The 72089-nt window shown below is 38.3% G+C and overlaps 2 protein-coding genes and 1 pseudogene across 3 annotated transcripts; 2 read left to right on the forward strand and 1 right to left on the reverse strand.

The window, feature by feature from the left end:
• Nucleotides 1-30314: 30314 nt before the first annotated feature.
• LOC132040571 (uncharacterized) lies at nt 30315-35143 on the forward strand. Of its 2 annotated transcripts, XM_059431221.1 has the most exons (5): nt 30315-30499; nt 33123-33211; nt 33378-33394; nt 33438-33475; nt 34699-35143. In XM_059431221.1, exons 1-5 carry the CDS (start codon nt 30490-30492, stop codon nt 34809-34811), a joined length of 267 nt encoding a protein of 88 aa, XP_059287204.1. In that variant the 5' UTR covers nt 30315-30489; the 3' UTR covers nt 34812-35143. The 2 variants fall into 2 exon arrangements, with proteins under 2 accessions (XP_059287204.1, XP_059287203.1); XM_059431220.1 differs by having other exon boundaries at nt 30357-30499; nt 33378-33475; nt 34709-35143.
• Nucleotides 35144-35364: 221 nt separating this feature from the next.
• LOC132039446 (tRNase Z TRZ3, mitochondrial-like) lies at nt 35365-37952 on the reverse strand (annotated as a pseudogene).
• A 25642-nt stretch (nt 37953-63594) lies between these two features.
• LOC132039447 (uncharacterized) lies at nt 63595-65412 on the forward strand. The gene has a single exon (XM_059429926.1). It carries the CDS (start codon nt 63595-63597, stop codon nt 65410-65412), a length of 1818 nt encoding a protein of 605 aa, XP_059285909.1.
• The last annotated feature ends 6677 nt before the right edge of the window (nt 65413-72089 follow it).

Genomic DNA, 72089 nt, shown 5'->3' on the forward strand with positions numbered 1-72089 from the left:
GCCTCGAAACGGTCGCGAGACTTCGAACATCACCTGAAAACAACTCTTCACTCCATAAGGAGTGTAGAAAGAGTAGTATGTGCACACCATAAGGCTCGTAGGTATCATAGGCGACAATGGTTAGTTCACGCATATAAACAGGAAGCAACTAACAAGTAATAGCAAATAAGCAATCAAACACAATCACAAATCTAGCAATATAGAAGTCTTGCAGTAACGATAGTCACAAGGATTTCAATATCTCAGGTTATCAACCTAGGTGGAAATCTCTAAACCTCGAGTCCATCAAGCCGCTAAATAAATACCTTACAAAAAATAACTCAATAATTCACCAATCAAGAATCATCAGAGAATGTACCATGCAATGACATGAATAGCAATTCAATGGAGTGCGATGTAATGCAATGTCGTGCTATGCAAATGCTATGCAATGCAGTAGTCACCTCTCACGCTCCACTCTCGTACACACATGCTATGGAAATGCCTCATAGTCATGACCCATGGGGGACCCGCGAAGTTCATGTACCACTCGTGCTCTCCGGCAGAAACCTCAGAGGCTATAAATCACACTCAATCTCCGATAAAGACCTTGGAATCTCTCCGTCACTCTCAATCTCCGGCAAAGACCTCGGAGTCTCTCAATCATTCATCTCACCACCAGGACAACATAAGAGTAATATGGAAGCATGTCATGCATGATATCAGTCTCAACTATATCACTAATATGCAATCAAAGAGTACAAGTCATAGTATGGTCTATGGTTTAATCATCAATATTACCCTTCCCTTTCATGAGATGAGTGAGCTAGTACGTTATAGAGATACAAATAGGTGATAATCACATCAAATAACACATAAATATGGGATACATGCCTCACATGAAATCAACCTCAATAATCACCGCAATGATAGGTTTCACAGATTCATATTCAATATTCAATTTCTCCGTAATAACCGTCCTCTCCCATATGACAAGTGAGAGAACGAGAGAGAGAGAGAGAGAGAGAGAATTATATCAAGTACATGAAATCATAACCATGGTGACAAGCTCACATAACAATATCGCAATAATGGAAGCAAGCTCACATAACAATATCGCAATAATGGCAATAAGCCCAAATAACAGTATCACAACTTCATAGTCTTTGAGGAGAAACTACGAGGTGTAACAGAGAAGGAGCCACAGCTGAAACTGAAATCTGGCAGTACAACTTCATAGTCTTTGAGGAGACGTATGCTTGCATCTTCTCAACTTTGGCTACCCTAAGGAAGATCAGATCTGTGGAACCTGTCCACGAGCCCCTGCCAGTGGGTCCTAATAGAAGCAAGATTTGTTTATTCCATAGTGGAGCTATAGGACATGATATTGAAGAGTGCTATGCCTTCAAGCTCGAGCTCAAGCATATGATCCTAATGGGGGAGATCGTGGTTATCCTCCGGCCACAATGGTGAGAAGGAAGAAAAACGAAGCACGAAAGAGCGAGTTCGTAAGGACAGCGACCTGCCGGACTATATTTTGGGGTAGATGTTAGGTGTCCCCCACTTTTATGCAAAGTTACCCCCTCCCCCATAAATATGTAAAAAATCGCGCCGACCTGACGTCCCTATGGAGGGATACGCGGGAAGCCCTTGTCGGGCTTATCGCGCACGTAGCACATAATACGTGACTTTATGTGCTACGTGCGCCTTTAGATACTAATGTATGATATCTTGCTTTATGTATTTAACATCAGCTAGCTAACTTTGTTTACCTTTTAAGTTATTCTTATCTTATAGAACGAGGTTGATTAGCTTAAGTTCCGCAAGTTGGCATACTTCACAAGGTCGAAAGACGCATTAGCTTCCCTCTCAAACGACAACAAAGGAAAAAATAAAATATCTGGTACACCAAATGATTAAAGGAATGAGCTTGTCCTCCGCGAAGGATATATCCAAGACCCACAAAAGGCAGCGCCTCAGGAGGACTTGATCACAACGTTGCTGACCGCTATCACGTCCTCCAGGGAAGGGTTGCTACGAATGAAGCAACCAATTCTAACAAGGATGCTCCTGCCGCTTCCTCCTTTTCCTTCACTAAGCTCGAACAATGCCCGATCACTTCCCGATCTACCCACCAGGAACCATCCCACATCCATTTAATCAAATTGACCCGCATCAAGCCGATACTTCTTACCGTATTCCACTACCAACAAAAGATATGCCAGTTCTCGAGGACCACTCATTCAGTTCCCTCATACCAAGCTCCCCAGCTGGTGTTCATCAATTCAATAGTTCAGCCACATGTTGTAGCTTTGCCAACTGGGCAAACCTCGTTAGTTCTGCTTAATCACCCTACCCATCAAACATTATCCTTCTACACACCCAACTCTCCAAACGAATCCTCCTCGGAATACAAAGAATTAGATCATTATAAAGAAATGAAGGAGGCTTGGAGGGTCGAGCATGACAAGCGTGAAAAGGATATGGAAATAAAAATGAAAGAATTATTGGCGAGGTCCAACATAACCATAAGAAAGTCCACAGGGTTAAGGTACAATGACCTATGCATACATCCAGACTTGGACTTGCTAGAGGGATTCTAGATCCAAAAATTTGAGATATTCAATGGAACCAAAAATCCCAAAGCGCATCTCCGTTCTTTCTGTGACTAGTTGGTTGGTTTTAAGAATAACGAGACCCTAATTATACGATTGTTCAGTTGAAGTTTGACCGCCGAGGGAGCTAAATAGTTTACGACCTTGGACATGCATCAATGGCTCGCTTGGGAGGATAAGGCAGAAAGCTTCGTGGAAAAGTTTCGATTCAATATCGAAATGAAGCCAGACCTATACTATCTTGAGAAGGTTAGGAAAAAATCGACTGAAAACTACAGAGATGTTTTCTAGCGGGTGGAGGGCCGAAACAGCCCATGTGCAACCACCCATGAGTGATGGGGAACTGGTCTCCGTGTTCATCCGATCGCAGGAACCGGACTTCTATGATAGAATGTTGGCTGAGTATGGTAAACAGGATAGGGAGCGGGTGGAGGTTGGTAATAAGGCTGAGGAACTTGGGCATATTGGCTGTAATATAAAGCCTGTGATGAAGGGTATTAGTAGGTTAAGATCTAGTTTGGTCTACGTTCCTGGATGGTCATGACCGCGGACACTCCGTCCATCTTCTTCTTAGTTTCTTCCCCAATTAAATCTGATTAAATTGCCGTACTTGTTTCTTGCAAGGCTGCCAAATTTGTGATTCTTCCCGTCTTGATACCTTCTTCTATGAAATATCCCAACCTAATAACTTTAGAAAACTTTTGCCCGATGACAGTTATCAACCTTTCATGGTATGTTGCATCTTTTAGAGATTGTACAAAGAGCGTCATCATCTCACTTTCCACCATCGGGGGTTGGACCTTTGCAGCTTCTGCTCTCCACCGCATAGCATACTCTCTGAAAGTTTTGTTGGTTCCTTTCTAACTTCATCAAATAGAATCTGTCTGGGACAGTCTCAGTGTTAAACCTGAACCTATCCATGAATTCTTATGCCATCTCTCCCCAAATATGCTATTTCGGCGGATCTTTGCATGCGTACCAATCAAGTGCTTCTCCCGTTAAACTCCTTATAAACAGCTTCATCCTAATGGCTTGATCTTTTCCTACTCCGACAAGCTTATCACAGTACGATCTCAAATGAGCCTGAGGGTTTCCTTTTCCATAAAAATATCAAATTTTGGCACCTTATATCCAGCAGGAAACTCAATATCGAGATGAATACACAGATCTTCGTATTCAAGTCCTTCACATCCCTTGTGGCTTTGGATGCTTTTAAATGCTTCCTTCAGATTATGAATCTCCTTTGCAACATTCTCATCCGCTTTTGCCCTTGCTTCCCTTTCCATCTCTTCATACGGATCAGCCTTTCCGCTTTTGCCCTTGCTTCCCTTTCCATCTCCTCATACGGATCAGCCTTTCCGCTTTTGACCTTGCTTCCCTTTCCATCTCCTCATACGGATCAGCTTCTGGATGTTGTATGGCTTGCAAATGGGTAGTGAAAGGTTGAGCTTCCGCTACATATACCGTGGCATATATCGCGTGTTATGGTTAGCACAGAGTGTGCCAAGCAGTATGTGTTGGGTTGCTTGGTAGCTTTGGGTAGGAGGGGTGGTCCTGGTTCGAGTGGGATAGTTTGGATAATCGAAGGTCGAGGAATATATGGAGTGGTGAAGGGTAACAGATTGGCTTGTTGAAAGTTAACTTGTTGTGGGTTGGCTTGTTGCGGGATGGCTTGTTGTGGATTAGTTGTTTGTGGGATGGCTTGTTGTGGATTAAATTGTTGTGAGATGATTTGTTGTAGGCTAGTTTGTTATGGGATGGTGGGCGAATTAGTAGCGCTTGGATTGATTGTGTGAAGTGAAGGGTTTGAGGGAAAGGGCTGAGGGGCAGGCGAGTCAACATGCGAAAAGGATGGTGGGATAGCTGCACTTGTTCTCTGTTCATGAGGAGGAGTGTTGAGGGTAATGAACAGGTTGGTGAGGTTTCGAAGTCGCTCAATTTCACTTTACATGTTGGCCATTTGTTGCATCAATTGGGCGATGAGTTCATCAGCATTTCTTCCCTCCGAAGTCTCAGGTTCGTCTCGTACGGTGATAAGTCCCAAGCCGACCGTTCATTTCGTATGCACCTGAATCATTCATATTTTTGGATGCTCGTGCTTTTGATCTTGTGAAGTATGGGTGATCCGTCAGTTCGCGGTCAACACAAATCAACCTTTGGGGAAATAATCAAAATAAAAGAAAACCTTTAAAAATGAAGAAAACTACGTTAGTATAGTGTGAATGATTGCTACTTTAATAAAATAAATATTAACATTTGACAAATAATGTTGAAAGAAACATATATCACATAGCAAACAAATCACTTAGTAAAAGAAAAATCTAGCAATCATAGCGCGACCTATTAGGCATGGGACCTCTTTTGTGCCAGAGGTAGGCCTAACGCCAAATATTCGAGATTATGATAGATTGATCCAAGCCATTAAATTGAGACACTTGAGTTTGGAAATAAAGGGCTAAGTTTCATTGAAATAACAAAAACGAGTACATTGATGAGACAATAAACTTAGATACATCAAAGATGACATAATGTAAAGACAATCCTAAGACTTCGCCTAGATCTTTTGCACTTGATCACGTTGGCGACGGAAATGAAGATGATGCCCTGTCGTTGCTAGGCCCTACTCCCACATTCCCCAAATACTGCATTATATTTGCCATTTGAGCCCATATCTCGGGAGTGACAACCATGGTCCAAATCTTCCCACCATATCCTCAGCTTGCTTGGAACACCACTGACCATTAATCTCGGGGATCTAGGGGACGAAATCCATCCTACAAAAAAGAAAAAATGATTTCCAAACACGGCATGTCATGATTAGGCTTGGATCCTACTATCATTATCACGTTACACATAGTATGCTTGTTGGCCGTTAGGTTATGAAACCCGTCGACAATTTGGTGGGCTTCCTAATTGTGGAGTCGATACCAAGGACAGACCCACCCAAGGTTTATGCATACATGACTTAAATGAAATTGGTGGCATAGCTCTATCCTAAGTTTTCTAAGATTTGGCTTACTAGACACAAGGTTCCCGAGCGGACTACTCGAGTGAGAAGGCTACGCGGTCACACGAAAATTCGGACACCCCGCGCATATGCCAACTCTCCTAAATTTTGGGATTTTGAAAGAAATTTGCGGGTGCGCAAGACAAACCTCGCGTGTACGTGTGATAGTGTGAGTTTCCAGAAGTGGAGTAAATATGAACGGAATGACAGTTAAAGAAAGCGGTAACTCATAATTACAAGAATTCACATAAAGGAAATAGTTAAAGCAATAACCAAAATTTATCACATAAAATAAAATAAAAAATCACATAAGAGAAACAACTAAAGCACATCAACTTAATTAACCTAAGTTTGTTATGGTTAAGAACCTAAATATCCCCAGCAGAGTCGCCAAGCTGTTATACCCCATTTTAATCGAGTCAAAGCGGAGTACAACATATTGGTGATTCCTAATTATTTAACTTAAGGAGTCGCCACCTAATTATGTTATATGGTGACTTAGGACACCTAATTTAACTAAGGTAATGCTAAAGTACACTCTAATTTTAAAGGTCTTACTAACCTAATAAATTCTAGGTAAGGGTTCTAGATATCTTAATGGGAATGTCTTAGGCATCCATTAAAATCCGTTAAATACGGTTACCGACCAAACTTAGGGTTCATTTAAAAGGGCTAAGTGTAAGCGTAAAAAAAAATGTTTAAAGTCCACTTTTTAAGAGGAAACTAGCTAAATTAACTTAGAGAAAGCATTTATGTCAACTTTGTTTAAGAAGATCATCTTTTGAAATCCATTTCCTCATTTGAAACCGATGCTAATGACACCCTTTAATCTTTATTGAAAATACTAATTTTTTGTCATGAATGAGATTTGAAAAATTAAGATGACTCTACTTATATTCAAGAAAGGATTAAATTTATTAGAAAAATGAAGGCTACTTCGTACAATAGATTTATTTAGTGAAAATATTTAAGCAAACTCCAACACCTGAAATAACATTATTAACTAAAGTAAAACCTTGAATGAAACTTGGATTTTAAATTAGACTTCATTCTCAAAAGGCTACTTGAAGTAAAAATTAGGAAAAGGTTAAAAAAACATCATTTGCAGGAAGAAAGATAGACATTGAATATTTTAACCAAAAGATAGATAAGACTTATTTGACAAAATATTTTTTGACTCAAAGTTGGTGAAAAAGAATTATCCCATCTCTAAAATTTATGAACTAGTTTCCAAGTCTTGAAATAACAAAAGGAATTCACGCCTTTGTAAAGCTATTTATATGACTATTTCAACATTGCTAATCAGTGAAAACTCATTACTGGTTTTTATTAAAGCTAAGGTACTAACCAAAATTAATTAAGAGCTAATTAAAACTCTTATTTTCAAGGTCTTCTAGTTAGAACTTGATTAATAAAATAGGCTACTGTTTTGGTCCTAAATAATGAACCGAGTACGGTAAAATCTTAAAACAAATAAGGTAAATAACAATTAAGTGATCATGAAAATAACTAAAGCGGAGCGCCTCATCCGATAGCCAAAATGAAGACTCTTTTATCCCTTTCACTGTTTATATAGTGCAGGAGAAAATATGCAGAGCAGTAAAGGAGTTGTAAACGGAAATATGCGGCGGACTCCATGGATGCCGAGTCTCTTATCGAAACTCAAAGTACTCCACCCGTGTACATGCAATGAAGAGTAAACAGAAACTTGGAATTAGAAAGGATGCTATTCAAAAGAAATACATGAACTCGGATAAGAATCACATGATTAAATATTTAAGAACATTTAGCTGAGTTAAAGCATAGTCATGTTTCTTTTAAGTAATAATAGATCTACACTTCATAGCATAGTACTCAAGTTCAGTTTTTACTTAATGCAAAATTCCCCAAAGTGAAAAGCATAACACATGATTTCTACATTATCAGCATATTTAGTTTATTTCACATATCAAAACTTTTCGGTAAAAATACATCCCACCTTTATACTCTTAGCATCAACTAGAAGAAGATAAAGGCCTAAAATATACTACTACTAGTTTTTTAAGAAATGACACTACGAGCAAATATTCCAATACACCATGAAGGGAACTAAACGGATTCTAAAGATATGGCATTCGAGATTCACGAGCTGAAGCATATTTTACGTAACCAACTGTCGAAGAAAACAAATTATGCATATTGAATCATGATATTTAATTATGGGAACAAAATCCTGAAATCACATCGAGCAAGCAGAACATGAGCAGCGCTTACGAATATTTTTAAAGGATCTTTATTCACATGAGTAATAGCCAAATGATTTCTTACATACTACTTAATATCGTTCCTACTAATAGATTTAGTCTGCTTAAAGCAAAAAGTAAGACATGATTATTTTTTACACATAAAACATACAAATAACTGAAAATAATTGAGTAAGGTCTAGATCTAACCTCTTGTGGGTGCAGTGAACTAGGGCTTTTAGGTCCCGGATCCACACTCAAAACACGATGAACCCGAACCCGCTTAGATTAACCAAAAGTTTCAAACAGAAAGGTGAAATATAGTGGTTTAGAATGATATGTGGCTGGTTTTTGTTGTTTTTTAGAGTGAGACACAATGGTTGTTCAACCATTGTCCAAAATGGTCCCAAAACATTGGTATTTATAGAATAGGATTAGGGTTCTAGGACGTTTTGGGTGGAATTTTAAGCTTCAGTTTTGAATCTTGAGTCAAAATGCCCGTTTGAAGATTTTGGACGAATCTGTGGACCTTCACGTGATTTAATTTACGGATTTCCCCAAATGTCGATATCTTTTCTAGTCATCGAAGATTTTGATACGTCTTGGAGAATGAGATGAGAAAGTCGTCTCTTGGGCAACCAGCACGCCAAAAGGGAGCAGAGAAAAGGACAACCTTTTGCTCAATATGGACAAACCGAATCTGTCCATGGCTAAATCGCAGCTGCCATTAGCACAAAAATGGAATGAGAAAAAAAAGAGGGACAAAGGTGCAGCTGTTTGGAAGAGAAACCAGTCTATGAGGGCTTTAATATGAAGAGTGAATCTGAATCATTAGATGTAATCAAACGGCTAGGATAGATTCTACTTAATATCTTAATGGACTAAATTAAATTTATTGGGCTGGACGAATTTATCAAACGAGCTGGCCTGGTGTACTTCTTTTGGGACAATATTGGTCGAATAAAGGATCATATGATTGGGCTAACATGAAGTCTTCTTGGACTGAAAAATACCTTCTTCTTATATTTCTTTGAGCTTCTGAATTAAGATTAAAGACACTCTTTATTTAATTATAAATTAACGCGTGCTAAAATATTACTTAATATAAAAATATATTTATTAGTACTTAAGTAAAATTACATGATATCGTAATAGTTGTGCGATAATATTTAAAAAGTTTAAAAGTAAGTAAATGCTATCGTTTAATTGTATAAAATAAATGCGATGCGTTTTTGCGCAAGACCATAAATAGAAAAGTTAAAAGTGATCATGACGATTATAATATTAAGTGTTCACAATATAATAATAATAATAATAATGATGATGATGATGATGATGATGATGATGATGATAGGCAGTGACTACAGTTGGATAAGGAAGAACGACGATATTAATAGAAAGCTAATAATTGTAACAAATAACTGTTCTTAAGTTTTCAAAAAATAATAGAAGCGCAAATCAATATTTGGAAGAAAGGCGGGACAAAATCGGGTGTCAACAAGTGCTATAATATAACCAACAACATGATCTGGTACTTGCGTCCTACCAGCAGAACACTCACACCTTGCCAGGGATATGAGATTTAATTAATAATAAGCATATAAGGATCCAAACTGCATAATGAAGGTGTTGCCTCCTTGCTGACAACCCTTATCCTACGATGGCTACATAGTTTCAGGCTTTACTGAGTCTTCTCGGTTAACTAAGCAACTCCCAAAAATATGAACATGATATAGTTGGCTAAGCAGTCCATGATTTTCGTGAAATAACTTGTAATCATGATTTCACGAAGTTAACTTGTAACAGGGTTTCATGAAATGACTTGTAACATGGTGTCATGAAATAACTTGTAAGCATGTTCTGAAGTGATATAACATAAACGCGGTTTCATATCAAATAGCTTGTAAAACATGGGTTTGAACAATATAGTTACATAATATACTTGCATGAAAACGTGTAAATTATGTAGAGTGTTTTCTTAAAAATAACATAATGATTCATAACTCGCATGTAGGAACCCATGGGATGCAAAGTATGGGTTTTCATGGATTTCGGAGGGATTCTCAATAATCATAATGAAATGTCAAGAACTAAATGAAGAATTAATAATAATTCAATACATAATATAATCATGGGACATGGACCTAGGGTTATCATGAACATGATTAAAAATCCTAGTTTTCGTAAAGATTCATACTTTTATGAGAGAAGAGGCATAAGGAAGAACAATGATGTTCCCACACGTAGATAGCAACTCTACATACCTTAATTGCTCAAAAAACTTGATGAAAATTTGAATCTTTGAAGAAAAATTCTAAAATCTTGAATCTTGAACCTTTATATGGGTTTTCTTGAAAACCTTAGCTTAGGAACAATGATTTCCTAATTAGATTTAATGAATACCTGTTAGAATTGACTTGGAATGCTTAGAGTAGGCTTACCTTGATGTCTTGGAAGGATGAGAGAAGAAAACTTCGTTCTAGGGTTTGGAATTGTGAATAATGAAATAAAAGAACTGAAGGCCTGAATTTATACTAAACTGAGTTAGAAAATTATGTGGTCATTTATGCGGTATGTATAAAGTTATGCGGTCCGTGTAATATGGCACTGTTTAATCATGACGCAAAAAAGAATGTCGAGCTGAAATTTCACGAAATATGGCCATTTTATACGGTCTGTATAAAATTATATGGACCGTATAATTCGTCCGTATAATATGACCAGTGAGCGGACTGCTCTGCAACCCTTCAATAAAATGGCCATAACTTTTTGTACAGATGTCTGCTTGACCTCCATAATATACCGTTGGAAATGTATTTCAAAGGGCTACAACTCTCATCCAGGAAGTTTCCCAAATTACCAAATAATTAAGGGCTTATGGTCGCTGGAAGTAAGACCTTCTACAAACTCACTTGAAAACATGTCCCCTAGAGTGGCTTCCAACTTTGTTTTGCCCAAAGACGGTTCTTATGACTTGATTAGTTTTCAAAACACTTCCTATAATCCTCATATTGGTTCCATTATATTATCATCTTACGAGTCAAACCTTAGCCTGAAGCTACAATGTGTTACAGCTATAGACAACAATGGAACCTGTCTAAGAAGAAGACATAAGCTAGACCACAATATGTTATTTCCTTAGAGGCCATCCACAGGTCAGATCATGAAGTTCCTTGTCTTGACTAAGGCGCCCTAGATACATAGGCCCACCATAGCATTCAGAGACCTGTATCGAAGGTTCGGGGATGTCACTGGGTATGCTTCGTATCAAAGACAATTCAAGAGTCGAGAAGGGTGGGAAATCGCCAGACCCCTAGCATTTGCCATCGCTTTATTGGGCACTATGGTGTTCCCCAAGGACGAATCGCTGGCTATAGACACCCGAGTGATCTACTTAGCTCAAGCCATCTTCTACGACATAACCAAAGATCAAGAAACCAGGTATTTTGACCTAGCCCCTATCATCTTGGCGAACATCTTTAGGGATCTAGACAAATGCCGTAACCATTTTTGATACTTCCAAGGGTGTAATATATTGCTGCAATGGTGAATTGCCAAACATCTCAACATGGCCAAAGTGGTCCAAGGTTTGAGTCGACAGAACAAGATACACCGCCTCGTGGATCACTGTCCAAATCTTAGGTTTGTGTCCAAAAATTAGTGGGCTATGTTATTCGCTGATTTGACTGAAGACCGAATCCAATGGATGTTCCCGAAATTCCTATCCGAAACCATAGTAGTATGGGGCAAGAATTGTCCGTTTGTGCCAATATCAGGGGTCAGAGGGATCCGCCCCTACTATCTATCTCGGGTTTTAAGGCAGTTTGGGAGAAGGCAAATAATACTCCAAGTAGGGAACCCCGAACAGTTCATCGTTAAGCACACAGAACAAAAAATCAAGAATGCAGTGATAATACTCAAAGAATAGAATGGTCGTGTGAAAAGAGGAACAGACTCCTTAGCCACAGACAGGTTCGAAGCGGGATGTGATCCGGGTTACCATGACTGGCTACAAAGTCATTTGGCCAGTACACCCGTACCAAGAGTCATACCTCAGCACGAAGTCCAAGAGGAAAATCGCCTGAAAGAGTGCTTGGAAAGTACGGATGAGCGTTTGGCTAAGATTCGGGAAGAGTGGGATTCTGTGATAGTCAGAATGGAGCTGTATCAGACACGTCTTCACATTCAGACGACCCTTTGAAGGGCCAAAAAGGCTAGGACAGGTCAAGGGCCGACATCAGTCGATGGAGGAGAACGCCACTGATTTTACTGTTTTTATTTATTATAGCCTCATCTCAGCTTCATCATCTTTGTAATCCTTTCGGGAAAGATATTATTATTGTTAATATAGATATGATTATTTTTTGGGGCAATGGTTCATTCTTTGTACATGGCACTTACATGTTTCATACGATTAGGACGACCTTGGCTCAAAGCCATAGAAACGCGCATAGTATAATTGCTTACTAATTACGTGACTGTTTGTTACATGCTTACTTGCTATATGTGCTATCGCGTATTAAAGTCAGAATAGGGTCGATCGAAATTTTCTAAATTACATAACAAGAAAAACCAGTTGACCGAAAACTTACCCAAGTTTATCTCCATAAAAGGTTGATTTACAAAATGGCAAACCAAGGAGATCAAAATATGCTCACCCTAGCGGAGACCGCCGAGATGTTGAGGCTCAAGGTTCAACAAACGGAGGAGCAATTGCAAGACATAAGGAAAAAGATCGAAGAGGTTGACAGACTGTTTAACTTGGTTGGTACCCCGTCATAGGGACTCCCCAGTAACAATATTTTGAGAAAAATGTCTCAGAAGAAGTAAGAGCATTGGTAATAAATTATGTACCACTAGAAAGGAGGCTGGAGACGCCTCGAGAAGGAGTCCCCGAAGAGAATGGAAATCAGAGAGTAGAATCTGACCCTTGGATGATGGAGTCAGATTCGCAAGAGGAATCGAAGCCTCAAGAGGAAGCCTCCAAACCATATGAAGTCGAGAAAGAACAACTAGGGGAAGCCGAGCCCCAGGACATAAAGCAAGAAGAATCTGAGTCTGTGGATAAAGAGGATGAGGAAGGCCTGGAACCTTTTGGAATGTTTACTGAGTTCCAGGAAGAAGGGCGCGATGTAGACGATGAGTCTTACTACTAGGTACTCACCGATGAAGGATCAAACTTCTATGCGCTCTCTCCAGAGCTAGTACCAGCTGCATCCACTATGGTCTCGAAAAACTTTGAAAGTATCAAACCTCAGTCGCCGGTATGGTGGGGCATAGCTTTCAAAGCTTGATCTTCTCCTTTTAGGGTGGCTCCTCGGCCCGTCAGTTGTAAGGATATGTTCGAGAGGATACAGGCTATTGGAATATCTTGCACCACCCGAGTCAGACTGCTAACCCCCGAGTTGGTTTATGCTTATAAGAGGTGCCCTTTCCACCGTAATCAAGCGGGCCATAATCTGAATGACTATTTAGAGTTAAGGAGAAGGATCGTCAGCATGATAGACGATAGAATCATTGGGACTCTATAAAGGCCTGATAACCTCCTAGTCCACGATTCCATCGTCCCAAGAGAAGGAGTCACCGCTGAAACTCAAATCTGGCGGTACGACTTCATAGTCTTTAAGGAGACGTACGCTCGCATCTTGTCAACTTTGGCTACCCTAAGGAAGATCAGACCTATAGAACCTATCCACGAGCCCCTGCCAGTGGGTCCTAATAGAAACAAGATTTGTTTATTCCATAGTGGAGCTATAGGACATGATATTGAAGAGTGCTATGCTTTCAAGCTCGAGCGCATCTCCGTTCTTACTATGACTAGTTAGTCGGTGTTAAGAATAACAAGCACCTAATTATACGACTGTTCGGCCGAAGTTTGACTGCCGAGGCCGCTGAATGGTTTGCGACGCAGGACATGCGTCAATGGCTCACCTGGGAGGATATGGCAGAAAGCTTCATGGAAAAGTTTCGATTCAATGTCGAAACGAAGCCAGACCTATACTATCTTGAGAAAGTCAAGCAAAAATCGACCGAAAACTACAGAGAGTTTGCTAGCGGGTGGAGGGTCGAAGCAGCCCGTGTGCAACCACCCATGAGTGATAGGGAACTGGTCTCCGTGTTCATCCGATCGCAGGAACCGGACTTCTATGATAGAATGTTGCCCATGGCCGGGAGGCCGTTTGCTGAATTGGTAAAAATGGGAGAGGCCATAGAAGACGGTCTCAAGTCTGGCAAAATCATTAGCATATTCAACAAGGCATACGGCCAAGCCGCCGTAGGAATCTTCCGCAAAAAAAAAAAAAAAAAAAAAAAAAAAAAAGGAGGACTGGCAAACATATCCCACACCCCAAAGCCAAACCCCAAAAGGCAAGAAGAGTCACAGTCTTCTCATCAAACCCCACCACCTGTCAATTATTCAACTCCTCCCTATAGTCTTGCACCTACATTTTGCGTACAACCAAGTTTCACCACCAATGTACCTGCCTATGTAGCTCCATTAAATGTCCGAGTACCTACTTACCAACCACCACCGCAACAAACCTACCAACCACCCCAACAAAATTATCAAGCAGCGGCCCATGTTTACTGTCCACCGCAGAACAACCCACCACAAAAACATCCACCCCCGAACTACCAAAATCAACCACCACTACCAGCACACAATGCTCTACATCATACTTTCGAAAGAAAGCCAACAAAAGAATTCACAATACTGCTTGAGCTAAGGGATCGACTTTTTAAAAGACTATACGCCGCGGGTATAATCCAAAAAATCCCTCCGAAGGTAGCTCGGCCAGGGTATAGGTTTTTTGTAGCCAATCAGAATTGTGCTTATTACTCAAGGGGCAATGGGCACAGCACTGAGGACTGCATAAACCTCAAGCATAAAATCCAGGACCTGATTGACAAGGGAGAGATACTCTTGGAGACCGCAGTGCCCAATGTAAACACGAACCCGTTGCCTAATCATGGAAACAACGGGGTCCATATGATTGAGAAGAACGAGGACTGGGAAGTTTTTAGGGCATTGGTCCCCAGGACAGTCAAATCCATTGAACAAACTGTGGCTTCCCTCACACTCCAGGAGCATCCTGAGCTTTCAACTCTAACGACAAAAGTTCCTAAAGCAATGTTTAGAACTTTAGTCCCGGCACCAGTGGTAGCTCGGGTGGCACAACAAATAGTGTCCACTCCTAAAGAATCAGTCGTCGTGCAAGCAGTCATCGCCTAAGGCATGAACCACTCAGGAAGATGCTGCACTCTTGAAGAGCTGGCTCAAAACGTCGCAAGAAAGGAAAACACCCAGAAGAGAGCAACACCTGAGGGAGAAGCCAAAGATTTCTGACGGCGTATGCAACCGAATGATTATTCAATTATTGAGCATTTGAAGAAAACACCGGCACAAATATCAGTGCTAGCACTATTGGTCAGTTTACCACCTCACAGGCAAGCTCTCGTGAAAGTGTTGGATGACGCACACGTGCCAGCAACCACGAGCAATGAAGACTTGGTCGGGCTAGTAGCTCATGTCATCGGAGAACACAAAATCTGTTTCTCCAAAGAAGAATTACTGGCAGAGGGAACGACCCATAACAGGGCTCTATATATCACTCTGGAGTGTCGTGACAAAGTAATAGAAAGAGTGCTCGTAGATAATGGAGCGGTGCTCAATGTGTCCTTTAACCACATTAACGCATCTTGGATATAATATTGGCAAAGTCCGCCGAAGCAGGACTGTCAGGGTGTTTGATGGGTCCCAAAGTGATTCTTTGGGGGAGATAGATCTGCACATCCAGATAGGACCTGCCTCATTCACAGCAGAATTCCAAGTCATGCCCATCACTGCCAATTACAATTTGCTTTTGGGAAGGCCATGGATACACTCTGCTAGTGCTGTGCCATCAACATTGCACCAGGCAATGAAGTTTTTTGTGACAAGGCTAAGAGGTTGTGGTTACAGCTGAAAAGGATGGCAGAAGTATCCTTACAACATCATACCGGTGATCGAAAGAAACCCTAACAGATCAGACTTCCACATGGTGATATATGTCGGGGCAACCCATGCTCAAAAGAAAATTGATAAACGGATGCCAGCAGTCTATAAGATGATCGCCTCCACGATCTTTGAGAAATGGTTCTGAAACAGGGAGAGGTCTGGGAAAAGATCTGGAGGGCATAAAAGAACATGTGCCAATACCGAAAGAGAACTATCACTTTGGCATTGGTTATATTCCTAGCGAGGACGAGCTCGCCGTGTTGTAAAAGCCATCGGAGAACTAGAAAATTTGCCGTCGCGCACCACCATAAAGAACCGAGGGAACTAGAAATTTGCCTCGAGACTAAAATTTTTAAAGTAGAGAAACTTTAAACAAATATAATTTTGTCCTCAACGCAATTTCAGGGTTGTACCAATCATTTCCCAGGAGGACGCCGATACAGAGAGATGATGAAGCTGACGAAGGCCTAGAATTGCTATTTCAAGAAAAGAATGTTGCGCAGTCATCGAAGAATGCTAACGATAGTTCCTTGTACATATATAAAAGTTGAGCTACTCGATATTTAGTTTCTATCAAATAAAATTCTAGAGTATTTATAGTGAACGAATTGACAACTCGATCGATCCATTTGATTGAAATTTCTAATTAAGAATCTTTTGGACTCTTTTTCGTTGTAACTATTAAACAACTCTTTTTAATTTTTAAAAATTAATTTTGTACGAGGAGTTTCGCGGATATTTGATATGGATAAAAACTATCACTAGATATCCAATCCCTTCTTGGCTCCTTGGTAGCGAAATGGGCTTTTAAAAAAATCCTTTTGCTAAAAAATGGCGACATCGGTCGATGTGTGGGTGTGGGTGCGGGGCGGGTTTCGTGGGTTTAGAGGCAATGCGGGCGGGGCGGGGCATTGACAACTCCGCACCGAATGATCGCCCTTTTCTAAAAATTACCTCGTGATGTTAAAAATGAGAATGGTCCGATGTTGTGCCGGATCAGAATCGCAGTTTGTAATCAATTATTTTCAAATCAATGAAAAGCCTCGATTCACGCAAAAACATTATATTTTTTTACTACTAATAACAATAAAACCCTGCATAATGCACAATAATAAAACCTAATTTTACTTTGCCTCGCTTTTTCGGTAATAACAATAATAAAACAACTAAAAATATCATGACTTGTCACAAAATGAACAAGGAGGATAATAAATTAGAGTACGAGGAATACGATGAGGAGACGATGATGCCAGAGGGTTTGATAGAAGGGTTGGAAGATTTAGCAGACAAGGAAAAACCAAACATGGACGAAACCGAGGTAATCAACCTCGGTGATAAAGAAAACGTTAAAGAAATGCGAATCAGCCGCATTTGGAAGCATCACGGTAAGAAGAACTTATATCCCTACTAAAGGAATATGTGGACGTCTTCGCCTGGTCATACGCTGACATGCCAAGATTGAGCACGGAAGTAGTTGTCCATATATTGCCTATCAAGGAAGGTTTTACTCCGATCAAGCATAAGACCCGAACATTTAAATCGAACATGAGTATCAGAATCAAGATTGAAGTGGAAAAACAGATTGAATCTCGAATAGTGGAGGTACATCCTACCCCACTTGGTTGGCCAACATAGTGCCAGTACCCAAGAAGGACGGGAAAATCTGAATTTGTGTGGACTACCGGGATCTCAACCGGGCCAATCCAAAAGATAACTTTTCCCTTCCAAATATCCACATTCTCGTTGATAAATTTACAAACACGAGCTGCAGTAGTTTGTGGATTGTTTCGCCAGGTACCATCAGATACTCATGAGCGAAGAAGACGCTGAAAAGACAGCTTTTATCACCCCTTGGGGAGTCTACTATTACAGGGTAATGCCGTTCAGCCACAAAAATACCGGCGCCACGTACATAAGAGCAATGACCACCCTGTTCCATGATATGATACATCGAGATATCGAAGTTTATGTGGACGATGTCATCATAAGTCAAGGGAGAGTTCAGAGCATATCACGCACTTGCGTAAATTCTTTGACAGGCTTTGCAAGTTTAACCTGAAGCTGAATCCAGGAAAGTGCGCATTTAGGGTGCCCGCAGGTAAACTGTTAGGGTTTATAGTCATCCGTAGAGGCATCGAATTAGACCCTACCAAAATCAAGGCGATTCAAGAACTGCCGCCCCCCGAGACCAAGAAAGAAGTCATGAGCTTCCTGGGAAGGTTGAACTACATTCGGCAATTCATAGCCTAATCAACTGTGATTGTGGAATCGATCCACAAATTTCTCAAGAAATACGCTCCCACAAAGTGGAAGGAGGAATGCCGCAGGTGTCAACAAAATCAAGAAATACCTTTCCAATCCTCCCGTCCTGGTACCACCCAGACCAGGAAGTCCGTTGCTACTGTACGTGTCAGTATCGGAGAATGCTTTTGGATGCATGCTCGCCCAACATGACGAGGAAGGCAAAAAGGAACATGCCATCTACTATCTGAGCAAGAAGTTCACATCCTGCGAGTCAAGATACACACTCGTAGAGAAAACATGTTGCGCCCTAACATGGGTCGCCCAAAAGCTAAGGCATTACATGTCAGTGTTTACCATCCACCTCATCTCCAGAATGGACCTGTTACGGTATATCTTTCGGCAGCCGATGCCTGTGGGAAAGTTAGCCAAATGGCAGATGCTACTGAGCGAATTCGACATCGTATGTGTAGCATAAAAAGCAGTAAAGGGACAAGCATTGACCGACCTGTTGGCATAAAGTCCCGTTAATGGTGAGCTTGAACCATTGCGGACTTTCTTCCCAGATGAGGAAGTGATGGCTATGGAAGAAGACAGTCGAGCCATACTCGGGGTGGAGACTATTCTTTGATCGAGCTGTCAATTAGAAAGGTTTCGGCATAGAAGCAGTGTTGATATCAGAACCAGGACAACACTATTCGAAGGCCACAGAACTCAACTTCAGATGTACCAACGACATGGCCAAATATGAAGCATGTATTCTCAGCCTCAGAATGGTACTAGACATGATCATACAAGAGTTTCTAGTAATCGGAGATTCTGACTTGCTCGTAAATCAAGTAAAAGGGAATTGGGCGACCAAGAATGACAAAATACTGCCATGTATGAATCTGGTATCGAGGCTATATGGGAGATTTAAAAGCATCGACTTCAAACAGACCTCGAGGGCTCAGAACGAGTTCGCTGACGCTTTGGCTATAATAGCCTTCATAATTCTGTCACGACCCAACCGATGAGCCGTGACGGGCATCTGACCTCTAGCGACCAAACACCTCTATACTCGTATCTAAAATATACTGAAAATCAAAGGCCCATGAATGGCATAACTAATTTCATAAGAAGGAAACATCAGAACTCTGTACAATCTGCATACATATATACGCAATCATGCGGAAGAACAGTGCAAGGCGGCCCGAGGGGCTACATATACACAAAAGAATAGAGGCCGACAAAGCTACATCGTCGACTAATACATACTGTTGTCTACTGAGACCTCTACTAGAATAAAAGGCGTAGAAAGGACGGGACGGGCCCCCCATCATACCCATATGCATACACGTCTCGAAAGGGCATACCAAAAATGACCGTAGCTCCGGATCGAATGGAGCGTGCGACCACCTTGCTAAATCTAGAGGTCCCTGCGGGCCGGAGCACACGTGCGTCTCCTTATACCCGGGCATGAACGCGGCCCCACAACAACGGGGAGTCGGTACGGATAATATGCGAGCGTGTAAAAAGCATAAAAGCAACATCATATATATATATATATATATACATGGGAATCGTGGATAAGATGCGAACTCATAAGCAATTAATTGACCGACCGTACGTACTTGTACGAACTAGTATACGCATGAATACGTATATCTAACAATACCTCGTGGGCGCATAATATGCATGCTCGTGCCTATCGATGAAGGTCGTACGTACGTATATAGGTGCGTATATAACGCACGATATATGCGCGTATATAACGCTTTGTCACTTTTCTCATATCATATCGGCTTCTCTGCGACCATCATCATGTACATTGCTGCGATACTTGCAGCCTGATTCTCATATCATCATAATAGTGCACCAGCTGATCAGGTGGTAATGCGTATATAACGCATGCTCCTTTCCATACCCATATACATATAATACTTGCGTATATGACGCCTTCTGGTCACGGGTCAACATACATACATATATACATACATACATATTTACATACATACATATATACATACATACATATTTACATACATACATATATATATATATATATATATATATATATATATATATATATATATATATATATATATATATATACATACATGTGTGTGTGTGTGTGTGTGTGTGTGTGTGTGTGTGTGTGTGTGTGTGTGTGTGTGTGTGTATGTGTGTGTATATATATATATATATATATATATATATATATATATATATAAATGAATGTAATGCATGAATAAGCGTATACATAAAGCTGGACCCGTGAACGAAGGAATAATCATAAAGGGGGTACATGAACATCAAATCTTTGGAATACTCCTAATACTTCTAATAGTAGAGTAATATGAAATCTCGCTTGCTCACTTGTTGGATCACATCATAGGATCAAGCCAAAAGAAAGAAAGGATAGCCTTAACCGACGTATATCAAATCGTCCAGCTCCTACTTCTCGACTTGTAAGTCTACAATTAAGACAACATAGACCTTCATTAGAATAGGTACTTCACTTTCTAACCTCCTTTAGATGCATAGAGAGCTTAACGAATCATGAACAACATTTCTCTCATAAGCTTAACAACTCTTCAACTTCTCATTCACTTTAATACCAACCATAACAACAATAACGACACTTTTATATCAAAATATATTCCAATTCATTCCCAATCATCTCTTAAAATAACCCTAAGTTACTATTTTGTCTTTCGTCATTTACCACTTTCACAACTACCCCCTCTTGACTTAAAATCACTAAAACTCTTGATACTCAACTTAAATACAAAGGTAGAAATTATTTACATACCTTGAGGGGTCAAGAATCCCAAGAATCTTTAACTCCCTAAGCTCCACAACTTGAAGAAACCCTAGAAGCAACCTTTCTTCTTCACCATCTTGGGTTCACGGGGTTCGGGTCTTGTCAGATCTTCACTAATGTGATGGAAAATATTGGGAGAGAATGTATTAGGGTTTTTCTGATTTTTGGATGGAAGAAAATATGAAATGAAGTTATGACCCATATATTTATACTTGGCGAATTAACTGCTTCAGTGGTCCGGTTCGACGAGCGGGTCGATGACCCGTCGACGTGTCCACGGTCCATCGACGTGGTCGTCGACCTATTCCTGCAGAATGCAGGGCTGCGAAACTCTGTCGACGCCGCATAACGACGGTCCGTCGATAGGTTCAACGACCCGTCGATAGTGACTGGTGTCTGCAGACTTTTCCAATTCAGTTCAGATCGCGTCGATTCAATTCGTTCAACTTCTAATCCTGTAAATCACCAGGAATACCTGCTGGTACCATTGCACACGGGGTAAGACACTTTCTATCTCCAAAACTCGGGCTCGGGTCTCAATTCCCAAGGCCTACCGATCTAGGAAATCATAAGTTCTACCACTACAAAAATGAGAGGTGTAACAAATTCAGCACCCCAGAGTACCCATATTGATCCGCTAGAAATCACTTTGAAAGAAGAACAGGCTCACTGCGCCCACGTTGAGGCCGAGCCAAATGGCAAGCCATGGTACGCGGGCATCAAAGCGTACCTTGAGAAAGGAGAGTATCCTCCAGAAAGCTCAACAAATCAGAAGAAAACCATCAGGAGATTAGCCAATGGATTCTTCCTAAACAAGGAAATGTTATACAAAAGAACACCCGACCTCAGATTACTCAGATGTGTGGACGCTGAAGAGGCCACAAGACTACTGAAAGAGGTACACGTAGGAACATTTGGACCCCACATGAACAGATTCATCTTGGCCAAGAAGATCTTGAGGACATAATACTCTTTGGATGACCATGGAGCATGATTCCTACAAATTTGTGCAAAAATGCCACCAATGTCAGATACACAGAGACCTGATCATGATTCTTCCAACGGAACTACATGTGATGAGCTCACCTTGGCCATTCGTGACATGGGAGACGGACGTTATCTGGCCCATCGAGCCACCATCGTCTAATAGGTATCGCTTCATCTGGGTCGCCATCGCCCACTTCACCAAATGGGTGGAAGAAACTTCTTACAAGTCAGTAACTTCTCACAAATGTTAATCACTTAATCAGAATTGGTTCTGATTACTCATCTCTTCTCACCAATGCTAAGTCCAGTACTAGAGTAAAGTACTTCAGATTCTTAGACCTATGGAGAGAACAAGATGATTTCCAGGAGGTGGTTAATCAAGCTTGGAACATTAAACTACAGGGATCCCCAATGTGGATATTTCACTTGAAACTGAAGAATACTTGTAAAAAACTTTTTGAATGGTCCAGAAAATCTATTGGCAATATTTTTGACACTATTAAGAGTTAAAAAAAAAAGGATTGTTGAGATTGAAGATAGAATTCTCCAAGACAATTCAGAGACTAACAGATCTGAACTAAACCAGACCAATGCCTTACTTATCAGAGCTTACAAAAAAGAGGAGTCTTTTTGGAAACAAAAGTCTGGTATTCACTGGTTTGTGGAAGGAATTCAAAATTCTTTCACTCCATTGTTAAAGGAAGGAAAAAAAGACTATCCTTAAAGAAGATTAGGATGGAGGATAGAAGATGGATAGATGGAGAAGATGAAATTGCCAATGAAGCAGTATCCTTTTGCCATAGACAGTTTACCAAAGAATAGTCTTTCTATTCTTAAATACATTCCCAAAGTTATTACTGATCATGACAACACTAATCTTTTGGCTAATCCAACTATGGATGAGCTAAAAGAGGTAGAATTCTCCCTGAGTGCGCACAGTGCCCCTGGACCTGATGGGATTTCAGGGAAATTCTACCATAGTTGTTGGAACATTATTAAGAATGATCTTCTTCTAATGGTTTTTTATTTTTTTTTGCAGGAAACCAAGTCCCAAAAGCTCTCACTCACACATGTCTTATTCTGATTCCTAATGTTGACTTTCCACAGGCTTTTACAAATCTAAGACCAATCAGTCTTAGTAACTTTTCTTTGAAAATATTTCAAAGCTGGTTAACCAAAGACTAAGTCAGCTGATGTATAAGATGATCTCTTCTAATAAAACAGATTTTATCAAGGGGAGATCTATTACTGAAGACATTATGCTTACCCATGACATGGTTAATAATATTGCAAAACCATCTTAGTATGGTAATGTAGTATTGAAATTGGATATGGCCAAAGCATATGACAGAGTCTTTTGGGAATTCTTATGTGAAGTTTTGAGGCATTTTGGATTTGATGAATCATGGATTGATAGTCTATAGAGATTGGTTTCAAATATTTGGTATTATGTGAACATCAATGGAGTCAAACATGGGTTCTTCAACTCCAGAAGGGGAATAAAACAGTGAGATCCTTTATCCCCATCTTTATTTGTCATATGAGCAGAAATTTTGTCCAGATTAATAGATTCAGTAAACTAAAATAACTTTATTCCTTACTCTATTGATTTGAATAGTCCTAATATTTTTCATTTGTGCTATGCATATGATAAAATTCTATTCTCATCATGCGATCCTACTTCTCTTCAACTTATGTTGACTGAACTAGAGAGATATGCGAAGGTATCAGGACAACAAGTCAACAAAGCTAAATCTAGATTCTATGTTGCACTAAAGGAGGATGATCCGGAATTGAAGACATTGAAAGGATTACTGGTTATATGGAGATAGCATAAGATAAGAGAGATCAACCTGTACCTCTGAATGCCTCTTAAGGCAGATGTCATGCATGCTTGCCTTTTTAAGAAAAGATATTTTCATACATATATATATAAAATACCGTACCCGACCATATAGGCTCGGTGTTATCATCATCATAACGTACCCGACCTTTTCAGGACTCGGTGTTTAACGTACCCGGCCCTTACGGGACTCGGTGTGAAACATACTCGGCCCTTTCGGGACTCAGTGTGAAACATACCCGGCCCTTTCAGGACTAAGTGTGAAACATACTTGGCCCTTTCGGGACTCGGAGTGAAAACCCAACTGATAAGTGGTTACACAATAGGTACCGTACCCGGTCGACTATAACGCGACTCGGTGTGAGAAAATAGCTACATATATATATATAAGCATGCATGAGAGCCAAAATAAAAGCTATGACTCTATCGGAGTGACGTAAGGTCGGTAAATCTCCGATTGTCATTCTGGAACTATTATCATGGACATATCTCACCTTGAAGGAACAATAATCATAAGATGAGATCAACATTAATAATAAGATCAATAACCATAATATGAGATCAATGACCAATAATCACGAGATAAGGATCAACAATATCATAAGAACATCAAAAACATATGCTTCTAATATTTCTAAGAGAGGAATCATTATGGACATACTTTGTGTAAGCTCGAAGCAATGGAATCATGCCTTAGGAAAGAAAGGGATAGCCTTAATATACCTTGCTGCTTACTTAGCCAGTCAAAGTCTACCTTTCGAGCCTGCAAATCTACATCCAAGATGATTCATACAACAATTAGGCCATAAGAACACTTTCACACTCAAACTGTCACACCCTAACAATGGTAGGGCATGACGGGCACCCGACTCTCATCAGAGTTGAGCGAACCCTAAGACATTCGCTCTATCAAAACCTGTCATTTCAAAAACTTTTTAGAACATAAAACTTTTTCAAATATAAATCATTATCTTTATAACGATTATGAAAACTTTCAATCAAATAAGTACTTTAAACCAATTGAAATCATCTAAAATAAATACTCTTCTACAATCCACAAATGACTCAACTGACATCACTTTGTCGACATCTCAACAAACATACCATAGGACTTTGCTGAAGTCTCTAAGAAGTGGGCGAACATTATGAGTCGGGACGGGCCCCGACATACCCATAATCATACATATCTATACATGACTTAGCACGGACTCTAGAATGGCGGAACTTGCCAATCGGTGACGTCAAGCATCCTAGCTATACACTTAACCCGAACAATGCGGGGGTCACGTACATAAACGCAGCGTCCCCAGGCAAAAGGACGTCAGTGCGAACAATGTATTGAGTATGTAAGGTGGTAACAAATCATAATCATAATTTGACTTAGGAGAGAAGAAATCACAATCTAACTCAATGCCGACCTTATTTGGACGAAACATAAATGTGCACACGAAGTCTCAAACAATCTTTAAGTAAACAATGCAATACAACACACATGCCGCTTCCGACATGTTAATAGAATGGTCCCTTCGGACAGCCGCTTCCGGCTAGTATCACAATAGTCCCTTCGGACTGGCCGTTTCGGCATAATAATGATAGCCCGCCGGGTAGTGTTTCTGACTTAATAATGATAGCCCCTTCGGCCGGCTGCTTGCACTTAATAATGATGGCCCCTTGCGACCGCTTCCGGCTTAATATCACCATCATATCAACACAAACTCAATCCACAAATATCAATTTCAATTCATAGCATAAGTCACTAATCAATTCATCACAATCCAGTTATTAGCCTTAGTCTTTCATAAGAAGTTATCAAATTTGTATCTTACTAGACTTAGGAGGACATACTTCCAGGTTTGAGGGTAAAATTGTTATGAAATTCTTACTACTTATATTTTACTCAATTTCATCTTATTGCCCTACCCAAAGAATAAATGATCATATCAATACAAAGGGATGATGCTATGGAATGTAAACATAAATCATAAATGAAATGAAGTAGTAAAATCTCGCACCCCCTTCGGAATGGTTTTGAAAATCAAACTTTATGTTTCCTTTGGTATAAAACTCATTTCCTCGAAATCATTAGTAAAACCATATACACAACTCAACTTGGCACCTTATGGGTGTTCCTTTCGGAACGGAATAGGAGTATAATATCAATAAGCTATCACAAGGAACATTTAGACCTTATTCGTCTAAGAATGGAATCATATGGAGGACATATAGAACGAATAACAACAAGAATCATGCCAAAGGAAGAAAGGTTTGCCTTACATACCTTTGTCGCTTTCCAGCTAACCACAGTCCATCTTCGGGTCACGCTAATCTATCAACAATATCAATTTACCAACAATCAATCCAATATATATCCTTATAATCAATCCCTTAAACTTATCTATATTTCTAACGGAATTTTGACAGCATTTCCTTTATATTTGGCGGACAGCCCCAAAAATCCAATTCAGCTAAATTAATAACAACAAGAACCATCTCATATAAACCTCTTTAAACTCAAAGCATCAACTCCCAAGGATATACACCAAAACAGCCTGGTATACACTTTGTATACGATATCTTCATACACTTTATTCTCCCAAATTCAAGAATAGCAACTTATCAACAACATCAACAACAATATCAACAATCATTTTATATCAATATCCAACTAATTCTATCCAATTAATCATACCAAAACAACCCCCAAGTTATTTGAGATCCAAAAATGATAACCGAACTTTCAACGTCATTTTCTCTATTCTAACCCGTCAAATCTATCAATGATCATGGTAAGTACATCATTAACATCTTAAACATACCTTATGTGAGCAGCCACCATGAAATCAACATCCCCCAAGTTCAACTTTAAGCTTAAAACGACGGCAACAACTTGTACTACACTTTACTCTTCACGGGCCTCGAAATTCGGGACCTCAAACTTGCTCGATTCTCCACTTCCTCTCTCTATAACTCTCCTCTCTCTCTCTAAAATTTTGTGGACTGATTGATGTGTAAATGAATGAATTTGTATGAATTTAGCCCTTATATATGGGTCTTGGGTCGGTTCCCACCGACCTTGAGTCGGGAGTTAGGCGAGCCAGCTGCTTGACTTACTTTACTTGTCTTAAAATGCTTATAACTTTTTATCCCTATGTAATGTGAAGTCCCACGACCTATGGTTGGATATATAATTCAATTATCTACAATTTTAAATATTTGAAGTTTTCCCAATTTCCAAATAATGATGGGGTTATGGCCTCCCGAAGTCAGATCACCCGAAAACGTAACTTAAAAACATCTTTTTGGAGGGCTTACACTTGGATTTGGCTCAAGGGTCCTTCTTGAGTTGTGTTTAACTTTACATATATTGTCCATATAACTTGTCATATGTCCTTTATAAAAAACCCATCATGTGGGCCCCACCTTAGCTTACGGTTACTAGGGCTATATATCTTTTAATGTATCATTCAATCATCTTTGTCACGAATTCCAAATATCATACTCATGCTATCCTCATGCTAATACAGTAGAATTTCATCCTTTATACTTGCAATATTTTCTCCTCCTTGAGCTCATATTAAGCCGTCTACAGCCTTAGTAACACGAAATTTTCTGGGGTGTAACACAAACTTAGCTAGTTGATAAGTTAACTGAATTCAAACAACATTTCCCCTATATTATCCACTCCAACCAATTCCAAAATAGCTCCCAAACATCAATAACAACATCAACAATAACATAATCAAGCTACTACATGAAAAACATATACAAACCTGTCCAAGACTTTCTTCGAAAATCAGCCCATAAGCCAACAACTTCAACAGATCAAACTACGAAATTTATACTATGTTTTCCTTCACTTTAAACCATTAAAATCCTTCAAAAATAACTCAATATCAAAGTCAAGATGAATAACATACCTTATACTTGAAGAACTTTAGCCACACCAACTTTCTTCAAGACCAAACTCACCACAACATCAAGTAGAAACAAGAACAATCACTTTTCATTAACTAGTTTAGTGTAATCTTGTTGAATTCTTGATCTAAGGGGCTATAAGTGTTTAAGAAATGTTTATGGAGGTTTCTAGAGCTCAAGGGAGTGTAGAATGATGATAAAATGGGGGGAATGGGGGGGGGGGTATTTATACCCCTTGAAAGTTGGTTCCACCGCTTTCCAAATGGGGCTCACAGAGAAGCCATCTGGCAGCCTATCTTGAAACGCCCATAAATTTCTACTTCGATGTTGTATCGACGAACGGTTTGTTGCATTGGAAACTAGACTCAATGACTTTTAGGTTACATAGGTATGCATTTCATAGTTCCTCATATTCTAGGAGATACAACTCCCTCAAGTTGGACCAGAATTTCCTGTCCAAAATTCTGTCAAGTTTTTCCAAAATTTTGACAAACTTAATTTCTTCGATTCGCTTTATCCTGAAACCTTTAGACACTTGCTTAACACTTGTTAAAAGTATTACTTAACCTTATAAGGGTTCCATGACCTCTTCGAGCTTACATTAGTTTACTTACGACGCAAATGACGAGAATTTTTTTGAGGTGTAACAATATCTCCTTCTGGTGGGATGATTGGACCGGTGTTGGTCCTCTAGCTCACTATGTTCAAGGCCAAAGAACCTCTAAAAACACTCTTGTCAAGAGCTTCGTCACCAATGGCCACTGGAACCACCATAAGCTAAGAAGGATTATGCCTCCTAACATCCTCAACATTATTCTGAATATTGATTTTAATAGTGAGAAGATGGATCAGCCAATTTGGACTCCTGATAGCAGTGGAAATTTCAATTGCAAATCTGCCTGGCATATTGTGAGACACAAGAAAGGTAATACCTTGACTGGTAAAAATATCTAGCACAAGATAATTCCTTTCAGAATTTGCTTCTTTATATTTAGGGCTTTGCAAAACAAAGTCCCTACTGATGTTTCTGTTAAAAAATTTGGAGCTATTATACCTTCTATTTGTAACTGTTGTACTAGTAATAACAAGGAGGAAAACACCATTCTTTTGTTTAGTGAAGGTCAGATTGCCAAACAGGTTTGGAATTTTTTCAGTAACTTATGTGGTATTAAACTGTCTAATGGACAGTTAAGACAACATACTATGCAAATATGGATCACTAAAGGACTTAATGATGTCCATAAATGTATCCTTCAATGTTTACCAACTTTTATTGTTTAGGAAATCTGGAAAAATAGATGCAAGGCCAGATTTGAAAACAAGAAAATGTCATCATGGTTCATAATTCGACAAGTAAACAAGTTGATTGCTATGATTATTAATGTCTAATTCCTTGGTGTTCGAATCCCTGCAAATTGGATTGATAAGATCAAATTGGTATAGAACCTGCAACCAGTGACTATTTATAAAGCAGTTCTTTGGCTGAAACCCGAGATGAATTGGTCTAAGCTTAATGTTGATGGTTTTAGCAAAGGTAATCCAAGATCAGTAGGAGAAGGAGGGATTGTTAGAGACCATGAAGGTCATATGGTCCAGCCTTATATAGAATTTTATGGCCAATGCACTAATAACCTTGCAGAAGCTAAAACCTTGATGAGAGGTATTAACATGTGCATTGATCATGGTCTTAATAATGTTGTGGTGGAATCAGATTCCCTTCTTATCATTAATATGTTAAAAGGGAATTTGAAACCACCCTGGCAAATCAACCATGTCATTAAACAAATTTGTAGAGCACAAGAAATACCAATTTCAAGTTTACTCATACTTTCAGAGAGGGAAACTCTATAGCAGATCTACTTGCCAATATTAGAGAAGAAATCAAAACCTCGACTATCTTCAACGAAGCTCTTTCTCTTCCTTCATAAGTTAGAGTTGCACTGAAGTTAGAACATGATGAAATTCCAAACTTCAGGTTCAGACTCAAGAGAAACAAGTTTATATACAATGACTGCTAACTATGCTACTTTTTTGGTTCCTATCTCTCTGTATATAGTAGTCATTTTTACCTGTAGATTGGCTACTCATAATCCTAACCGGTTTAAACAATTTTGTAACAAGGGGGATCTGTCCAACTTGCACTTTGTAACAGAGGCTAAGGTATAGGTCCTCCTCCATGTAATTATTATTTTTTGGTATATACAGGTTGGAGTCGTGCCTAACTCCTCCATCATAAGAATGAAATGTTGAAAAAATAAATAAATTAGATATTGCCTCATCTATGTATTTTCAACGAACTCTAACTATACCAATTAAACTTCTTCCTCTAGGTTCTTTGAATGTAATATATCATTGATAATTATTTGATGGCCAAATATGATTAAATGATCCAAATGGGTAAGTGATAGTAAATTTTATGTTTAGGCTGTTCCTGTACTTCTCCCCCTTTTTTCCCTAGAAATTCATGCTCGGGTCATTTGCACTTATGTCCCTATTTTGTGTTGATCTTTAATTTTTGTTCTTCAAAATCGAACTTATGCCTAAAAGGGCGTAAGTTACGCATCATAACATTTACAAGTTATTCCAGCGCCATTAAAGAACTTATGCCTCGTCTAGACATAAGTTGACAAAATTAAAGACCAGCCCATTTGAAGGACAAAAATTAAAGACCAGTCCATTTGAAGGAAAACCGTACAATCACTTCACAAAAGGGGCCTAATATCTTGTAACCCAAGTCCTTTTGGTCCAGCCCATCTAATTTCTTCCAAGTATTGGGCTTTCCAACTAAAGTCCAGCCCATAATTCTTCTTCGTCCGATCCACTATCAAATTTCCGGCGAGAGCAAAAGAAAGGTTACGACGATCAAAGGTCTCCGAGAATGAGTGCAGGTGAATTTACTCTTCTGTCCTTCTTCTTTACTTTTTATACTCTCAATTTATATACATACATGCATATATGTCACAATAGTACTTGTCCAATATATTAAAAATAGATGTCTACTCTTACATGTCCTGTTTCGAAAATTAAGAGATAATTTACTATTTCATACCTGTTTTACCCTTCTTATTAATTATTGGATTGGAAACGTCAAGAATTTGCTAGTGGCTGTACAATTTTTCAAGTTTGTTTGATTGATCTTAATTACTTAGATGATTTATAATAACTAGGGGTGATATTTAAGGGGTGTGCCTAGTCAAACATGAACAAGTAAAAATGGACTGAGGGAGTAGGTTTCTTTGATTGAAAATAAATCTTAAAGAAGCATAATTTTTTTTTTTTTTTTTGATGAGATACTTTGGATTATGGTTGTCTATGTAAATTTTGGCAAAGTATAGTCGGTCCCAAGCTCGAATAAAGTTGAGGGTTGCAAAAAGTTAAGGTTAAAAATATGAAGAAATAGATACAGATGATTTATGTAGTTATTTTGGGATTCGCATTGATGAAAATATTTGAGAAATGAATACAGAGGATTCATATAGCCAATCACAACTAGTTTGACATAGGTTGAGATTAAGAAGAAATCAATTTAATAGGTAATGTAGTTTAATAATTGTGCTTCTACCATTAGTTTGCTGACTCATAAGTGGATGTCAAGCTTTCTACTTCTCTTAGAGAGGGAGAAAGATGAATTTATAAACTGATATGATTAAAATAAATCAGAGTCACTGTTATTGCATTTTGTTAGATGGGTTTCTCTTCACTTTCGTCCTAGAGCTGAGTCACTTATTGAAATTCATGTCAAAGGGGATTAGATTATGTAATACGATTTAGGGTGTTTTTGGTGTAAAATACTCTACAATTTGGCGTAGACGACTTCCATCACTTATAGGGTGTGTTTGGTATGAAGGAAATTGTTTTCCTGGAAAATAAGTGGGGTTTTTTTTTTATACTTATTTTGAGGTGTTTGGTAAGTAAGTATAAAATATTATGTCAAAAACATTTGATAGTAATCTAGGCAAACACTATTGGTGTGGCGGCGGGTTTTGGGGGGGGGGGGGGGGGGGTGAGGGTGAAGGGTAGGAGTGTGGAGGATGGTGGGGATGGGCTCTATGGGGTTGAGGTAGGGTGTGTTGGAGGGTGTGGAGGAGACAATTAATGTGAAATGTCACTTATGGAACTTGTTTTCTGTACTTCCATTAGGGAAGTCATTTATCCTCATTTTTAAGGAACTTGGTTTCCTAGAGAAAATTATTTTCATAAATTTTGACCGACCAAACATGGGAAAATTGAAAAACATTTTCCGGAATTGCTCCATACCAAACACACCCATAGGTGTGGGTTGTTTTTCCTTCCATATATCTACAATTTACTCCATATCACTTGCATTAGCAGTACTTAGGCAATATCGTCAACTTCTAATGCTCAAATATATTACCACGACACTATTTCTCTCACTCTATCCTCCTCTTATGCAATTGCCATATATCACATACTTTTTAGGCTACTTTTTAATCTACCAACACTAAAATGATCCTAGAAAATGTAAGTCAAAACATTTTCCATGTAAAACATTTTTCTCCATTCAAACCACACTCTGATATTCTGCCTTTTCATTCTTCTTGGGTTCTTTGTGTATCCTTCGGAAAGCTTGGATAAATCATAGTGCAAATGTGCTGGATAAGTTTGATTTATATAACCGATTGATATCCGGAGTAAGTTGGCGATACATTTTCAGTGTTTGCTTGATTTAAAATGGAAGGATTGTATTACAGTGACGAAGCCAAGAATTTTGCTAAGAGTGTCAAGAATCAAGATCTAAAAAATATGTATAAAAGTATATAAGCAAGTTTTACATACTTTGTATAATTTTATAAATGCACAATATAATTCTTTTTTTCCGATGAATGTTGTTCATGAATCAAGATTTAATTAACAATTTTGTATAGAAAGTAAGTTTTTGACCTATATACTTGGTATAATTTTATGTATACACAGTATAATTTTCCGACGCAGGGTGTTCAATTGACCATCCTCCACTATATGTTGCTATGCCACTGAACCTATATGGGTGACGTGAGAGTTTTTGTTTGAGCTTTGTGATTTTACTTTGTATAACTTTAATCTCATGAAACAATTTGAACAAGGTAATTAGAATATTTAGGCAAATGGTTAGCCAGTAACATCTAGTAGATGATTGTCAAATATTTACCCACAAAAGGTTAATTTTCGTGTCTCTCCAATGCCACTAGAATAGAGCTTGGAATTCATGGGTATCAGCATTATGTGGTCTTATTTGTACTTTTATGATCATAACCGTAACTAATTGTTTCCTCACTTAGTGTTTGATTTGATGTAAGTGCCTAAGTGGGGGATCTTGTACTTTGTGACGGATTGCTTACCTTTACTCTCACATGCTATTTATAGAATTGCGGAAATTAAAGTATTGACAAAAGGAACAGTTAATTTGTCTTTGTCCTTTCTCTTCACCCTCTGTTTCTTTCTCTCTCATCTTCTCTTTTTCCGGATTACCTATTTCCGTCACTCTTATTATAATAAGTTTGTCTTCTATAGGTGGAGCATTTGGTGGAAATAGAGGACTGAGACCAGTGCCACCTGAAAAAGGAGTTTTTCCTCTGGACCATATGCATTTATGTGACCTGGTATAATCCTTTCAAACATCTCATAATTTATTGGTTTTGGTATTGCCTTCTATTTTTCCCTCCTTTTTATATAAAAGTATAGTAGAAGGTTGTTGATAGAGCATAATTTATCCTCTGCGTGGTTCATTCATTCTTGTTACTTATTATTCTATTTGGTTTGTTTTAGGAGAAGAAAGAGTACCTCAATTGTCTTAAATTCTCTGGGCATAAATCTGACAATTGTAGACACCTCTCTAAAAAGTACCTGGTGTGCCGTATGGAGAAGTAAGTTTGGTTTGGAAAACGCTTACATTGCTTTTTTTAAAGTATGTGAAGTATATTTAAGCATACAGCTTCCTATAGTCAACAAAGTACATGTTTTCTTGCCATACAGTATATTGAACCGTGTATTTTGCCCGTGAGTTCATACAACTGGCAAGAATGAGAGTTCTGCACAAGGCTTACATCTTAATTCTTTTTTACTTTTACACTATTTTCAATTTAAGTTCATCTCTACATTTTCAATGTGTTCGAATTTGTAAAGAATATGCCTATAAGCTTCTATATTTCCTATTAGTGTTATGCCCCCCACAGAAAAAAAAGAAAAAAACAAGATGATTGAGTCCCTTGTGGAGGATGATGGCAGATTATTTGATGCAAATTCATAATTTATTCTGGTTTTCGGCATGCTTTCCGTCAAATATCTCAAGAAAGCATGAACAAATGCAATGTTGTTGATTTTGATGTCTTGTAAGTAATCCACTGCCTATTAGAGAAAGGATAAAAAGGCCAGTTGCCGTTTGCTTGGGTCGCATTTTTCCCAAGTTTTGGTATAACAGCATCAATTGTTCCTAGAAAAGCCAAAAAGATGCTAGCATATGGAAAGAAATGCAGAAAGTAGAAGCAAAGGGTTTGGCACTCTCTTCTTTGACAAGGGAAATACAGAAACATAAAATATAATTGCTTTGATCTAAGAGCAATTAGTTAATACAGAACCAAACCTATGAAACTATCTAGGGAAGGGACAGGAAGAATAGCATTCAAGAAAGAGATTCCCATTTTTTGCTGGATTGCACCTTTGTTGGGACCCAAGCAGCATATTTAAGAAAATGGGATTACTTCCCAAACAAAATGAAAAGAGATCTCATAGAAATCTAATTTTGATTTCCTGCATTTGTGAAGATAGGATAAAAAACTTCCTCATTCTTTTTCATTTTGCCTTTTTCCTATATATGTTTCTCTGGAAACTTTTATCTCAACCAAGCTTCGCATCTTTTAGGGAAATAGAGCTAAGTTGTCTAAATATAACTTCAATTCCTACAGTATATTGGTGTTTATGGTAAGTAAATACACAGTGTATACCTTCTGGCGAAATGGTTTCATCAAATTTGTCTTTCATATCTCCTTGTATTAGTTTATCTCCCACTTGTGCCCATAAATTTCCCGTCTACAACAACTTATCACCCTGTGTAGGAATTTAGGCAGTAAGAAATTTTTTATCTTATGAGCGTTTTGCAGGAACCTGATGGCAAAACAAGACATGTCGGAACTTGGCTTTGGCAAGAACTATGATGCAGAAACTTCTTCAGAGGAAAGGACCAACGGAACAATAGAAAAATAAAGAATGAAGAAGATCGTTAAATTTTGTTATTTTCTGGGATCCTTTTGAGAAGCCTGGGTGGAAAGTTATACATACAAGCTTCACTATTTTGATGTGACAACTTTCATAGTTGCTTATAGGAGGTCTTTTCATAAATGTAAAGTTTTTTAACTCCCAAATCCCAACTTGGCTTCTGCATAACCTTCATTTTTTCAGCCTCCTTTTTTCCCTTTCTTGTGAATGAATTGTGTATCCTGAAAGCAAAAGTGTATGGATAAGATACGGAAATGCTATGATAGATTAAAGATTGGACAGAAGTCCTATGCTATGTATAGTAAATTAAGTGTTCATTATATGTTTCGTTCATATCTCTTTTATTTCTGCAGCGCCTTGCATTCTTTCCTTCTCTAAATCAACATGGAATATTGGGAAGTTCCAACAGCACTAGCGGAAGCAGCTGTACGTTTGTAAAACAGATCCTGCTAAATTTAGCTTTTGAGAAAGCAATTTTGAGTTTGATTGAGGGTATTTAGTCGTACTCGCTTTTCATTTTGATCATCAATATCTAACTAAAGTATTTTTAAGATATTAAAAGGTCTGATTGAAATGTTTAGATCAAGGGATGTTGCTTATGTACGAGATAATTGTACAAGATTAAAGAATCACTATCCAGCTATCAAAGGGTGTTGCTTATGTCATTCTACCTCTCTCTAAAAACCAAAAGAATTAAACACAAGTTTCATTAACTTCATAAATAAACAAAATTTTGAGTACCATAACCAACAAAGGAAGTTAATTAAATTATACTAGATAAATTTACAAGTCTATGAGGGCGCTCATATAAATGCTTAAAAAAAGGGTTGCATAAATAGTGTCATTTAATAAGCTTCTGTAGCAGCATTGACATCATCAGCTTCATTGACAGCCATTTCATCAGGAAATAGGAGCTTAATATATGGAAGAACACTTGGAAGCATGGGCAGATCAGCTAACACTCATCAGATCAAAAGCAATGCATGCTTTGTGCATATATGTTTCATTAAATACTGGAAATTTAGGGCATCTTTAGCTGAAGTGAGTGAGGATGACGCGAAATGCTCCAGCAGCATCCCCTGCCTCAACAGCTTCTTGCATTGTGCTATGATTTTTTGCTATAGCCTCTTCCACCATGCCATCTTCAAAGGTAGCCTGTGGTTAAATGACACACAATAAATATCAAAATGGACAATTGATTTGGGATAGAAGAACAGGACTCGGCGGAAGATATTTCAATGACTTTTAGAAACATGCTTCATGTATGAGAACCGTTGCTCCACGAGAGGCTTCAACCACTTCTGGACAAGGCCTAGTGTCACCAGAGTAAACAAATTTCCAACCTGGTATTTTCTTCCCAAAACATTAGGACGATCCCATAAGCTTGTGGACAATGAATAACGGGAACACTATTTAATGCCCTCAATCCTACTTTTCCAAGCATGTTTTTTAGCCTGCTCGCAGTCCCATTAGCATCATTGTCTTCATTTGACTCGAAAGCCTCCCATGAAGATTTTGCGGTATCCCTACAATCAAGGAACTGCATATCTAGATCCTCGAGCGATTGTTAAGAAATGTCTCAAGTTGCTGAGTACCTACGACAACTAAACGTTCGTGGGGAGTTTCACCGAGCAAATCACGTCTCCAAGCAAGAATTCTTGAAAGACCCGCATGATGATCTGCATGATTATGTGAAATCCAGATACATCTTAAACCCTTCACAGCTTCATCAGCACCTTCAACACCAACTCTGTTTTGAAAAGAGCACATTATATCAGTTTAGGCAAAATACTATATGCTTATGATAGGCTCTTATATTAATGAACTCCCACTTCACCTTCTTTTTAGTTGTCCCAGTGTTCCTTCACCACAATCTAACAGAATACTTCCCTTTGAGAAAAGATTAATAAATATAGAACTAACATTTCGGTATTTTGAAAGCTGCGATGAACCAGTTCCGAGAAGAACAATCTCGATATCCTCTCTTGATATACCTTTCAGACAACTAGGTAATCCAGTTTCATGCAACAATGGCTCTTCAATTGGTCCCACGCAATAGCTGGGTAATATGTTCAGAGGCACTTATAATTTCTGGAATTCCCGAAGTTAACTCATGTAAGATTTCTGTCCGACATATAGTAGCAGGAACACCAGAATTGTCTAATCCATGATCTTTGTATGGAAGAAGATGGAGCTGTTCCAGAAAACAAAGTTCATTATAAGAAAACAAAGCATCAAAGTGAATAACTTGCATAAGATAGATGACAGTGGATTTTATGGAAAATATATCTGTATATGTACATTCCAAAGCAAATCAAGTTAAAATTGGTATGTACTTTCTTAAGTCCTTTTTTCTTTTGATAGGCAAGTTTTTTTTTTTTTTTACTGACATAGAAGCAGCAATTATTGCAGGTTGTAATTTCAGGTCAAAACCATTTCAACCAAACTAAATCGATTCTCTCACCTTGAGGAGGTCCTCCGGATAAATGATCTGACACGAAGTTGGAAGAGACAACTGAAAAGAAAAATTTTAAAATAGCTGCTCGATTAGGCCAACAAACCCACGGTCAAGTCATTGTCAGCAGTAAAATATATTGCTCATCCAAACAGAATTTCAGTAAGGTATACCTCCCTCGGGAACTTTGAGACTGATGGTAAGCTCTTCAATTGCTGAAGAGACCAAAAACCAGGAGCAGGAAAGAATTTAGGGCACATGTAGTTAAGTCTTGCAGCAATTCTTGAACTGGATTTCAGAATTGGAATCTCAATATTCTTCCTACAGATGACCCACAAGAATAATAAACATATATAACTCTATAAACAGGAAACATAAATTAGAAGAGAAAGCTAGTTATGCAGTTAAAAAGAAGAGAAACATTATAAGGTACTTGCAGCTCGTGTCTTGCCATTATATGCTGGGCTTCACCAAATCTGGCCATCCACTGCTCATACGCAGTTGTATTTGTTATTGACGCGGGCTAGTATCAAACAATTTACTTTTTTGCACATTTCAACGGGTTGTTCCGATGAATTCGAGTAATATGGAGTAAGAGACTGTAAGGATGACAACTCCTGCATATGAGAGAGTGTTCGACAGTCAACAAGGAGCACAATGTTGGACATGACCATGTGATAATGCAAAGAATAAACAAATTATCATATCTCCTCTTCAATTTTGTATTAAAGGCTGATTTTTTTTTTTTTTAATTGTAATAGCCATTTTAATGGCTCATTAAGTTATCTTAATATAACTGAGTTAATGGCTTATTAATCCTCTTTGACCCTTTCTAGATTTTCAGCCTATATAAAATTACCTTCTTGGTGAATTACATACACACCAAAACATGTTCTGCTTCTCTTTCTCTTAAGTTACTTGTGGGCAATTGTTTTGAGCTCGAACTCCAAACTTCCGTACTAGTACAAGTGTTTAAGTCTTTGTGGAACCTTGAGGAGCGGACGGGTACAACGATTTGCCGGAGTCGGTAGAAATCGCTGAAATTGTTGGAAATACTAACAATAACAATGAGACTGTTCTGCTCTTAATGATTCTATAGCCTTAAGGTGGTCTATTTGAGATAGACTTGATGGAATCACCTACATGACTGTAAAGGTGTGGCCGCCTTTTATGAAAAACTTGGGCTGTTTTCTAGAGCATTCATGAGACCCGAGGTTTAGTGCATGACCATAAAAGCACATTGTTAGTATCACGGAGTTTGCTTAAAATTAAGGATATAATATGTGTTGTGGGGGTCTCAACTTATGTCCATTCAATTCAAGAGTACTTCACTTTGTGGATATTAGTTGTTGCGTCATTTCACTACATGTTAATTCAAATCGAAAGATATTAACACTTAAGTACATGTTCCTTACCTTTGCCCAGAATTGTTCTTACTCTTTATCTTTGCAATAGTGGGGGATTGTTGGACATAACCATGTGATAATGCAAAGAATTAACAAATTATCATATCTCCTCTTCAATTTTGTATTAAAGGCTGATTTTTTATTTATTTTAATAGCCATGTTAATGGCTTATTAAGTTCTCTTAATAGTACCGAGTTAATGGCTTATTAATCTCTTTGACCGCCAAGATTTTTAACCTATATAAAATTACCTTGGTGATTTTACACACCAAAACATATGTTCTTCTCTTTCTTAAGTTAAGGCAATTGTTTTGAGCAAACTCCAAACTTTCTAGTGCACGTGTTTGGGGTCTTTGTACATACGACACCGAAATCAAAACATATTGTACGCGACGATAATCCGATAAGTTGATTCTATCCTTTTATTCATTCTACTAATTAATATTGTTAGTATTTCCAACACAATTCCAAGAGGTGAACAAGGGCAATTGTTTTAAACTTGAAAAGAATCCTAAACAAAGCTCGATAACTTCAAGTGTGATAACTATTCCAAGATAAACTTTGAAAAGAATCTGCTAACATTTTTCAATGATGTTTGGTGCATGAGTTAGTCGACGCAAGTTCAAAAAAATTATGTTGAGGATAAAAGGGATTGATTTTATTAATAAAAATGGTTACAAGAATCTATAAATAATATTAGTAAGTGGAGGAAGATTTGGAGGGTGAATGAATCAAAGAAGCATGAGTTTCGTCAAAAGTCGGCAAGTTGGGAATACGATAACTTGTACTTTTGGGTGAGATTAGGAGTGCTCCACATGCTAAGCAAGTAATGATATAAAGTATTTGGATTGTATAATGGTCTCTTGTTAAGTTTGGAAGTCAAACGGGTTGTAATACGAAAGTCGACAAAGAGCGTCGCAAGTTAAGTTTGTAAATTTCACTGAAATTTGGGTCAGATGTCTCGGAGCTTTTCTCTCAATCTACTTGGAGTTACGGGGTGATCCACCTACCAAATCGAAGGTCTATGAGTCTAGTTTCCATAACATTTTACCGTTCGTCGATACAACATCGGAGTAGAGAGATATTCGAGTTTCCGTCCAGGGACATAAACTGTCACGGGAACAGTGCTTGTCGGTGGCTTTAAATTGCCCAAGTATATATAGGCCTTTGGACGAATTTTTCTTCCATTATCTCACCATCCCCAACCTAGAAAACCCTCAAACCCTCTCCAATTAATCCTCCATCAATCTCAATCCAAACCAAGAGCAAATATATCAACTTTAACATGAAGAACAACATGGCAACTTCGAAATTGTGATTTCTTCACTATTTCACCTTTCGGAGGAAAACCTTGCTTTGAAGTAACTTGGGGTTTGAAGTGATTTTCATGATCTAAGGTATATTTTAACTTCCTTTTGATCTCTTTGAACTTCTACAAGTAATTGATCATAGAAATTGGTGAAAACCCCATAGAAGAAGCTCTTCTATATTTTTATGAAACTTTCATGAACTTAGCTTAATTGTTGGGCTGTTTTATATGGTTTTGTTGTGTTTTTTGGAGTTATGGTGATATGGATGGGATCATATTGAAGAGGAGAAGTAGAAAAGTAGAATTTGGTAGCGTTTTACGGGAAAATTTTGCTACAAAAAGGGCCTATAAATTCATGCCCATGAGTTGCTCGATTAAATGTCTAAATGAAGATTTCTATAGGCTATGACCTTGGTTTTGATCTTGAATAGTCCGTATTATGTAGGAAATCGTTCGTAAGGCGTTCGAGGACTCGGGAAACATATATAACTCCATCGATGAGGTATGTAGGGATTTCTCTTCTTTTCTTGGCATGACTAGAATTCAAATGAGCTTTCATTGAAACGTTATTTTCGTTAACTTGTGTCGACCACGTTCAATAATGATCGAGCTAATCTCTACTTCATATATGACTTGTGTCAAAGTACTTTCTATGGTTCCACATCTCTTTTGGTTAACGATTGAACGACCTTCCGTTAACTTGTATCAACCACATTCCGAAATAGTTAAGATCATCTCTTCTTATGAATAGCTTATATTGGAATACTTTCCCGCAATACGTATCTATTGTTTGTCAATTGAAGAATGATGTTCATTATGGCACTCTTCACGTCCAAGTTGAGGCAGTTGTATTTCCAATCATTTGAGTTGATCTTTACCTCACGTGTAATCCGTATCAAGTATATTTCATATTCTTTACATTTATGGTCTTCTTGATTGAAAGCTAAAGAACGTAGCAACAATAATGAAAATCGGAGGGTAACGACGACAGGTCACTCCGACTCTTTCCATGATATTTCTTCTGAGGTCAGTCTTGCATTGCACTTATATATATGTATTTATTTTCATTACCGAGCCGCGCTATAGTCGGCCGGGTAGGCACTTATATGTGCACCTAGACATGTTTCTTTCTTTACCGAGCCGTGTTGTAGGCGGCCGGGTAGGCACGTAACTGTGCACCTAGATGTATTTCTTTCTTTACCGAGCCATGTTGTAGGCGGCCGGGTAGGCACGTAGCTGTGCATTGCCACTGATCAATTAGGCAGAGATGATGTTATGCTGATGAGCTCACCCTTTACGAGAGGGATTTATTATTGTTATATGATATGATATATGCCTCCACAGTGAGGAATGATTTTACGGGCATGTATTTACATTTATGTCATGATTATGGTCGCCCTCAGTGGCCTCGTTCAGAGTTTCAGGTTGTCTCTAGATCTCTTTCCATGATTATCCGTATCTCTTATGCTTATGTTATGTTTACGCTTACCGCCTTACATACTCGGTACATATTTCGTACTGACGCATTTTGTGCGCTGTGATCATGCCCACAGGTACGGTAGACAGATTGGTGTACCTTTCTCAGTAGGATACCAGAGTTCAGCAGGGATGTTCGCACTCCATTCTCTGGAGTTGCTGGTCAGAGTCATCAAATAGAATGCATGCATGTATATATATATATATATATATATATATATATATATATATATATATATATATATATATATATATATATATATATATATATATAGTATGGCTATAGCTACGTCGGGGCCACTGTGCCGACCAGTTGATGCATATTAATGCTCTTAGAGGCTTACAGACTACCAGTCACTGAACATGTATTGTGTTTGGCCTTTCCGGCCTTCTGACTAGTTGTCTTTCTTGGTTGTGGCCTTGTCGGCCCTAGTTATGCATATATGTGTTGTTGGGCCTTTTTCGCTTGCAGGTTGTTATGATATACTTCTTACAATTGTTATTCAGCGGCCTTGTCGGCCTATGATTCACGTTACAGAGTTCAGATATCACAGTTGGTTCGCTCGGTCCTTCGGGTGCCGGGTGCCGGCCACACCCCCCCAAGGTTGGGGTGTGACAAACTTGGTATCAGAGCAGGTCTGTCCTAGGGATGTCTGTAAGCCGTGTCTAGTAGAGTCTTGATTATGAATGTGTAGCGCGCCACATTTATAATCAGGAGGCTACAGGGCATTTAGGTTGTTACCTTTCTTGAAATCTAGATCATGCGGTTAGAGCGGAGTCATAAGAGAAACTGAACAATGACGCCGAAAAAGGTATTAGTCGCTTTCCATCCTCTAATGTGAATCCAAGAGCTTCGGAAGTTACTTTGTAGTGAAGTAAAGAGGTAAGGAGTTGAACGAAGGCAGTCAAGGTATGATCTTTTGTCTATGATTTTTGATGAGCTAGTATGAGTATCTAAAGCATGTCCCCGGTAATAACTTACGAGGCAACGATCAGAATTCTTAAACCCGACTGTTGAAGTTGTTTGTATTGTATTTGGGCTGCCTTGACTTGTCGAGATTTGAAAATTCGTATCTGACTGTTGATGAGATTACGTAATATTTTAAGATGTATATAGTTAATACAAGATGTAAGTTGAAGGAATAGATGATGATGTTGTGTTATAAACAGGTATTATATGAGAAGTTGACAGGTCGAACTTACTTTTGTTATTCAGAGTCATAAGAAATATTGTTAGGTTGTGATTTGGTATTGTGGAAGATGTTCCAAGGTAAGATCTCCTTTCCTCTTTATGTGTGTGATTCGATGATGTCATAAATCTAAGATGGGAGAAACGAATAAATGGTGTACTTGAACTGATAGTTGTATCGTGTGTATATGTGGAGCGAGTTTTGTTATATTTAGTGGTTGGAAATGTGACGTATATTTATTCATGCGTGAGTTGACAATGTAAAATAAATTTTAAAAGGGAGTTAGAAGGGGTTAATTCCGTAAAACTATGTTAAAGCAGGCTCACCGTTCGTCGGCTAGTTGATAGACTTTTATGTTGAGAATAGTATTGCTTCTCTGTGGTGGATTTGAATTATAAGGAATTACCCAGGGATGGAGGATATTATGGTAACAATAAATTAAGGAAGAATGAGAGAGAATGGCCAACGACTCGATGAAAGTGTGTGAAAGATGAGCGACGCATAATAAAGTCGACGACTCTATGAATAAAAGGTAATGTTATTACCATAACAGGAATCTATAAGTTGGAATATTTAAATTGTTTCGGGAAAGTTTTAGGTTTGTAGGAACATCGGAAGCAAGTTTCGACGGAAGTTCCGCATCGAAGCGCAGGCCAACACACCTTGCGGCCACTAGGGGACGATTACTGCGAGATGCATGCAGAATCTGCGGAGCCGCAGTGGCATCGCAGACCTTGACAGAGAGTAAAGGTCGGTGTTTGAATTTGGGAGCTTATATGACGATCACTTAAGTTATAATTGGAGACCTGTGCTAATGTGCGTGTGAAATCTGTAGATGATGCCTTCAGTAGGAGTGGTGAGGAAAAAAAACAGGACTGGCAGGAGGAGGCGTTATAACAAAAATCTTTGATTAATAGGAATACGAAGGAGACCATGACATGAAGGGATTATAAACATAGAGGAAATGGGTGACGATAGGGTGTTTGAACAAGATTCCTGGAGTAAATAAAGGATTAAGGTTAATAGAAAGATAGAAAAGGAACGGGCTAGATATGATAAAATATAACGACAATAAGCTGGACAAAAAAGGATGATAACAGTAAGAATCGAAATAGCAAGGTGGCGAGCTACATAATCCTAATCGGCGGACTTGGAAGTCTGATGAGATGAGGTTAGAAAATGAAATGCCTCTGGAAGAAAGGTGAGCTTTATGGAAGAAAAATCAACATTTACAAGGTATCTTGAGAAGAAATTGAAGCATGAAAGATTCTGTAAAACGAATAAGACATTGATAGCTTATAAACTATGTAGATGTGAGAGCGAATAGCAACAAAGGAATAAGAAAAAGTGTGACTTATCCAAGACAATATCTTGCATGAAAATTTAAAGTAAAGGAGGATTTTGATAAGAAGGAATAAAAGCAAAAATGGAAGTGAAAGTTATCGTAAAGCGAATAATAGTCACCAACGGGTACGAGAGAAAATATACCAGTATATATATATATATATATGAATATGGGGAGTTCTCGCAGTAAGAGGTTGACTACGAAGGATAATTAACTAAGGACGAAATGTTAAAAGACATGGATGCTATCTCTACACGAAAGGGTAAAGCAAGAAATTCTTCGATACAAGGGATGTGGTGAAAGAAAGTAAGTTGACACATAAGGAAAAAACTTTGAAAGAATAAGACGATAGGAACAGAAGTTGTAATAAAGTAAAGTCTTTGGAAAATATTGAAAGGACGATGCCCCAATAAGGGGGGAAGCTATCAAAGGAAGTTTAATGTACTCGGTAATTAGGAGACGTCAGGGAAAGTATACGTGAATGAAAAAGGGGAAATTCATCGAAAAGAAGACTAATGTAGAGGGATTAACGATAATTGCAAGTAAGTTCAGGTTCGAGAAAGGAAATAGAAATTTCAGACGAAGACCAAATGACTAAGACAAATAAAAGCAAATTGAGAAGAGACATAGTTGTATTTAAGATACAGAGCACTGAGGGGGTGGAGCCTGAATGCGATGTAACCATTGCAAGATAGATTCGTTATTCAAGCTAAGAACGTCGGTGCAATTAAGTTAAGTCCCGAAGGAAAAGATAAGTAATGTTGCTAATAATAAGATGATACGGACCGGACCAAAGGGATTAGTAGATGAAAGGAACTAGAAGTGAAAATGGATATGACAACAAGATATGAAGAGTATCAACAAGGATTGAACCATTGGTCGTTATGTACTGAGGCTAGAGATAAAATATGTCACTTAACTGTGCAAGGAATCCAAGAAATAAGCCCGACAAGTTGTTAGAAAAAGAAACCATTACACTCAGTTTGGGTTGGAAGGTGTAAGCTATAATACAAAGTGTTATTTCAGGATTTGGCAACGTCCATCGCGAGTTTAATTCCCTTGAGAAATCGTGAGTGGAACTAGTTAGGGTCTGTTCAAACTACGCTTATGGTTGAAAGATTTTGCCAAATTAAATTGAAATAAAACGACTCAATCTCGTAGGATTCCAGTCCTTATCTTACCAGACTAAGGTGCAAAATTCTAGAGGCCCTTCCAAGAAGATATATGTGCTTATACTAAACTTACAAGTAACATAGGTGGTTTGAGTTCATTCGTAGTAAACACCACCATCCGAGTATGTAACTCTTGGCAAAAAGATGGAGTTATGATTTGGTACAGCAAATAGTAATAAGTAATGAAAAAGGGTGAAGGACTAAACATCCCCGTCTCCTTTAGATATCTTAGCGATATTGACAAGTTTCTCAAATGAAGTCTATTCGGGTAACCGGCATCTCGACTTTGGAATTTTACTGGAATCACCACCAATGAAAGGCCTATTGAGACTCGCCGAGAAAGGTAGACTTATCTTGCAGTGGGACCGGCTAAGTAGTCGATAAGTTTGATGTGCGTAAGAAATTTAAAGTAGTTTATCTGGTGTTCTGCACATCTAAATATCATAAGTACCCCATCACTACCCTTGATCTTCAAAATCATTATTTACAAGCTACAAAGTTGAAAGAAAGAAAAAAAATGTGTTGCCAATAGGATAATGTGGAGGAACCGACATAAGGAGACAAGGAAAGATGTGAAGGCTGGATACCCCCCATTTGTTTCAGACCTCAGATTTATGCCGACACTCGTGTGATAAGATACCTCCTTTCCAATTATATATATTGAACTTTTATATATCTTATTCGATTTTATTGTTGAGACAGATATGGCTAGTATGTTGCAGACTTTAGCAAAGGACGGTTGAGGTAAGTTATGGCTAACCTATTATGATTTTTGTATAAATAGATGGTCGTGAGGGCCTAAATTGATATCGTTATGTTGTTGTATGGCCCTGTGTGGCTTTGGACATTTGTTGGGGTTGTTTGACAGATTTTGGATAGTCCTATTTACAGAGGAAACTCTGCCGAATTTTTTTTTGAAATCCCAAGAGTTAGAATATCCCACAACATTCGAGGACGAATGTTCTTAAGGGGGGAAGGATGTTACACCTCGGATTTTTTGCACGTTAAAGTCGCATCATGAGTTAGTCGACGCAAGTTCAAAAAAATTATGTTGAGGATAAAAGGGATTGATTTTATTAATATAAATGGTTACAAGAGTCTATAAATAATATTAGTAAGTGGCGGAAGATTTGGAGGGTGAATGAATCAAAGAAGCATGAGTTTTGTCAAAAGTCGGCAAGTTGGGAATACGATAACTTGTACTTTTGGGTGAGATTAGGAGTGCTCCACATGCTAAGCAAGTAATGATATGAAGTATTTGAATTGTATAATGGTCTCTTGTTAAGTTTGGAAGTCAAACTAGTTGTAATACGAAAGTCGACAAAGGGCGTCGCAAGTTAAGTTTGTAAATTTCACTGAAATTTGGGTCAGATGTCTCGGAGCTTTTCTCTCAATATACTTGGAGTTATGGGGTGATCCACCTACCAAATCGAAGGTCTACGAGTCTAGTTTCCAGATCATTTTACCGTTCATCGATATAACATCAGAATAGAGAGATATTAGCGTTTCCGTCCAGGAACATAAACTGTCGTGGGAACAGTGTGCTAAAGTCGGCGGCTTTAAATTTGCCCAAGTACATATAGGCCCGTGCACGAATTTTTCTTCCATTTTCTCACCATCCCCAACCTAGAAAACCCTCAAACCCTCTCCAATTAATCCTCCATCAATCTCAATCCAAACCAAGAGCAAATATATCAACTTTAACATGAAGAACAACATGGCAACTTCAAAATTGTGATTTCTTCACTATTTCACCTTTCGGAGGAAAACCTTGCTTTGAAGTAACTTGGGGTTTGAAGTGATTTTCATGATCTAAGGTATATTTTAACTTCCTTTTGATCTCTTTGAACTTCTACAAGTAATTGATCATAGAAATTGGTGAAAACCCCATAGAACAAGCTCTTCTATATTCTTATGAAACTTTCATGAACTTAGCTTATTTGTTGGGCTGTTTTATATGGTTTTGTTGTGTTGTTTGGAGTTATGGTGATATGGATGGGATCATATTGAAGAGGAGAAGGAGAAAAGTAGAATTTGGTAGCGTTTTACGGGAAAATTTTGCTACAAAAAGGGCCTATAAATTCATGCCCATGAGTTGCTCGATTAAATGTCTAAATGAAGATTTCTATAAGCTATGACCTTGGTTTTGATCTTGAATAGTCCGTATTATGTAGGAAATCATTCGTAAGGCGTTCGAGGACTCGGGAAACATATATAACTCCATCGATGAGGTATGTAGGGATTTCTCTTCTTTTCTTGGCATGACTAGAATTCAAATGAGCTTTCATTGAAACGTTATTTCCGTTAACTTGTGTCGACCACGTTCAATAATGATCGAGCTAATCTCTACTTCATATATGACTTGTGTCAAAGTACTTTCTATGGTTCCACATCTCTTTTGGTTAACGATTGAACGACCTTCCGTTAACTTGTATCAACCACATTCCGAAATAGTTAAGATCATCTCTTCTTATGAATAGCTTATATTGGAATACTTTCACATTTCGTATCTATTGTTTGTCAATTAAAGAATGATGTTCATTATGGCACTCTTCACGTCAAAGTTGAGGCGCTTGTATTTCCAATCATTTGAGTTAATCTTTACCTCACGTGTAATCCGTATCAAGTATATTTCATATTCTTTACATTTATGGTCTTTTTGATTGAAAGCTCAAGAACATAGCAACAATAATGAAAATCGGAGGGTAACGACGACAGGTCACTCCGACTCTTTCCATGATATTTCTTCGAGGTATATATATCTTGCATTGCACTTTATATATATGTATTTATTTTCATTACCGAGCCGCGCTATAGTCGGCCGGGTAGGCACTTATATGTGCACTAGACATGTTTCTTTCTTTACCGAGCCGTGTTGTAGGCGGCCGGGTAGGCACGTAGCTGTGCACCTAGATGTATTTCTTTTTTTTACCGAGCCGTGTTGTAGGCGGCCGGGTAGGCACGTATATATGCATTGCCATATATATAGAGATGATGTTATGATGATGAGCTCACCCCATATAGGGATTTATTATTGTTATATGATATGATATATGCCTCCACAGTGAGGAATGACTTTACGGGCATGCATTTACATTTATGTCATGATTATGGTCGCCCTCAGTGGCCTCGTTCAGAGTTTCAGGTTGTCTCTAGATCTCTTTCCATGATTATCCGTATCTCTTATGCTTGTGTTATGTTTACGCTTACCGCCTTACATACTCGGTACATATTTCGTACTGACGCATTTTGTGCGCTGTGATCATGCCCACAGGTACGGTAGACAGATTGGTGTACCTTTCTCGGAGTCGGTCATCAAATATATATATATATATATATATATATATATATATATATATATATCTGGCTATGGGTACGTCGGGGCCTTTGTCATCAAATTGATGCATATATATATATATATATATATATATATATATATATATATATATATATATATATATATATATATATATATATATATATATATATATGTGTTGTTGGGCCTTTTCCCGACCGGTTGTTATGATATATTCTTACTCTTATTCGAGGCTTGTCGGCCTATGATTCACGATACGAAATTGTATCACGGTTGGTTCGCTCGGTTTGGTCCTTGCCGCCACGCCCCCGAGGTTGGGGTGTGTCTTTCTTGGTTGATCGTCTCCTTGTCTACGGCCTAGTTACATCCATAGGGATGTGTTGTTATGCGAATATGTAAGGCATGCTTCATAATGTAACAAGGGAACAAGAAGATAAAATAAGGATAAGAGGATAACCGGTGACTGCTTGCCTCTTACGGTGGAGTCATACATGCATACTCGTAAAATATCGTATCATGTATTGTTGCGGAACGTGCAGTCCGATCCATATATCATCATATATCAATATATTGCCGTGGAACGTACGGCCCGATCCGTACCCACATATAGCCCGCGTCGGGATGATATCATAATATACCCGGTCGATCTTTGGGTGGCTATGCGTCTATAGCGCCTCACCTTTCCCCATGTCCTATATATACATATACATATCATATACATATATAATATACGTAGCATGCGCGGGAGCCCAAGTAAAAGTGCGCTCTATCGGAGTGACGTAAGGTCGTGAACCTCCGATTATATTATGGCGTCATCATCATCGCTATGTCTCACCTTGAAGGAACTAATATCATGAGGTAAGACAACAACGAAGAATAGCATCAATGAAATCATAAGCATAGAAACATCGACATCATGAAGTCATCATTGTCATCTTTATCGTTATAGAACGTATCTCGTAAGAAGCTCTCAAAGTTCTTCAAACTTCATCTCTAAGGGATGTAAGAAGGTCATGAAAGTATAGGGAAGAAATTGTGAAACAAGAGTCATGCCTTTGAAGGAAAGGGGATAGCCTTACATACCTTTTGTATCTCCTTAACGATGTCGACTAAAAGCTTTCCTTCCGGCTTACAATTCTACATACAAAGAGGTTCGTACGAAGGTTAGATTGTTGAAGGTATACTTAGACCTGAACTAAAGCGAATAAGGCTAACGAGAATTGGGCAGCATTTCATTTGTTTCAACAACTTTCCCTCAAATAATAAAACAGCTCCCAACATCATAGCGACGCCCATAATATCACCACACATAATTTCCCTTGGCTAGACGTTATTCAATTTCCAAATTCACCCCTAAGATTCTCCTCAACCACAACTATAATACAACATCATGCTTATCTTTCACATAATACTTCCTCAACATCATTAGTACCTTTCATAATAATATTATATATATATATATATATATACCATATATATACTACCTTTCAAACCAGCATACCATTATTTGCATACTGAAGCTCATATTCGATACTTGTTTTTAGTTCAAGTTTTTTAACTACTCAACACCATTCCTATCATGAAATAATTGTAAAACTCACCTTTGTTTATGTAGAGATGATCCTTGGATGAGAATACTCTACTTGAGAAGAACTCCACTTCAATACCAAAGAGATTCTCAACTTCTATTAACCCTTAGGAAGCATTCACACCCTTAATTCTACCAACTTTTGATGTTTGATCCTTGATTTCCCTTCTTGGATGTGTATTAGGGTGATATGGAGAGGTTTCTAGAGGTTTTAGGAAGGTTGGAGAAGTGAGAAGTGAGAAAAAGAAAAGGAAACCGTGTATATATAAAAATAGAGTTCGGACCCGACCCGAAACCTACGGTTCACTATACGGACCGTACAATTTATACGGTCCGTATATTGGACTGTATGTTTCCTCCAGAAAGTCACCCTTCACTGGAAGGGTTCTACGGTCAGGTATACGGGCCGTATAAAATATACGGTCCGTATATATGACCGTATAATCCCCAATGTTTCCGAAGTCGTTCTCGTAGCTTCGTTTGGTCTCGAATCCTTATGGAACCTTCTTGGTACTTATGTAACACATCCTTAACGATCTAACGGAAATTATAGCTCATCCTCAAGACCTTACTAAATATTCATTAGTTCGATAACCATGAAATCCTTCCCAAACATAACTTATACTTCGCTTTCATGAAGAACCTAGTTTCACCAAGTCCTACGACTTAGAAATCTTATCGCATATACATTAAGGCTGCCAATCACCCTCTTGTAGTCGTGAAGGTCTCGTGTCCGGCTTAATTGACGTTAGTCTATTCACGACGCAACGACATGAATTGCCGAGATGTAACATTGGTGGCAAGAGAACAATAGATATTTTGACAACTTCGTCATTAATGGGAGCAAAAAGATGATCAAACTTCCTTGAAGAAGCATTAATAACTTCATCTAATCCATCCATATGGAGAATACTATGTATATCACCTATGATAGCATTTGGGATGAATGATTTCATTGTATCGACCAACAGATAGAGATCTGGAGGACCCCGAAGATTGACCTAGAAACAAATACAGTAAGTGTCACGACCCAACCGGAGGGCCATGAAGGCTACCCTAAGCAAACCTACCGAGCGGTACAAATATATATGCATCTCATAATAACATCTAAGTGGGTCATAATGCTAACTCATAAATACCATAAGCTGTAAGAGACACCAGCCCAAAAGATATACATATACGTCATCAAGATAAGCCCAAGTATACAAGCCGACAAGGCTATCGAAATGGTGATACAACAAAATATAGACCGAGATGGTCATGGAACATCGGACTGTGCATTTCTGTCTACGAGCCTCTACTGGAGTGCATAACATAATAAGGACGGGACAGGACCCCGTCATACCCATCTATACACGAAAGAACCATACCAACTGGACTGCAACTCCGGAACAAGTGGAGTTCTCATGTTCAATCGCTGAGAAGACAGCTTATGAGTCTGAACCATTTTCGTGTCTGCCTGCGGGCATGAACGCAACGTCCACAAACAAAAAGACGTCAGTACGAATAATGTACTGAGTATGTGAGGCATGAGTAACAACATAATGAAAATATGAAGATAACATAACACAAGATAAGAGAGATCAACCTGTACTTTTGAATGCCCCTTAAGGCGGATGTCATGCATGCTTGGCTTTTTTTGAAAAAAAAAACATTTTTTTCATACATACATATATAATACCATACCCGGCCATAAAGGCTCGATGTTATCCATACCCGGCCATATAGGCTCGGTGTTATCCGTACCCGAGTATAGGCTCGGTGTGAAACATACTCGGCCACAATAGGACTCGGTGTGAATACCCAACTGATCAGTGGTTGCACAATATGTGCCGTACCCGGCCGACTATAGCGCGGCTCGGTGTGAGAAAATACATACATATATATAAAGCATAAATGAGAGCCCAAATAAAAGCTATAACACTATCGGAGTGATGTAAGGTTGGTAAACCTCCGATTATCATTATGGAGCTATCATAATGAACATATCTCACCTTGAAGGAACAATAATCATAAGATGAGATCAACATCAATGAATAAGATCAAATACCATAAGATAAAGATCCATAATCATGAGACAATATCATCTATAATATCATAAGAGAACATCAAGAATATAAGCTTCTAGCATTTCTATGTGAGGAATCATTAAGGACATCATTTGTGAAAGTTCATAACAATAGGATCATGCCTTAATAAAGAAAGGGACTCCCTTAACATACCTTGTTGTCTCCTTATCTACTCAACGCCTATCTTCCCGATTCATACTAAGGTTAAGTCGTTGAAACTCTCATAAGGTCAAACTAGACTAATAAATGAGCTAACAAAAATCGGACAACATTTTCTTTATATCTTCCACTTCCTTCAATCCTCCACACAACACCTAAACATCAATAACAATGTCAACAATAACATAATCAAGAGATTACATTCAAACTAGACTCAAATCCGCCCAAAACTTCCTTTCGAATTCCATCCATAGCCAACAACTACCACACAATACTTTTTGATCTTTCTTCCATAACTATTTTCACTTATAAGACTTGTTTAACCTTCAAATCAACTCAACATAAGAAACAAGATGAAGAACATACCTTATACTTGAAGAACTTCAACTCACACAACTTGTTTCAAGACCAAGTTCATCACAACTCCAAATATAAGTAAGAACAATCACCTTTTATAAACTAGTTGCGGATTTGAAGCTTGATCTTCTCTTATGATGGCTTGGAATGATTTGGAGTGTTTGCGAGAGCTTATAGGGTCTAGAAGGATATGTTTTTGGTGATAAAATGAACCCAAGTCGTGTCCCCTTCTATTTATAGCAAAGAAATAATTTCCACCGCCTCAATTCGACGGTTTACTTCCACGAATCGTCGACTTGCTCGACGGCCATTGAGTTGCACAGTCTAATTGCATTAGGGGAATCGTACAATTTTGTACGGGCCGTATCTTCTACCATACGTCTTGAATTTGCTATATGTCAATTGCATTGGAAAGAAAACTCTCCGAACTTCAATTTACATAGGTTATGCATTCCATAACTCCTCATATTCTAAGAGATATAGCTCTCTCAAGTTGGACAAAAATTTCCTGTCCAAAATTCTGCCAAGTTTTTCCAAAATTTCGACAAACTTAATTTCTTCGATTTGCTTGATCCCGGAACCCTTAGACACTTGCTTAGCAATTGTTATGAGTATTCCTTAACCTTACAAGGGTTCCATGATCTCTCCTAGCTTACGTTAGTTTATTTACGACGCAAACGACGCGGAAATTTTCGAGGTGTAATAGTAAGTGGTATCAAATTTTCAAACACCATTTACAAACAACAACAACGCCTCAATCACAAACAAGTTGGGGTCAACTATACGAATCCTTACTGACCATTTATATCCATTCAAATTCATCTCAGGCTAACTTTATATAAAACAAAAAGTATAAAAACCAAAAAGTAAAAAGTATAAAAAATTGCAAGGAAACGTTTTAGTTCAAACACCATTTATAATTCCAAAAATTGTGATGAATATATAGCAAGTAAAATAAGACAATGTGTGGAATTTCACTGGGTTGTTGTTGTTGTTGTTGTTGTTAAAATAAGACAATATGACCCTCACAGATATCCCTTCTTGTCCCATTCCAGCCAAAGTCAATAAGAGACCTGCAAGTAAAACGATTGAACTTCTTTGGTGATCTTACTCAACTGCAATGAATAAGCCAGAATCTTCTCTAGGGTTAATTTGATCCAGACACTCCAAAAGTTAACTCTCAATCTTTCGTATTTTGCTCATTAATTAACCAACCTGGGAGTCCACCAACAGTTTCTGAGCAGACACGTGATAGAAATATGTGAACAGAAAAAATACTTTTATGTATATTCCCTAGATCAAGAACAAAGTACCATGCAAATAACTAGGTTTAGAACTGCAAGATTATGTATTTGAATACTTGTGACAATGTCATTTTATGCTCTGTGAAGAAGCGTTGCAATCCCTGCGAGTAAAACATAACAGGTGTTGACAAGTAAGTCCAAGTGTACTTTTTCAGTATATTTCCACTTTACCTACATAAATCCTCTTTTTGACAAAGGCAACGAGAACCAAGAAAGAGCAAGAAGGACAAAAGTGGAAAACAGTATGTAGAACAAGATTATGAAGAGGAAACCTACTAGAACAACAATAAAGACATAGACAATACCTGGATTGTTATGCCTCTTCTCTCATCTACTAAGCATTTATTCAAGAGAATCGACAATAAGTGGATCAAATAATCAATCCACTATGTCGCAACCAGAGGCGGAACCAGGATTTGAAGCTTGTGGGCTCGGGGCTCTAATTCTTTAAAGTTATTGGGTTCTAAATTAATAATTTGTACTTATTTGACAAAAAGTTTAATACAAATATATGGTTCGGACCAAGCTACTGGGTTCGGCCGAACCTAGCCCCGAAGGGCTAGCTTCGCCCCTGGTCGCAACACGATGTTAAAATGGCTCCAGCTGTATGAATCCTCTATAACGTTCGAGTCTATTCTGCTCATATTAACAAAACATAGCTGGATAAAGACTTTAACAGAAACAGTCTGTAAATATATGCAAATAAGGTACTTTTTTGGGTCAAATGCGTCTATCTGCTTCACAGAAGACCAAAAAAAAAAAAAAAAAAAAAAAAAAGAGGCACTATTACTCAGTCAAATAGATATGAAATGTATTATCAAACTAACAAAACGGAATCACAATACAACTATGCTACCCTTTTAGTATCAGCTGGAACAATTAGAGAACCACCTGCACATACAATTGGGGCTCACCCATTATGTTGTACAAGAAAAATAAAATCATAGTTAGGCTATTCATAGTTAATGCAGTGCACTATTTGGTTTTCCGATATACCATACTAAATTACTAATATAACATTTGGTTGTTGTAACAACTAATACCTACATAACTTATTTTGGAAATTTATGCATTATTTTGAATGATATAGAATGCGCAATAAGAATATGTATATTAGCAATAACAGGATTAAGCTAATTCTTGACCTGGTTATCTCAATCTTTGAATAACAATTCACGCATTTTTCATCAAAAACAATTCACTATTTACTAGTCCATGCACATATTATTGTGGCATAACTAGTACGCGAACTAAACGGCCCCCTAACGTTATTTATAGAACTTGAAAAACACTTACTTCTCCAGCATTAAATAAAAATCTCCACTTATCAAAGAAGAGGAGGACGGAGGGTGATGTATCTTGAGTATGCATGCCATTTCCTAGGATCTGTGTGAAATTCAAAGAATCAAAAGAAGTTCAATTTTCCTGAGGTGTGAAAAAGCAAGGATTAAAATAATAAATTCGATTAGATTAATGAACACATATGTTAAAGCCATGGGTTATAAGGACATAAGATGTTTGTTCATGTCAGACAATCCTTACTGTGCAAAATGATACAGTTATTACTCTTATGAATCCGTGAATATCCTGACACATTCAGTGACAACAAGAATATTCCAAACTTAATAGAAAGGAGCAAGCATTATGCTTTTATTTTCTCAGCGCATAAATAAACAACAACATACCCAGTGTGATCCCACAAGTGGGTTCTAGGGAGCGTGGGGTGTACGCAGACCTTACCCCCTACCTTTATGGGGCAGAGAGGCTATTTTCGATAGACAGACCCTCGGTATTCTCAAAAGAAAAACATGACTGTCAGATTGACATTAAGCAATACTTAGAATAAATGTGAAGTACAATGTAGGTAACTATTGATGAAATTTAATATTAGAAGAACAAGACCTTGTTATTATTACCGGTGGAAAACTCCAACCAGCAAATATAATGAGAGAATAGCAATAAACCAAAATCCAAGTCATCTCGAGCCTGTGTACCTGGCAAACTTTTAAAATATTATTACATATTTTAGGGGCACTGTTGCAGGATTATTCCCCTCGAGCACCAAAATACCATTGCATATAATTGCAACTATGTTTTGATTACCCGGGTTTATGCTCTTACGAATTGCTGAATCTTTTGACACATATAATGTACAAGACATATTAAAAAAGTTAAAGTACAAAAACTAACATAAAGCAGAAAACTATTTTTTTATCGGTACAAAGAAGAAATTTTATTCTTTGCCTCACATTACTCTCTGCATTTTCTCAGGGTATAGAATTTTTTTTTTCCAAAATCACATATACATTGTTATTCTAGTTTAATTTACAACAACAACAACAACAATATACCCAGTATAATCCCAAGTGGGCCCTGGGGACGGTGATGCGTACGCAGCCTTACCCCTACAAGGTAGAGAGGCTATTTTCGATAGACTTTCAGCTCAATTAAAGCATATCAAATCAGGTATGAAAAGAAAATACAGTAGTGAAAAAAATAACAATAGCAACAAGAAGTAATAATAAAATGGAAGTATAAGCTAGTAGGAGAGTAATAATAATAAATTGATAAGGGAAACTAGGCAACGCTAGAATACCTACTAACCTTCTACTCTAATCCTTGACCTCCATATCCTCCTATCCAGTTTAATTTAGCACAATAAAATTCTATTAAGGATAAAAGGAGGCCAAAATAAACAAAGCTTTGTCAGATACTCATTCATCTAAATGGCCAATCTATTTCTTTTATTATTTCATCTGAATGGCCAATCTATTTCTTTTCATATTACAAAATCATGTTTCAAAACAGGATGTTTTGACCACTATATTTTGGGGCCCCATTTTTTATTAAGTTTTATGGCTAATTTGTTTTAAAAATTATTGGGACTTATAGTTAGTTTCTAAATATGTAAATTGTTTTTCAAAAAATTTAAAGATTGTATGTCTGAATTCACGATAAAAATAAAGAAGTTGGACTCTTGAAATCCAAATTGTATCACATAAATTGAGAGAGAGGGAGTCCACAATATTTGTAAAAGAAAAAAAGAGAAAAAAAATTTTAGTCGCGTGATTGATTAGCTATATTGTCAGTTGAATTTTTTTTCCAATAAACTAATTTGATTGTTAACAATTTTGCATTGCTCTTGACAATTATAAAACAGTAATTAATGACTTTGCATCTAAAAAAATTAGAAAAGTAAACTTTAAATAAAAATATATATCTTTTTTATGAAAAAAAATAGGTCTCTCTCTAAAGTTTGGCTTTAGGCCTCCAATCTTGTTGAAACGCCCCGTATATTATTAACATAGTTGTATGTATGACTTAGTGTTACCAGTATTGGACTTGTGGTCTTTGAGTCGAGGGTTCTTCTTCGGCTTATTATTATAAGCATTACTCTCAGCCCTTCTTTTGTTGAAATTAGCATTCCTCTTCTTCCCCCTTGTCACTTTGTTTTCTGAAAATATATGCAGACCGCAAGTAATTTCTGTTCGATTAAGTTTTTCTTTTCTTCTTCTTTTTACTGTTTTCTCTCCCTTAAAAAGTTACTCATGTATCCCAATTTATTGATACATTTTTTTTTTTTAGTCTGTCTAAAAAAGAATGATACATTTTCTTAATTGAAAATAATTTAACTTTAAACTTTACCTTTTACGCTTAACGAGATGATCTATAACCACACATACATCTTTGGCTTATTTTAGGCCACAAGATTCAAAAGTCTTCCTTTATTTCTTAAATTCCGTACCCAATCAAACTATATCACATAAATTGGGATGGAGGGAGTAATATTAGTCAATGTTCTAATTTAGGCATTATGTTATCCAAAGTTTTTAGTTTAGGAATTAGTCTGGCGATGTATTTGTTTAATTTAGGGTTAAATTTCAGTGATTTCTATTTAACTGTACTCCCTCCGTCTCAAATTATTTGTCGTTTTAGAAATCGAAGACACTATTAATTATTTTTCTCCAATTACCCTTACTAGAATTCTATCATTAATGAAGATGACACATAAATAGAGTAAGCATTTATGGAGAGAGATTATAACTTAGACATAAATACGAATAAAGTTAGTCAAATACCCCTTCTAATTAATACTGCCTTCGTCCCATAATAAGTGTTATCTTAGGAAACTAAGATATAAATTGACTAGTTTTTTTCCAACTCTGCCCTTAGACCAAAAACTACAAGTTAAGGTAATATCTAAATGATGATTGGAAAAGCCACATAGTAACTTGGTATTGTTGGATTCCCAATGTCAAAAGGATTACTACTTGTGCATGCTCTAATCAAGAGGAAAAAGTAATTTATTTTTATTATATAGAGGTAATTTAATAAACTTTACATTGCATTATTGATTTCTTAATATGCGTATTTTGGATAAGGTGACACTTATCATGGGACGGAGGGAGTATTTCGTAAGGGGCATGTAAAATAAAAAAACCACATATAATTTGAAATGGAGGGAGTAGTTTTTAGGACAAAACTTTTTGTCCTTAAGAACTCAGAGCATAATCTGCAACAAGACGAGTTGTTTTCCTTAAGAAGAACTAAAGCTAGGGCTATTCTCTAAAATTTGTGTTACACCTCAAAAAATTCATGTCACTGAGTCGTAAATAGACTAACGTAATCTTAAGACGAACATGAAGCTCCCACGATTATAAGAGGGTGATTGGCAACCTTAAAGTATATGCGATAAGATTCTTAAGTTATATGACTTGGTGGAACTAGGTTTGTCAAAGGAAGCGAAGTATAAGTTGTGTTTAGCGATGGATTTTACAGTTATCGGGCTAACGGATGTATAGTGAGACCTTAAGGATGAGTTATAAGGTTCGTTAGATCGTTAAGGGAGTATTGAACAAGTGCCAAGAAGGTTCCATAAGGATTCGAGATCAAACGAAATGATGAGGACAAATTCGGAATAATAGTGGATTATACGGCCATATATACGGACCGTATAATTTATACGGCCCGTATACTTGACCGTCGAACCTTTCCAGTGAGGGGTGAGGTTTTGGAGGAAACATACGGTCCATTATACGGACCATATAATTTATACGGTCCGTATAGTAGACCGTATCTTTCGGGTCGGGTCCAAAATTTATTTTTATATATGCACGGTTTCCTTTTTCTTTTCTCATTTTCAACTTCTCCAACCTTCCTTAAACCTCTAGAACCCTCTTCATAACACACTAACACATATCTAAGAGGAGAATCAAGGACCAAACATCAAAAGTTGGTAGAATCAAGAGTGTGGATACTTCCTAGGGTTGATAGAGGTTAAGAATCTCTTTGGTATTAAAGTTGGGTTCTTCTCAAGTGGAGTGTTTTCATTCAAAGATCATCTCTACACAACAAAAGGTGAGTTTTACAATTGTTTCATGTTATTGATGGTGTTGAGTAGTTGAAGAACTTGAATTAGAAACAAATGTGGACTATGAACTCAAATGTGCAAATAATGGTATGTTGAGTTGAAAGGTAGTTTGAGTTGTGATTCATGGTGCAATACGAGTACAATCTTGTTATGAATAACACTAATGATATTGAGGAAGTATTATGTGAATGATAAACATGATGTTGTATTATAGTTATGGTTATGGAGGATCTTGGAAGTGAATTTGGAAGTTGAATAATGTCTAACTCGAGGGAATTTACGTGTTATGATATTATGGGCGTTGTTATGATGTTGGGAGCTATTTTATTATATGAGCAAAAGTTGTCAAAAAAAAGGAAATGCTGCCCAATTCTCGTTAACCTTAGCCGCGTTAGTTTAAGTTTAAGTATACTTCTGATGATCTAACTTCCGTACGAAACCTTTGTATGTAGAATTGTGAATTCAGAAGGAGAGCGCTTAGTCGATATCGTTAAGGAGATATAAAGGTATGTAAGGCTAGTCCCCTTCTTTCAAAGGCATGACTCTTGTTTTATAATTCTTTTCTATACTCCCATGACCTTCTTATATCCCTAAGAATGGAAGTTAAAGATCTTCCAGAGCTTCTTATGAGACATGTTCTATGACAGTGATAATGATAATGAGGTTTTCATGATGCCGATGTTTCTATGTTATGATTTTATTGATGCTATTCTTCATTGTTGTCTCACCTCATGATATTGTTCCTTCAAGGTGAGATATAGCGATGATGATGAAGCCATAACGTAATCGGAGGTTTCCGACCTTATGTCACTCCGATACAGTGCATCTTTTATTTGGGCTCTCATGCTATATTATATATATATATATATATATATATATATATATATATATATATATATATATATATATATATGTATGTATGTATATAGGGGGCATGGGGAAAGGTGAGGCACTATAGACGCATGGCCACCTGATCAGCTGGTATATTATGATATCGTCCCGGACGCGGGATGCTCGGACGCGGGATATATGGGTAAATGGATCGAGCTGCACGTTCCGTAGCAATATATGATATGATATGATATGATATGATATGATATGATATGATGTTTTTATTAAGTAAGCTTGCATGCATCACTCCGCCTTAAGAGGCAAGCAATCACAGGTTATCTCTTTATCCTTTATTCTCTCGTTTTCCTATTATGTTATAATGCATGCCTTACATACTCAGTACATTGTTTGTACTGACGTCCTTTCCTTTTGGACGCTATGTTCATGCCCACAGGTAGACAGGGGGACGACCCAGATTCCTAGGAGCCGGATCAGCTTGCACAGGAGCACTTCCATATTCCGGAGGTGCAGTTTTTGATATATTCTTTTGTGTATATACTTGGGTATGGCGGGGTCCTGTCCCGTCTTCATGACTTCAGTGTTTCAGTTAGAGGCTCGTAGATACTCATGTGTGGGTAGTAGATGTTATGTGACCCTCAATGTATATTTTGTATATTATTCTTTTGTTGCCGTGAGGGCTTATGCATATATACATATGTTTTACAGAATAGTTTATGATCAGTTCATAGTAGGTATCATCTTGGAGATTATATGTGTACAGGTTGGGGACGATAGTAGCATGATGAGTAGTGCTCGGTAGATAGCTTCGGGTACCCGTCAAGCCCTCTAGTCGGGTCGTGACAACTTGTCTTCACATGCCTCGCAAATAAGGTAAAAGAGACAAAAGTTTTTGGATTATCCAATTCTAAAGTATTTTTATTATTTCTCAAACTAGACATCTTCTTCACTTTTGAAAACACCAGATTTTGTGGGTTGAAAAATGTTACACCTCATAAATTTTTGTACTATTTGTGTCATAAGTAAACTAACGTAAGCCCGGAGAGACCATGGAACCTCTATAAGGTTAAGAAATACTTTTAACAATTGTTAAGCATGTACCCTAAAGGTTCCGAGGCTAAGCGATGATGTGCCGTGAAATTATGGCACATCTAATGCTTTTTAACTCTAAGTTTTACTTGTTTTCAAGCAAGTTTGTGTTAGTTTGATGTGTTTTGTGTGTTGTGCAGGTATTTCAAAGTTAGAATGCTCGGTAAGCGAAAAACGAGAAAACATGTGATTTGTTCTGATATGCATTAAGGACAGACCGTCAACACGCTCGACAGTCCGTCGAGTTGCCTTGTCGTTCAAGTTCCTGCAAAGTGAAAAAGTCATCAGACCGTCGACTTGCGCCATCGACATGATCGACGGTCCGTCGAAGTGCTTCGATGATGGGAGTTCTGCGAATTGAAAATATGTTATCAGATCGTCATCATGCTCGTCGAACATGTCGACGACCGTCGAAGTGCAACGACGGCCCGTCAAAGTGCAAGCCGAGTTGGAACAGGACTAGGATTGATTATTCTAAGTTTAACTTGTATAAATACCTATTTAGGTTTCATTTTTCGGACATCTAGAGTTTTAGACTTGTAGTAATTACTTTTGAGTTGCTATTACTTTTGAAGATTTTCCAGACAAATACATTCGTTACTTTCAAGTTTTATTCGTAAGTTCAATACAAAATTCAATTATGCAATCTTCAATCTTTTATTGTTTTCTTGTTGCCCTGAGTAGCTAAACACATTTACTAAGGTCGTGAACCCAAGGATGGGTGTTTTGTGATTGGGGATCATGAATGATATACGCATAATAGATTGTTAGGGTTTATTTGTTCTTCGTTTTCATCATATAGTTAGTGGTTGCAAACATTAGCTAACGCCTTAATCTTTAGTTGATTTGGGAAAATAACTAGGGTTAGGTAAGAACAAATAATAAAAACTCAAGGCTTTAACCCTTGTTTAATAAATTCACTTAGGAATAAGAGGAATTTACTTGGCATAATTAATCGTTCTTCTTGCATACTTTCTTATCTTTGGAAAAAGCATAGAAAAAAATAATCTTTTCTTATTGGGAAATAGTTTAGATTCACATAAAAGTTAAGTGCATCCATACAGACGATCCATTAGGAGTATATCAAGATTGATACCCATGATCATACACTTTATCTGACGGGGACACAACCTTGATTCTTTTTACCCATATATTTATAACTTTAGATTTCCAGTTACTTTTAAATTAGTCCACAAACCAAAACAACTATAAAACCCTTTTTCTGGAATACACCAGGACCGCAAGATTAGTATAATACTTGTTTAGTAAACTTTTCACACCATATTCTCTGTGGGATTCGACCCCAACCTCGTTAGGTAACTATATTTGACATCGTCCGCTTTACGCTATTAAAAGTATAAATTTGAGCGTATTAAATTTTGGTGTCGTTGCCGGGGAATAAGGTTTTGAAATTACTAAATAGTGTTTACTCTTCTTAAACTCTTTGTCATATTCCAACACACCTTGTTTGCTACCTTGTAAACTAGGTGATCATGGCCAATAACGAACTTTCAGTCGAGAATGTTTTTGCTGATGAATCAGAAGCAAATGAAGACTTTGCATCTGCAATCATTCATCCGAGGGTGACTGCTACTACTATCAAGTTTGATAATTCCCTCTATCATATGCTCAAACAAGAGGGATACTTTCGGAATGCGATCGATGATGACCCTCACCAACACATAACAAACTTTACGGATGTGCTCTAGCATATCCAGCTGGGTGTGACTCAAGAAGCGGTTCGGCTGAAACTTTTCAAGTATTCGTTAGCCAGAGAAGCAAGAAAATGTTTCACAAAGCTGCCCCGAAACTCTATTGCTACATGAGAAGAGATGGTCAAAGTGTTTCTCAGGAAGTGGTATCCCCCGAGTAAAAGAGCTAAAATTCGTGATAAGATTTACGAGTTCAAGCAACGTAATGGGGAACAACTTTTTGAAGCTTGGGAGAGGTACAAAGAATATTTGGATAGAAGTCCAAACCATGGTTTCCAGATCAGATTTTAAAGGAGAAGTTCTACAGAGGTTTGGATCCTATAACCCAAGCGATAGCCAATAATGCTGCCAGCGGGTGTTTCATAAATAAGTCCTATGCTAATATTACTGATATACTTGATCGATTGACTACACACAGTCAAGCATGGCATTCAAGTAATTCTGATGGGCTATCACTTGGAACACCGTTGATTCAAAATATTGTGAAAGATAGCCAGGAAACGCAGCAGACGTTGGTATAATTAGCCACTAGTCTCTCTTTACTGACAAAGAGGCTTGATGAGAGGGAATTGAAGAAGGTGAACGTGTGTGAAGATATCTCAGGCATGCCGCCTGGAATGTACCAATGCCAAGAAGTTCCATATCAAGAGGGTCCCCCTCATCCGGTTGAGAATGTTCAATATGCAGATTATGTAGCGAAAGGGGATGTTTCTGGGCTAAATCAGAGATACTGGAGACCTCAACAAGGGCAGGGTGCATACAACCAAGGGAACTACAACAACAACAACCAAGGGAACTATAATAACAACTATGATGGACCGAACCAAGGTAGATACAACACCAACAATGGTAACTTTGGGAACAGAAGTTCTAACCCTTACATTCCACCAAAAAGGCAGTCTAATGATCAAGGTAGTTTGAGGTTGGAGTCAATGCTTGAAAAAGTGTTAGCAAGTCAGACAAACACTGAAAAGACATTATTTGGGCTATCAGAGACAGTGGTTTCTCATTTAGCAGCTATTCAAAATCTTGAACAGCAGATGCATGATCTTTCTAGAGAACAGCATCCTGCTAGAAAAAGGGGGCTTCTTAGTGATACTATTCCAAACCTGAAGAATGGTGGGGGCGTGGAACGTACATTTGCTATTAGCATGGGGAGTGGTAAAATAATTCAAGGTGCTGACAAGAAGGTGGTTGATCTAGACCCAATTATTGAGGAAGAAGAGGTGCATTCTGATGTGCCTATCATTGATGATGAGCCCCGTGGTGAAGAAAAAGTTGCTGATATTCCAAAAGTTGCTGCTGATACAAGGAAACACACGATAAAAGGGGATGTTCTCCCTTTGACTCAGATGTACAAAGCAAAGCCTCCCTTTCCTCAGAGGTTGGCAAAAAAGAATGATGATGCTAAGTGTCAGAAGTTCTATAATCAGTTGAAGCAGTTAACAGTGAATTTTCCATTCATAGATGTTGTCAAAGAGATGCTCGGATTTGCTAAGTTTATGAAAAACCTGCTTACGAAGAAAAGGTCTGTACAACATGAGACAGTAAATTTAACTCATCGTGTGAGTTCGATTATTGCTTCCACCACAGTTCAGAATAAGGGAGATCCAGGGGCGTTTACTATTCTGTGTAATATTGGGCTTCATGGATTCGCCCGTGCTCTGTGTGATAATGGGGCAAGTATCAACTTGATGCCCCTTGCTATTTTCAAACAATCCGGATTGGGGACACCTAGACCGACTTCTATGCGATTACAGATGGCGAACGAATTTATCAAGAAGCCAGTTGGGGTTATAGATGATGTGTTGGTGCAAGTGGGTAAGTTCATGTTGCCTACTGATTTCGTTATTCTGGATTATGCGGTGGATAGTGATATTCCCATCATCTCGGGAAAACTGTTCCTTGCTACGGGCAGAGCGCTTAAGGACTCTGAAAAGAATGAGATTAAGTTCCAAGTGAATAATGAAGAAGTGACTTTCCAAGCAAGCAAGGGGATGAAGTTGCCAAGTGCTTATGAGAGTATCTCGATTATTGATTCGTTTGATGGGATTGATGATGTTGTCGAACATAAAATGGAAGAAGGAAGTCTGGGTGAAGCTCTTGCTGCGGTTTTGATGAACTTTGATGTTGCTGATATGGAGGGCTACGTGGAAATTATAAATGCACTTGAGGGTCTGGGTTCTTACACTTACCACCCAAGAAATCTTGATCTTGACCTTGCAAATAGAACTACTCCACCAGCTAAGCCTTCTATTATTGAGCCACCAAAGCTTGAGCTTAAGCAGCTCCCATCACACTTGAGGTATGAGTTCCTTAGTCCGAACAAGACATTGCCAGTGATCGTTTCAGCATTACTGACTGAGGAACAGATTGAGCATCTAGTGGAGATTTTGCGCGAGTACAGATGTGCCATTGGTTAGACTATAGCAGACATTCGGGGTAGTCCTTCTGGTATTTGTGAGCATAAAATTCAGCTAGAGGAGGACAGCAAGTCGAGCAGCGAAGATTGAATCAGAACATGCAAGAGGTCGTGAAAAAGGAGATCATTAAATGGTTAGATGCTGGGGTAGTGTATTCGATTGCAGACAGCAAGTGGGTGAGTCCTGATCAATGTGTTCCTAAGAAAGGAGGTATCGCCGTGGTACCTAATGCAAAGAATGAGCTGATTCCCACTCGTACAATTACTAGATGGCGTGTTTGCATGGACTATAGGAAGCTAAATACTACCACTTGTAAAGACCATTTTCCCATGCCGTTCATTGATCAGTTGCTGGATAGGCTGGCTGGGAGGTTTTATTATTGCTTCCTAGATGTTTACTCGGGCTATAATCAGATCAACATTGCCTTAGAAGATCAAGAGAAGACGACTTTTACTTGTCCCTATGGGACGTTTGCATTCAGCCGAATGCCTTTTGAGCTGTGTAATGCACCAGCCACTTTTCAGAGGTGCATAATGTCGATCTTCTCTGACATGATAGAGGACTTCTTGGAGGTGTTTATGGATGATTTCTCTGTTGTGGGTGATTCGTTTGATGATTGTCTTGGCCATCTGGGTCAATTCTTTGAAAAGATGTGAAGAGACAATCTCATGCTAAATTAAGAGAAGTGCCACTTTATGGTGAAGGAAGGGATCGTCCTTGGTCACAAAATCTCTGAAAAGGAAATTGAGGTCGATTAAGCGAAGATAGATGTGATTGCAAAACTTCCTCCACCCATCTCAGTCAAAGGTGTCCGAAGTTTCTTGGGACATGCTGGGTTCTACAAGCGCTTCATCAAAGATTTCTCCAAGATTGCTAACTCGATGTGCAAGCTTCTTGAAAAAAAGGCTAAGTTTGTGTTTGATGACAAGTGCCGAAAGGCGTTTGATGAATTAAAGGAGCGCCTCACTACTGCTCCTGTTATTGTTACTCCTGATTAGTCCTTGCCTTTTGAGTTGATGTGTGATGCTAGTGGTTTCGCGATAGGTGCCGTGCTTGGTCAGAGGCATAATAAAATTATGTACCTGATCTACTATCCTAGTAGGACACTGAATGCCGCACAGATGAACTACACGGTGACTGAGCAAGAACTGCTTGCTATAGTATATACTTTTGAGAAGTTTCGGTCCTATTTGTTGGGATCCAAGGTTGTGGTGTACACTGACCATACTGCATTGGGGTATCTGATGGCAAAGAAGGAAGCTAAGTCGTGACTGATTCGTTGGGTCCTTTTGTTACAAGAGTTTGATTTTAAGGTAAAAGATCTAAAGGGGTCCGAAAATCAGGTTGCTGATCATCTTTTGAGGCTTGAAGCGACTGGGGTGCCAGCAGAAGAACTTGATATTGAAGATGCATTTCCAGATGAGCAAGTTTTGGCGGTATCTATGCAAGTGGCACCTTGGTATGCGGATTTTGCTAACTACTTGGTGACTGGTATCATTCCTGACGAGGTCAAATCTTATCAGAAAAAGAAGTTTTTGTGGGATGTTCGTCAGTACTATTGGGATGAACCATACTTATTCAGAACTTATGCTGATAACATTATTCAGCATTGCATTTCAGAGAGTGAGGTATTAGAGATTCTGAAGGCTTGCCACGACTCTCCAGTCGGGGGACATCATAGTGGTACGAGAACTGCTGCAAAGGTTCTCGAATGTGGTTATTATTGGACTACTCTCTTTCATGATGCTAATTTGATGGTGTGTTCTTGTGATCAGTGCCAACAGCAAGGGAATATTGGTAGGAGGCAAGAGATGCCTATAAATTTTGTAATGGAAGTTGAGGAGTTTAATGTTTGGGGGATAGATTTTATGGGACCCTTTGTAAGCTCTGAAGACATGAAGTACATCTTAGTGGTTGTTGACTATGTTTCTAAATGGGTAGAAGCGGTGGCTTTACCTAATAACGAAGCCAAGAGTGTCATAGGGTTCTTGAAAAAGAACATATTTACTCGTTTTGGTACCCCAAGGGCGATAATCAGTGATGGTGGTTCTCACTTTTGCAATAGAGCCTTTGCGGGATTGATGGAGAAGTATGGAGTCAAGCATGGGGTTGCAACCCCTTATCATCCTCAGACATGTGAGAAAGTTGATGTTACACCTTGGAAAATTTCGCGTTATCAAGACTGTGGACGGCTTAGTGTGAGCTCAAGGGAGAGCAGAGTTACACAAGTATTATGAGTATCACGAGAATCAGCGGGTTCGCTCGGCCCTAAGTAAGGGTCGGGTGCCCATCATGCCCTATCGAAAGTTGGGGTGTGACAAATTAGTATCAGAGGATTTCGTCCTAGGGGTTGTTTGCAAAGTCGTGTCCAGTAGAGTCCTGTTTATGGTGTGAAGCGCGCCACATTTATAAACAGGAGGCTACGGGGCATCTAGGGTGGTTACTCTTCTTTCACATCTAAGATCGTGCGATAGAGCCAAGCCATAGGAAATGAGATTTCTTGCACTAACCTTTGATTGCAGCAGAAGAATGACATCGATAGAAGAAAGTGATTGATGATGTTGGAAGTTACAAAGTACGCAGGTAAGCAACGGTACGAAAGATATATGTCGGGTAAGGTATTGAAGTACGATTGAAATGTAAAGTTGAAGATCGAAAGGGAAAGTAAACAGGGAAATGTAATAGGTGCAGTTTGAGTTGAATATACGAGGTAAGTTCATCATTTTCATATCGTTGTTGACATGGGTAGCCCTGTGTGGCCGATATATATATATATATATATATATATATATATATATATATATATATATATATATATATATATATATATATATATATATATATATATATATATATATATATATACGTATGTTGGCCCCGAAGAGACATTGTTGGTATTTCGCGTGTGTGTTTTGAGATAGTAACAATTACGAGGGAAACTCTGCCAAAACTTTCCTAGAAATAAAGAGAGAATGAGATATATGTTTGTAATATGTCTTGGAAGGTCGTGCCAATAGTAATGATAGGATTTGACTAAGTTGCGAGTACGGCTGACCTCGAGAAAGAAGTTAATTGCGGAATTGGAAGTAATAGTATGATTAAGACAAGAGTACGAGGAGGAAAAGAATTGTGATGGATATGAATGTATTGATAAGACACTTGCGAGATATTAAGGATAAAGTTGATCGTAAAGGGTAAAGGGGTTAAGTTGTTACATTACAGGATTGATTGCGAATAAGATATAATGTGAATATAATGGGGATTGTTACGAAAATGAGTAAAGCCTAGTGAGGAAGTGACTAAAAGATATGACGTGATCTATGTGACTAAGGTATAAAAGCGAGCTGTAGAACAAATAGGGATGAATGAAACACATTTTGAAAATGAGAAAGGGGTTATGCAGAAGTGACGCGTTCTGAAGGATACAGAGGTGGCATAAGATTCCTCGTGCGTAGGGTAAGAGAGGAGCATAGACTAGAGAAATGGTAAGGGAATTCCAAAAGAAGCATCCAAGATAAATGTAGTTAATTGAGTAAGAGTATAGGACGAAAGGGAAATATATAGCTACGGACCTAAAGGTGCAGTGCGACGATAAGGTGATAAATCAAGACTATCATTAAGATGAACTTGATATGATTTTGAGTAGGTTAGAAGTCGGCACAGGGTACACAATAAGGGTAAAGAGCACAAGGCATAAAGAAGCATGCGTGCATACGACTTCGCCTCGGAAATAGTGAATCCTTAAAGGACAAAAAGACGGTATTTTGGAGGAACAAGTTATGTATTGTAAATGTATTAGAGGAAACAGATGATATAAATTGGGATAAAGATAGCGTTTCAAGAGGACTCTGAACACTTATCGTCGGAATAAAAGTGCCGCCTAATTGAGGTTGGAAATGAGGACATAGGGCAAAGTATAATCGGGTAATAGTATAAGTACACCCTTACGGGGGAAGGGCGTGAAAATGCAAGTGTGAGATGGAAACCATTGACAACGCAATACATTTGACATAGATGTTTAAATTTTAAATGGGATCCCCCGTTGAAACAAGTTAGTAAGATCAAAGCCAAAGAATAAAGGGGTGGAGTCGAAGAGTAAGAGACCCTTTCTAATTCGGAGGGGTGTGTTATGAGAACGTTTTGAAATCTGCTAAGACTTCAACTTACTCCAGATTATGTGATGAAGGTCATGCGGTGAGGTGGACGCTATCGTACTAGCATTAAAGTATCGTATTTCATCAGAGTTCCAAGGTTAAGCGTGCTGGAGTGAGAGAAATTTTAGGATGGGTGACCCCCTGGGAAGTGTACTAAAAGTCCTATAAAGTCAGACACAGGAGAGCCAAACGGGAAGCTAGAGCAGCCTAAGGGAAGTTAGAGTATACAGAGTGGGCGGAAACCTTAAGAGGTTGCGTAGGCCGAGGCGGACTAGACCGGTGAAGAGAAAGAAGGTGCATCACGGCTCAAGAATTAGGGTGAGTTTGAATGGCGTTTGGAAATATTTTGTAAGCGAGATGGTAGTAATTATATGTGTACGTATGTATATGATATCCCATACATGGCTATATCAGCGGGTATGTGTATCCCAGCAATCGACGTTGCGGCATATTGGAGGCATTGATCGGACAGGGTAGTAAGGTTAAAGTGACAAACGTTATCGTAAGCGGATGCTATTGTCGCCACAGGGTAAGCTTGGAAAGTTTTAATACAATGATATTTGGAAAAGAAAGAAGGTGAGTAGATGGAAGGTAAGGATATCAAAATGTCGGACAAAGTGAAAAGTGAGAAACACGAGCGAGTAAAGCCTCCAAGGGAGGAGACGGGCAAAGCACGGGACTATTTGGGTAAACATTCGAAGGTAGGCGAGTGAAAGGGATAGAGTGTGGTAGTATGGAACAAAAGAGAAATGTGTGGGGTTGGAGAATAGACTTCGACAAGTGGGACGAAAAGATAGTAACCACGACGAGTAATGAGAAGTAAGAGAAAGAATGATTAGGCCGTACAACGATGTTAAGAGATTTCTAACTCTCGAAAGATAAGTGCCGAAGGCGATGGATATCTCAAAACTATTGGTGTATTAGGACCTCCTTAATAAGAGGGGGAGAACATATTGGACTTGAAAGTAATTATGGCGTTCTCATGCTCCAGAAGGGGAAATTTATTAGCTCGGAGCTAGAGTTCGAAACATATCGGCATATCAGGAAAGTATCAGAAGGAGGCAGGAACGAATTGACAATTGTAATAAAAGGAACAACGGTTGGTAGTTTGGAAATTTTTGAAGGAATGAAAAGACTTCGCTCCTATGAATGGAAATAAAAGAGTTCATCGAATATTAGAAAACCTCCTATAATAGGAAGTGAGAAAAATCGAAGGAGTGAATAAAGGAAGGGAAAGGAGTATGACAAGGTAGGCTACAAGCGAATGTTAGTACGGAGGGGATATGTGGAGTAGAATGAACCAGGATAAGGAAAGATCGTGACTAAGATGGAATATACTTTATACAAGTCGTACAAGAGTAGTTATGTTACCTATGAATATTTATATGCTAGGGATGAGACCAAGCGGGTACTTAATGAGAAAAGTTTGGATTCAGTAATAACAATACGATTATAATATTAAAGGTGCATTAAGGAAAGATGTAAAGGTGGGTTAAACTAAATTACCGAGATGAAGTTAGTACTAAGGGAAAACAGGACATGACTATGGGTGAACCAAAGACCTATCCCGATACCGGTTGCAAGATAAGAGGAGCGAAGACAAAGTAAAACATAAGGATTAGGGAAGCCACGCTAAGGTATTTCTTGGGCTAATTTGAGCACTTTTGCATATTTTTGTAAAGATTGCAACATAGTGTGGGACAGGAAAGTTGAGAGCAAGATCTGAGCAAACGGACAATAGGAGAGTTTGAATTAAAGATAAAGAAATGACACGAGATAATGTGCCTAGAATGTTACAAGTTGAGTAAAGGGGATTATAATGATTTAAGCAAGATGATCAGAACTAGCTGGTTACTAAAAGAGGGTGAATTTATATGTCAAATTCTTTCGGAATCATACCAGCTGATGATAGTTAAAGCGAGGGAGCGGCTAAGTGGTAATTACTTTATGGGGGACTTCATTTGCTACTTGATAACTAACTCCAAAGATAGAGACTAAGAGCAAAAGGTAGAGTGACGGCTAAGGTCTTTTAAAGGAGTCGAGAAGAAATACATGAGGGGTCAAGATTCGAGAATATGGACTTCATGACAAACTTACCTCGCACTGCGGAAGTATGACTCTTTTAGGGTATTCTGTGGATGATGTCCAGTAGCGAGAAGAGCTAGCGTACGAGGAAAACCACGTAGCTACCGGATCGTCAAAGTAGAAAGTTGCGTACTAAAAACGTGACTTCCGTTAAGGTATTGTGGCGGAACAATAACGAGGGAGGAGATGACACAGGAAGCCGAAGAGGAGATGAAGAATAAGTATCCCTACTTATTTCTAATGCTCACGGAGTAATCTAAATTCCTAGAGTGGTTATGTTGATTGATAAATAAGCGTATGTGGTAGCTATAAAAGGAACCCCCGAAGTGCCTATAAGACTCGTAAGACTAGTTTAACATTCGAGGACGAATGTTTCTAAGGGGGAAGGATGTTACACCTTGGAAAATTTCGCGTTATCAAGACTGTGGATGGCTTAGT

The sequence above is a fragment of the Lycium ferocissimum genome, chromosome 12 (assembly GCF_029784015.1).
Source record: "Lycium ferocissimum isolate CSIRO_LF1 chromosome 12, AGI_CSIRO_Lferr_CH_V1, whole genome shotgun sequence".
In the NCBI taxonomy this organism is placed as follows: Eukaryota; Viridiplantae; Streptophyta; class Magnoliopsida; order Solanales; family Solanaceae; genus Lycium; species Lycium ferocissimum.

Bases quoted from the DNA above. Each gene is read 5' to 3' on its own strand.
- LOC132039447 (XM_059429926.1), top strand. From the start codon at position 63,595: ATGCCGCCTGGAATGTACCAATGCCAAGAAGTTCCATATCAAGAGGGT.
- LOC132040571 (XM_059431220.1), top strand. The intron at 33,212-33,377 runs GTATAATCCTTT...GGTTTGTTTTAG, and splicing joins ATATGCATTTATGTGACCTG to GAGAAGAAAGAGTACCTCAA. The intron at 33,476-34,708 runs GTAAGTTTGGTT...AGCGTTTTGCAG, and splicing joins CTGGTGTGCCGTATGGAGAA to GAACCTGATGGCAAAACAAG.